General features: G+C 42.1%; 3 protein-coding genes across 4 annotated transcripts; all 3 read left to right on the top strand.

Moving 5' to 3' along the window:
- Positions 1-2,860: 2,860 nt before the first annotated feature.
- Positions 2,861-8,961, top strand: PIGA (phosphatidylinositol glycan anchor biosynthesis class A). The gene is made up of 6 exons (XM_062515130.1): positions 2,861-2,901; positions 3,123-3,781; positions 4,336-4,468; positions 5,557-5,689; positions 6,898-7,104; positions 8,698-8,961. Exons 1-6 carry the CDS (start codon positions 2,861-2,863, stop codon positions 8,959-8,961), a joined length of 1,437 nt encoding a protein of 478 aa, XP_062371114.1.
- Positions 8,962-15,607: 6,646 nt separating this feature from the next.
- Positions 15,608-28,053, top strand: ASB11 (ankyrin repeat and SOCS box containing 11). 2 transcript variants are annotated; one of them, XM_062515127.1, is made up of 7 exons: positions 15,608-15,857; positions 18,803-18,882; positions 21,852-21,959; positions 23,429-23,579; positions 23,779-23,913; positions 24,859-25,050; positions 27,929-28,053. In XM_062515127.1, exons 1-7 carry the CDS (start codon positions 15,608-15,610, stop codon positions 28,051-28,053), a joined length of 1,041 nt encoding a protein of 346 aa, XP_062371111.1. The 2 variants fall into 2 exon arrangements, with proteins under 2 accessions (XP_062371111.1, XP_062371112.1); XM_062515128.1 differs by having other exon boundaries at positions 15,680-15,857; positions 21,903-21,959.
- A 13,044-nt stretch (positions 28,054-41,097) lies between these two features.
- ASB9 (ankyrin repeat and SOCS box containing 9) lies at positions 41,098-53,784 on the top strand. Its single transcript, XM_062515126.1, has 7 exons — positions 41,098-41,208; positions 45,783-45,862; positions 47,031-47,138; positions 48,068-48,218; positions 48,794-48,928; positions 50,266-50,457; positions 53,660-53,784. The coding sequence occupies exons 1-7, from the start codon at positions 41,121-41,123 to the stop codon at positions 53,782-53,784; spliced, it is 879 nt and encodes a 292-aa protein (XP_062371110.1). The 5' UTR covers positions 41,098-41,120.
- Positions 53,785-60,948: the final 7,164 nt, after the last annotated feature.

Here is a 60,948-nt window from a genome sequence, read left to right as displayed (position 1 = left end):
GAAAATGTTCTTCAATTCAAGCAAGTTATGCAGTCTCACACCACTATTCCACATCACAAGATTACCAGGAGCGCTATGGCCCCCTTATCACAGCATCAGGTTCTAGAGCAGCACTGCTTCACAGCTCTTGTGTGAAGTACTCTGAATAACTGATAGCTAGTTTTTGTCAATTACTATTGTTTCTAATAATAAATGTGCATGCTTTAGGCTTGTTGAGTGTAAATAAATGCATTAATTTAATAAACCAGCTTACATCACACAACAAAGCCATTTCACCAAATAGTGACAGTCTTTGCTCCATAGAGACATGGAATAAGAGCAACGTCATCCAACAGGCTGGGGGATAGAGTGGCAAATTCAGCCTGAGAGGATGCTGAGTGCGAGCTGAAAGCACAGAGTATTTGGCAGAAAGTGTTCCTATATTTTCGAGAACACTGAAGAGGTCTCCTTGAGGCACTGTGGCATCTGCTACCTGAACAAAGACACAGGAGTCTCCTTGAGTGTCCTCCATCTTCTCTGTCCATTAACTCAATTTATGAGATGTTTTAGAGAGCATTCAAGGACCAACCTTGCAAGTGGTAATTACTCTGCTGTCACAGTTTTACATCTTTACTCTCTATTCTATTTATCCTACAGTCTCGCTCTGACCTTGTATGTACTCTGAGGGAGTGAATATACTGAGTTCAGGATTTAGAAAGTAAGAAAATGTAATTCTTTCTTCAGCTGTTGGTCCCTTCAATATTAGCTTCACCTCAGATCAGGGCAAGATAGGCTCTGGATATGACCAGGGTCTGTGACACTTTCATGAATACACAACACCACAGCCAGTGAAAAGTGAATGTTATCCCATCCTTGTGAACCAGCTGCGGAGACAAAATTTAGCAGCACCTTTTTCAGCTTGGAAGTGGCAAAGACTCCTTTCCTTTCCATTAAGGTTTTTCTTAGGCTTCTTGGTAGACACATTTTTCGAGTTCCCTTGAACATGACAACAGAAAGCTGCTGATACAGGGGGATTTACTGGACCACTGTCAGGAATTACATTAAGCCTGACTAGACAGATTTAATGAAGAACACAGATGTCAGATCACCAAAGACAACATGCCAGGCCAAAGGCATGAAGGTTGGCCACCATCTCTGATCTCCTTCAGAAAGACATCCAGAGCCTATGGCCAACTGCCAGGAAAGTAAAGGGGCTGCTACGTCATATATGAGTTATGATTTCTCTTCAGAGTTCAACAGTTTGCATACCAAGAATTACAACTTCTCTAGAGAACATACATGAAGAGATAACCTAAAAAAAAAAAATCAAAATAATTAAAACCATAAGCATTGTTTTCCTCATAGCTAAAATTGGAGTGACTTGACAACTTGATTCTTCAGGGCAGTGTGACAGCAAGGGAGGTCACCACCAACATTTATCAGAGCCCACAAGGGGTGCTGCCATGGAGAACCCCCAAGTGCATTCCTCCTTCTCCTGGCACTACTTTGGTGGATTTTTCCTAGATGCAATTCAAGGCTGCAGGTTTACACTCAGGCTACAGTTTCTTTGGAGAACTAGGATCCCTACAACCTCCTGTTTCTCAAACTCTTCTTCTTTCACACCCTGCTGTAGCTGGTGAGAAGCTTCCCCTTTGATGGTCTCACAGTCAGCTTCTCTTCCTGAAATTCAGGTTCTTAACATGCCAGAGGAGCACCTGATGATGAAATCAGATTTGCCAGTGCTGGTCCTACCTTTCTGAACACAGTCAATCAGAGAAAAATTCAATCATTGAGCATGCTTTTCTTATTCAACACAGCAGAGTTTTTTACATCTTTCAGTCCCCAGAATGAAGTGCTTGATTTCCTCTTTAGTCCTTCCTGGGATCAGTGCCTCCAAACCACATCTGTCCAAGCTTCAGTCTAACAGGAATCCAGCCAGCATTCCAGCCTAGGTCAGCTTGTACTGTCACTCACAACAAGCACATTTGCGTAGGAGTCATGTCAGACTCAAATGTGACAGAATTCATATCAGAAATCTTGGCAAGAAAAAGATGCTGCCAAACATAATTTTGGGAACATACAGGAAAGGCATGAACACTCCTTTTGGCAGCTAGCAGCAGTCAGGACAGTGTTGGAGCTGCAAAAAAAGGCTGATGGTAAGGCTCCTCGAGAAGACCAGGAATACATAGCCAAGTGATGCCAACCCAGGTCCTTCCCCAGTGCTCCACCCCCTGGACCGTCTATGAAAACCATGGTTTTTAAATTTATTTTCATTTAGAGACAGCAAGCTTTCAGCACTTGTGGCAGAAGAGTCTAGAACATTTCAGAAGCCCCAGCTGTAACTAGGCCAAACACAGCAGAAGAGCTTCCCCACTGGGGCCAGCCTTTGGAATTTTGAGGCAATCCCATCCCTATACGGCATTTAGGTCACGTTTTTCCAGTAGCTCCGTACTACACTTTTTTGACAACAAGCGTCCGGGACGAGCTTCCCAACACAGCACGGACACCGCTGCTGTTAGCCCGGAGCCCTCGGTGCCTGGAGCGGGGCAGGATCCCGGGATAGGGAAGGGGGAGAGGGGTGGGAGAGGTGCGACGTCCCGGGATACGATGCTGGGAGAAGGCCGGGATCCCGGGATAAGGAGCTGGGAGCCGGGGCCGGGAGCCGGGGCGGGATCCTGGGATCAAGGCGGGATCCCGGGAGCGGGGCGGGACCCCGGGAGCGGGGCGGGATCCCGGGAGCGGGGCGGGGAAGGGGCGGTGCCTGTCAGCGTCCGGCGCAGCGATTGGCGCTCGTTTTCCCGCGTGACGCAGTGACGGGCGGTGATTGGCTGCGGCGCCGCCCCGCGCGGGCGCGATGCCGCCGTGACCGGGAAATGGGGACATGGCGCCGGGCAGCGCGCAGGGAGCCCCGGCCGCCGAGAGGTACGTGCTCGGTTCCCCAGCCCTCACCGCCACCCGCGCTCACCTGGGGCGGCCGCCGCGGTGACTGGACTCCTGAAAGGGCCGCGGCGCCGCCCCTCCCTGCGTGCGGCCCGCGCGGAACGCATGGTGGGCCCGGCGGCGCCGCCGACGCTGGGGGGGCCGGGGGTCGTCGCGGGCGGCCGCCGGCGAGTGATGGCGCCTTGTGGTCCTTCCCCCGGCAGGAGCGGGCCCGGGATGGAGGGCGGAGGCCCGGCGGCGCACAGCGTGTGCATGGTGTCGGACTTCTTCTACCCCAACATGGGGGGCGTGGAGAGCCACGTGTACCAGCTGTCACAGTGCCTCATCGAGCGCGGCCACAAGGTCCTGGTGGTCACCCACGCCTACGGTCACCGCAAGGGCGTCCGCTACCTCACTAGCGGGCTGAAAGTCTACTACCTGCCCCTGAAGGTGATGTACAACCAGTCCACGGCCACGACGCTCTTCCACAGCCTGCCCTTGCTCAGATACATCTTCGTGCGGGAGCGGGTGACCATCGTGCACGCCCACAGCTCCTTCTCCGCCATGGCCCACGACGCCCTGTTCCACGCCAAGACCATGGGGCTGCGGACCGTGTTCACGGACCACTCCCTCTTTGGGTTCGCGGATGTCAGCTCGGTGCTGACCAACAAGCTGCTGACGGTGTCCCTGTGTGACACCAACCACATCATCTGCGTCTCCTACACGAGTAAGGAGAACACGGTGTTGCGAGCAGCCTTGGACCCTCGAATAGTCTCTGTCATCCCCAACGCTGTCGATCCCACGGACTTCACTCCAGACCCCTCGAGGAGGGATGACAGCACGATAACAATTGTTGTTGTCAGCAGACTTGTTTACAGAAAAGGTAATGGGGGATCAAGTGTAAGCTTGTTTCGGTTTTCTTTCTTTGGAACGGTCTTGGTCAGGTATCAATTAAGGTGTATCTACGGTACAGTTGGAATTTTCTCTGGGAGTGGTGAGGTGGCTGTTCTGAGCTTTTGTATTTGTGATCTCAAAAAGAAGAAATGTACATTTGTTTTTGTATATGTTGGGTTCCAAGCTGTGTTTCCTTTGTAATACTGAAGACCCTGAAAACTGCAATTTATAAAATGGAAGGATTGGCTCATGTTGGACATAAGATTTAGGGCCTAATCCATATATTTTGTTAGAAATATTTTAATTGTTTTTTATTTAATGAAGTGACAGCAACTTAAGTATTTTATTTTCATATTTGTCTCCTAAGAGGTCACAAGTTGTCTTTCTTTTCATATTTTTGTGTACAACAGTTTAACTGTCTTTAAGAGACTGTTTTTTTTTTCACTCCTTCTACTCTTGAATATAGTTGTAGATGTGGGCTGCACCATGAGAAGTTCTGAAATCAAATACAATAATGGCTTGCCCTGAATTTTCTGTTCTTAGGTATTGATTTGCTTAGTGGTATAATTCCTGAGCTCTGTCAGAAATATCCAGAGTTACATTTCTTAGTCGGAGGAGAAGGACCAAAACGAATCATACTGGAAGAAGTCCGGGAGAGATACCAGCTACATGACAGGTTTGTTCTGTGTGTGTCTGTGACCCTGCAAGGTTCTTCAGGGCTGAAGAACTGTCTGCCTGCCTCCTTCCCCCTGATAAACCCCAAAACTTCAGGCTGGAGGCCTAAATGCAAGGCAGATAAACCAGACACTTGGAGAGCTGGACTATGGTCCAGAAAGTTAATTTATATTTCTGTGAATAGGCCCTGAATGAGCCTTCACTGAAGCTATGGAAAGCTGACTTAGATATAAATTTATCATACTCCTCTCTGCAACCGTAATGCTTGGATCTCATAAAGCATCAGGTTTTAACAGCTAATTTGTGCCATTGCATGTGATGATGACTGCTAGTAATTTATTATTTCGCTATGAAACTCCTAACACAGTGCTTGTCTCACATGTGTTCTTGTAGTACTACAAACATATTCCCTGGTGCTACTGTGTTACCAGAATTTTGCCATTATACATATGCATTTATGTATTTCTCTGGGGTTTTCTTCATCAAGAGCCGTTTCGTGTTCTCAATTGTTCATTTTCTTTTCTAGGTTTTTTGTTGTGTGTTTTGTACTTTAATTGGTAATTTCCCCAATTAAAATTGTCAGTAACATTCTCATTTTAACCTTTCTTGTTTTCCAGTATCTCTTCAAGATGATAGGTCCTGATCATTATATCTTAAAAGCTTTTTCCCTTGTCGGTCTCAGACTGGTCAGACTTCACATTGAAAATTCAGATGATGCATTTGACCAATCTTTATTAAATTTGACAAATCTTAACTGAATTAAGCCATTTTTTCTTGGAGAACTAGAAGGCTCAGTAGCAAAGTTCTGGAGGAAAATGTCATTAAAACAGCAACTTCTCCCACCAACTTTATTTTCAGAAGTTTCTTTCAGTGTGACAATAAAAAACCAGAATATTTTATTTCTCCATTGCTGGAAAAGATTAGAGCAAACTAAACTGAGGTGCCTGTCTTTGTTTTCTCCCTATACAAGTGTGAACCATTGGTACCTTTTCCAGAATATGTGTAACACTGTACAGCATTATTGTGGTCCAAATCTAGTGTTTATCTCTGTTTTTTTTTTTGTTCATTTTTTTTTCCTCTTGTGTGCAGGGTACGTCTTCTAGGAGGCTTGGAACACCAGGATGTTAGGAATGTCTTGGTCCAGGGGCACATTTTTCTCAACACTTCCCTTACTGAGGCCTTTTGTATGGCTATTGTGGAGGCAGCAAGCTGTGGTTTACAGGTAAAAAAACCCCAAAAAACTCAATGTCTAGAAAGCATGTGTCCATTTTAAACAAATTTCACAATGAAATAATATGTGCTTATAACATTTGATTTCATCTGAGGCTGTCTTGATGGAGGTAAGCAAATGTTATCCCCATTTACAGATCACCTGGAAGCTGAGACAGAAGGGTTAACTGAAACTGCTTAAGCTCCAAGAAGAATTTTGTGCGGAACAGGGAATAACGTGTAGATCTGCTCTCAGTTCTCTGAACTAGCCAGACTGCCTCTCCAAAATACCATTTTTTATGTTCTCCTTTAAAGAATTTTGGGGTAGTTGATGTTCACAAAGGTTTGCTTAGACAGTACTTTGAAAGGAGCTGCAGAAAACTTGCCTTACAATGTAAGGATTCAAGATAAGTTGGGGAGAGAGAAAACAGTAAAGGCCCTTTCTAACAAATTTACAACTCGACTGACAACTCAAGAAGTGTAGTCAATACCCATAAAGAATTAGAGTTTCACATTAAAATTTAAAGAAATCTTATTAAAAAGACAGACTGATAAGAGTACCTAATTTATAGTAAGTATAGAAAATGTGAGTGACTTCAGTTTTTTTCTTTACTTCAGTATCCTTTGACAGCAGTTACTACCTAGTTGAAGTTATTCCCTTGCCATCTCTTTTCTCTAGAGGTGAGGAAGTTCTGCAGTTTCTTATTGCCCAATGTTTAGAGGTGATTGCACAATGTGAGTCTTAGTAACTTCTGATTTTTGTTTAAAAATAATAATTCAGTTTAATAAAAACAAGTTTTTTGTAAGTGTTCTGTAACCTAGGAAACTGAAATTTTAAGTATGTGGTAAAATTAACCTCTGGAAATAGAGGTAACAGTTTTTTTTGAGATACTATGGAGGAAATGTCCAAAATCTGGTTACACAGGTTTACTTGTGTACTGTGGCAAGCACCTTCAGGAAAGGTGTCTCATAACCTCTCATTAGACCATGTGTTCTGTTTCATCACGGCACCAAAGAATCATTCTGGAAAATGCTGAATGTAATCTGCTATGCTCTGTCTTCTCTGGGGTTTACACCTGTAGTTCATATATGGGTCAAGTTCTCAAGCCATTATATTTTCCTATTCTTTTAAATAGCTTCATCTAAAAAATGTAATAGCATTATCATTACACAGTTTCATTTTTTGTTGCATATGTGCTGTTTCTTTTGTTTGTTTCAAAGGTGGTGAGTACAAGAGTTGGTGGGATTCCAGAGGTACTTCCAGAAAATCTCATCATTTTGTGTGAGCCCTCTGTGAAGTCTTTGTGTGATGGACTAGAAAAAGCTATTGCCCAGCTCAGATCAGGAACTCTGCCATCTCCAGAAACTGTTCATAATGAAGTAAAGACATTTTATACGTGGAGGAATGTAGCAGAGAGAACTGAGAAAGTATGTATTCACTTCTTTTAAATTCTCTGAAAGTACATTTCTGAAAAAAATCTTGCTTTGAAATACTACTATGCACATTCACTGTGTAATATTCAGTGTAATTTTTCAGCATGTTTCCTGTCAAACATACATGGTTTTAAGAGGTTCAGAAAATGTTTTTTTTCCCCCCAAACACATTCCTGGATAGGTGATATTTTTTCTATTTCTGTTTTCTAACATGCCACAATTGCTGGTAAATATTGTGAAGAAAAGCCTAGATTTGTAGTTCATTTCTACTCATTTATTTATTCATGTCTTCACATGAAGCAACTTTTCTGGCATAACTGGAAAAGGTGCTACGTAAGGTGTGTGACAAGGTGAAGACAGTTCATGACGAAGTTTGCCATGTGCTAACAAGTAGTTTAAAATTATGAGAGGTAGTTCAGTGCTGGAAGGCTGAACACAGATGGGTTTACATAAGCTGTGATTGTAATTTATTTTCATAGTTTTGTAGTCATATTTCAGATCTAGAACTGCACTTCAGGATAAAAACTCTGCCTTTAGTGAAGAATGTTGGCTGCAGTAATATTACAAACACCTGTGGAGATGTGTTACTTCTGACTTCACCCCCTGTGTTTTAGGGGGCAGAGAGTGGCTGAACCCCATGCCTCTTACTTAGATTATACTGCACTCAACTATATATCTCTCACAAGCCTCCTCAAAGTGCTGTGTACAGCCAGTTTATTTTATTATTTTCAAGTGCCATCAGTATAATTCACTTTATGATTTTGTAACTGCAAGCAGCATTTGAATTGCAAAGTTTTTACAGACGTTAGCCTAGATTTGAGGTAGCTTTATATAGCCTGTTCTGAAAAAAACCCACCCGTACTTCATGAAGGAAAATGGTTATAGAATTGCTAGAAGTATGCATAGATATTAAATTGTAAAGAAAGAGTTGTTTGTTAGCAAATTGTGAAGTTGCCTGTAGAATGGAGTCTGAAACATTCTTAAGGAAAAAACTGTCCTTCAAGCTTATTTGGAGTGGTTTGTAGTGGGTTTGTAGTTGGCTGCAATGAGTTACTGGTAGCATGTATTTACTGTGTGCAGTAATTGAACTAGTGTTTCTTTAAGCAAAAATCAGGAGCCTATTATGATTTGCTTCATTGTTCAATACAAAAATTTGGAATAATGCCAAACTCACCTATGAGTTCATCCATCTTTGTGTTGAAAATCCAGTAATTGCATGTTTAGGCTCTTCCTAGGACTGATGTGAATATGAGATTAGAACCCATTTAATTAATTAAAACTCCCAACCGTTTCTGTATAATATTACATGAGAGACAAATTATGCAGCCTTCCTAGTTAATGAAATACTTCTGAAGTGTGTAAAAGAAGAGAATGTTTCATATTTCTCCTTAAATACATTAATGAAATATCTAGAAGAAGACTCATAAATCAGCACTTAGGATCTGCAGAGCTTTTTGGGGGTAATATTTGTCTCATCTGGTAGCTAAGAGCAGATCATTTATTTTGCGTGGTGATATCAGAGTACTGCCTGATTTGAGGTAGAAGCAAGGTGTTTTTAAGATGTTACTTTGTCTCCTTTCCATTTAGGTGTATGACAGAGTTGCAGATGAGGTGGTTTTACCAATGAAGGAGCGACTTGACAGACTAATGACTCACTGTGGCCCAGTGACTGGGTGTATTTTTGCTTTTTTTGCTGTTCTGAACTTCCTTCTCTTGGCATTTCTGAGGTGGATGACTCCAGATTCCATTATTGATGTTGCAGTAGATGCTACAGGACCTAAGGGTGCATGGACTAAACAGTATATTTTTGGGAAAAAAAGAAGAGTTAAAGAAGAACTTCCAAACTCTTAAACCTCTCAAGTGGAGAGAGAAGAATGTGTTGGTCACCAACGGTTTTAGTGCTTGCTGACAGAGACATTGCTCTTAAAACTCTTCAGTTTCTTTCTGAAGTTCTTGGGAGGAAACTTAGTTCAATGTGCTACCTCAATTTAGGATGATGTTCTTAGTTCAGTTTTGGATTCATGCAAATTTATAGGCATCTCTTTTGCACTGAAAGTGGGGAGGAGAACATGGGTTTTTATATATGTCAGAAGCCTTGGAAACAAAAATACAAGATTTTTCTTGATAACTTGAACATTGCAGAAAGGGACTTAAGGTGTTTGGGAAAACAAAATACAAAAATTATTAGCTTACTTTAGTTCCTGCTAATCTCTGCTATTTACAGTGATTTTTATTTTAAGACCTCTTTCAAAATAATTAAAAACTCAACAAAATACACCTTGTTTCTCCTAAGATGAAAATAGCACTTGAAATTAGTCATCAAGTCCATTAGCATATGAATTTCAGAGACTTAGTTCTAGCAGTTGTGTCCCAGTGACTGTTTTGCTTGAATAGCGTTATTATTTTGAAGTTTTTTCCTTAGTCGGAGGTGCTCGTCTGGTTGCAAAATCACAATTCCATAATGATTTTCTGATTTTTTCAGAGGTGCTAAATTTGTCCTGTTCTCTTACATGTGTGAAAAGTGACAAAACTTACAGCGCTTTTGTTTTTGTTTTTTGATACATAGGGTAAGAAATAGTATTCTCTAGAGATAATACAGCCTTCAGAAACATCTCAGGCCTGAAAACTTCCAGCAGACTGTGCCAAAGTGTGAAGTAACACCTGCATGAGAGAGCAAAAACTGTGAAGGGCTTACCAAGCACACTTGTGCTTACTTGCTCTCTCCCACCTCCCACTCACCCATCCCTTTTTCCTCCCACTTCTGTTTCTCCTTCCCCTTACTTATAACCAAAGTGGCATTTCAGTCCATCTCTGGGAGGGACAGCATTCAGGGTGAATGATTTCACCTCCTCCACATCAGAGACACCAGCTGGCAGGTTCTGCATGTGAAATCTTGGGAGGGTATCCCTTAAGAGGAAGTAACCAGTGGCTGTGCTTTTCATGGAGAGACAGAGAGAGAGAGAGAAGGAGCATCTGTAAGGAGTCCTGAGTGATGGGTACGTGGGGCAAGAGGCAGCACAGCATTGTGCCAATGTGTGTGAGAAGAGGTGTTTATTTCATTTGTGTCAGCCACCTCTGAAATTGCCCCTTGTTTCATACACCGGGTTAAATTATTTTTCAAGCATCACCCATGATGACAAGCTTACTATTTTATGACTGGAGTATTTTGTGCTGTTGGACACTGTGTTAATATTAAAACTGTGCAATATGAAAATACTGTTTCCAGATCCTTGAAGGGTAGTATTCAACACATTACTTCTGCCGTAATTAATGTTGTTTGGGTAGAGATGTAATTACACAAACATTTTATAATTTCATTGAACGTATTTTCATGAAACACAGAGATAATGCAAATAATTGCAGTATAAAAAGTCTATTTTGTTTTACTAGGATTTTTAACCTTTGATATGTAACATACAGTGTGTAATATTACAGTTTGAGTTTTTCAAGCTCTGCATTAAAAGTGAAAGTCATCCAAAATGGTGCCACAATGTTTAAGGATAAATGGTTAAAATTAAGCTAATATTTTACTTTTCTAAGTTATTCCTTTTTTTATATATTATTCAAGAATTCAGATTTCTAACCTTTTGAAAATACTGATTGTCACTCCAGGGAAATGTTATATATATATACATATATGTATATGTCTGTATGTATTTTTAGTAATATTTTGTTTGTTCTCTTTTATTTCTGTTTGGTTTCCTGCAGCATCTACAGACACTAATTGAAAGGATTGTGTGTATCTATTCAAAATACTTTTTTTTTTTTTTTTGGTGGAACATCGTGTACTTATGAATGACATAATAAAACCTTGTTATGATCCTGTTTACAAAACCAATATAGAGTTTATCTAGAGGTTTATTTACCTTTCCATAAAGAATGGATACATTTCATTGCTATGTGGGAACATATAATTAGAAAACCCAGAACTATAAAGCATAATGCTGCTTTCCACCACTGGTTGGTTGAGTTCTTATGAGAAATTTTTTTAATAATAATCTTTCTTTATAAGCTGCTATTCAAACTTAACCCATAGCTGGTTAAGTTAATATGGTCAACCCATAGCTGGTTTCTCAGATAACACCACTTGTAATATGCAGAACTCTCTGGGAATGATTTGCTCACTGGCATTGTGCAGTGGAATAAAGGGTGATGCCACAGAAACATTTTCAGTTTTACAAAACAGCAGTGGGTAGCATGAAAAAGGTTACATAAAATAAGCAGAATATAAAAACAAATTACTGAGATGAGTGTGGTTAGAAATTAATAAAGTAACTTGTTAAAAAGATTAAATGCTTAAATTGTGCTTGTAGGTAGCATTTTATTGTTGTGAAATAGTGGGGAAATGTTAGCAAAGAGAGAATAACATTAATTAAGCAACGTCTTGCACAGAGCAGAGCTTCTGGTGGAGGAGCAGGAGGACCTGTATAGGAGGTCCCCTCCAAACTGCAATGAAATTTCATCCCCATGCACAAGGGGAAACGTTGTTTCCCATACATCATGTGCAGACACTGAATTAAGGTGTTGATAATTGAAAATTGTTGGTTAAGCCGTACAATACACCATACAAGCATCAAGTAAAGTATGGATATAAGATTAGTCTTTTAGACTGTGAGTGGGTGTGGATAGATGTGTAAGAAGGTAAATACTGTAATTTACTTACTTTGTGGTCAAGATTTTTTGCATCTCTTGGTATTTTTCCCCTTTTGATATTTATTTCTCTTCACTATTTTATTTCACTCCACTTTTTTATATATGCTTAGACTATTAAAAATTAATTGTAAAAGTCATTCCAGTGCTTTCTCCTTTTTGTAAATAGATAAAAGAATAATCAAGCTCAAAATAGTTTAATATTTTGATTTTTTAAAATTAGAACTATTTCAGTATTTTAGTGTTTAATTGCTATCATTAAAAAAACAAACTACTCTCATGATATTTGGTGTGCACACTTAGTAGTATGTTGACTTCCAGAGTTTTCCCTAATGACTTGAGCATTGACATACATAACAGGTGGATATTTTTTAAGGGAACAAAACTAAAGGCAGGACATCATTATGCATCTGAATTTATAATTTTACCAAAATTATAATTTTTTTTTATAAACCTAAGCAGGTAGATTAGGTTGTTTTCAGATCCTGATATGCTTCAACACTGTCATAACTCTGGGGATGGTATTTGTGCAGGATTCATCGAACATTAACTGTGCCTGTCTGGTTTTCTTGTACATGTTGGTTCTTCAAACTGTTTAAGCAGCAGGGACTGGTGCATCCCCTGGGAACACAGGCACTGGCTGCTGCTGGAATTTGCTGTCTTCCTGCCCAGGCAGCAGCAGGAGTTTCAATGACCAGACCCTACCCGGTGTGATGGGTGGCAGATAGGTGAGATGAATGTCACCTTGGCTGGAGATCAAACCAGTGAGTCACTCCACATCTCTTTAAAAGCAGGAGTGTTGTAAGTCTGCTGACCTAAGGGTGCAAATAAGGCAAGGCCTGTATGGGAAGTGTCATTTGTTGGATCAAACTGATACAAAAGGAGTAGCCAGGCTCTGGATGGTCGTCTCTGTTCTTATCTCTTCTGCTTGAGTGTTCCTGACTCCTTTTTTCCCCAGCTGCCCTACTTTGATTGAATACATTTGATATTCTAATCCCAACTGCATACATTAGAAATACACTGCTGTAGTTCAAAGTGTGTGTAACGTAAGAATAGACCAATACCTCTTTTAAGTTCTTTGAGATGAGGATCCCTCGAATTTTTATTTCCAAATTCTTCGGGTCATATCTGATATTTCTCCCTAAAAGTTGGATAAAGTTAAGGTGAAACTTACTGAAAATGAGTTGTTTTCTAAGCTGGATTGCCTCTTTTTTTATGCTTATTCCTTGCATGTTTGTAAACTAAGCACATATAAACACTATCTTTCCAGTTTTTTGGAGCTAAACCTCTTCTATTTATCATCTCATTACAATTACTTTGGAAGGATTAATATATTTTTTAGATATTTTGATTTAACAGTTTAGTAATTATCCTAGAGTTAAGGGAGAGTGGTTCATAGAGTCATTTGGGCATCTTGCAGAAATTCTCAGTGAGGTGTGTTTTTCTGCAGGGGGCTGACTTGTTCACTCATGTCTATCAATGGAGTTGCATAATCCACCTCGTTCAGCTCAGCAACGACTCTCAAAAGAGCAAGGGAGGAATGATGACAATCCTGTGTCTGCACTGTCACTGCTCTTGTGTTCTTCCTGTTCTCATGCCTACACAGTGTTGCTCATCTCTCTAGTTTCAAAAATACCAGAGATTTCTGAGTGATCACACCCAAACTACTTGTGGTTTGCCTGGCTACCACCTTCACCAGTGTTCATACTTTTCCACCCTGCTGTTCTGATGTCTTCCTAATGATTTTCTTTTACATCCTTTGCAGTAATTTTCCTAGTGCTCTTGAACACAAAGAGCAGATTAAGAGATTACACAAGTTGTTCTCAAATGACTCACTCAATAATTTAACTGAAAATCTTTTATTGTCTTATTCTGAAGCCAGGAGGGTGATTTTGTTGCTACACAAATAGAGTTAGTCCTTCTGGGAGAGTCATGTTCCAGTGATTTGCTTCCAAGTGGTCAAACTTTCTCAAGGTGCTCTAGAGAACTCGGAGAGCTCTTTGGTATTTGGTATCCCTAATTCCATTAGGGATAAGAGAATTTCAGTGGAAATCACCTGATTTTTCAGCTTCTTCCATTTTTCTGAGTTTTATGGACATGTACTATTCTACATACCATCTAGTGGGCTGATTATGAAAATCCAATCAATCTCCTTTGCAAAGCCAGTTTTCTGGTTTTTTCTCTTAAAAAGTGCTCTTCCTTCTTGCTTATGTCCTGTTGAGAGTCAGTTTTGTAAATCCTAAATGAGAAAGATTTCATCATTTAGGCTGATTTTACTTTGTAAAGGTCTTAATATTTTTTATGTGTTCTTTTTCTCTGCATCCTACGTTTTGTTCTGTACAGCTTTTACTATACCTCTGGCTTCAGGAGGAATGTTTATCAAATTTTTCTGGGCTGACCATTCCTTTTTTTGGTCCACCTTTGTTTGTTAATTTTTCCTCTTTGTTTCTCAGCTGAGCAAAATTAACTGCTAATAAACAAATATGTTTTTCTGTGATTCCTTAACTGAACTTCTCTTGTCCTGTAATCCTTATGTTCAGCTGTTTTGTCCTGTGGCAAACTGTATTAAAGTGATTAAAAAGAAGAAATTTTCCTCTTTTTGGATTCATAAGTATTATAATTTCTACAGGTATATCATATTACTGTGTAAGGAAAGGTAGATGTAATGCATTTTTTAAGGAGTTATGTAAGAATATAATAATTCAGAATTTTAGAAAAATTGGTTCACTTGAGAAAATTGCTTGGAATGTTTTATCTCTGCACATATTTTATATAGCATTTTAGTGCACCTGGGAGGGCTGAGCACTGGAGACAGCAAGGTATTAAAAACCAACTGTATTGCAATAAACCAAAAGAAATTACATCTAAAATGCCCAGAGAAATAATTTACTGTATAATTTCTGTGTGCATATCATCATCACTTTGGGATCTCTAAGAGAGGAATTATCCTGCTCTTTTCCTTAACAGATGATGGAATTGAAGGCTAAGAGAACCTGGGCAAAAGGGGAATCAAGTAAGAAATAAAACCTCCTCCTGTGGTACATATAGGAAAATAGGAATAAATAGAAGTTTGAAATAAAAAGAGATGGAGTGTTCTGCATAGATTCAAATAAATACATAGAGAAGAAAAAACCTTTGTTCTGTATGGAAGGCATGTGCCTTCAGAAAGTAAAAAGGACAGTTAAAGAAAGGGTGCATCATGTTCACTTTCAAATATTACACCTTTGAATCAATGGAGGATAATGTAAAAATATTTCCAAAACAGAGAATGCTGTTTGCAAGAGATATCAATAGACACCATTCTTTATCCCTGAGTAATGGAAAAAAAAAACTAACATGTTATCATATGTTTCTTTTTCTGCAATTTCAATGTATTTTTCTCCTCCTAGAATAACTTTGAGTTCTTTGCCCTGGCTTTGGCCATGTGGGTTTATTTCAAATTCTTCATGATAATGCTTTTCTTTGACATGTTTGCATTTGTTCTGTATCTGAGTACCAGCAAGGCCTGTTCTCAAGGTGGAAAATACAGAAAATTGTTCTTTTTGCAGCACCTCTGAAAACTTTCTGCAACTTTATCTATACAGTCTTTGTAAATGGAGCTGCTACCTCGAAGAATAAATCTAATGTGAATGTACAGATTTTCAGGTGGTACAGAGAGCATCTGTCTGAAAATTAATTCTCATTTATGTAGGTTTGGAAACAATTTTTTCATTTGTTTTCTCTATGCAGAGATGTTCAAAAAACCTTATCCTTGATATTGTTAATTAGTATAAAGTACCTCATACCAGATAAAATCAGGATGTATTTTTGGTAACAGGAACAGCAGGTCCTGAAGGGTTTAAAATAGATGACATATGATACCAAGAATAGCCCAGTGCAACTTGGCCAACCTGAGAAACTATCCAAAGAGCAAACCAAAATGGAGGGCACTACTATACTCCATTCTTTCACTAACATTTACTTTGCTATTTTTGCTTTGTTTTGCTTCAAGCTTTTAATTAAGATTTCCTTGGCTTTGCTGACCCATTTCTATATTGTTAAAGGCAACAGAAAAGAAGCTGCCAGGATAGCAGAAGAGATCTATGGAATAGTCCCAGGTAAAGTAAAAACATGGACTTTCTAACATTTAAATGTTTATTTGCCACATTTTTATAACTTGAGGATTTAAATCGGCGAGTTGTCATGAAATGAGGGATTTTTTGCTAAATGCATGGGTAAATGTTTTAACCTGAAGTGCTTCCCATTTCTGGGGTCTTTGCAGTGTCTGTAGGTGTTGGCATGATTTAGGTGTGCAAAATATGAGACTCTGACAATTACCCAGCTAGAATGAGGACAACATTTGCTCAAGGCCCTAGGGTAAATAAAAATATTTTCTCAGATGCAAGGTGTTCTTTATCAGTGGTTACAGATGGTTTTACTAAACATCCAGTTCTACTGCCAGAGAATGTTTAGGGAAAAGTTTTAGCACATTGATTTTCTGAAAGGAGATGCTAGGAGGATGTAACTAATGACTTTATAAATCCAAGCCAAGAATCCTTGTTTTGTTAAATCAGATGATAAAATGAATGCAGCTAAAATAGTCCTGAAAAATACAAAGCACAAGAGTATGTTGTATTTCCTCGGTTACTTAGTAGTTCATGTTTTCAGGTTTTTTTCTAGTGATTTTCGTCATTCACATCACTGCCATAATAATGAATAGGCGTGTGTTTGCATTCCTGTTAATTCCACTAATTAAAATGACACAGTATTTTCAATTTACTGCTAATGAGGGCTTATTTTCCTAGCTGAAGATTCTTATCAGCATTGTGACACCACACATTTCTATGTGACTCATTCGCTGGCCACTTGCTTCCTGATTGTGCCATCATGAACAGGCACAGGAATGCATCAGAACACAGGTGGTCTGGGATGGCCACCCAAAGCAGGGAGATTAACATCTGGACAAGAGAAATACTCCTGCCAAGCATTTTTGACCAAGCCTTTTATGAAGCCTGTATATGTAGCTTGGTTATTAATTTATTTTTTTATTCTCTAGAATATAATTCCAATAATTTATTACTGTCATTTTTTTCTTTCCAAGCAATCATAGTCTGATACGTGGTGAACAGCAGTTTTTGCTTCAAGCAGGATCTTATGAGGTGCCTTGAAATTCAGCAGGCCATAACATATTTTTATCTGCAAGTTTCCATTTGCAGAAAGCCATCAAGGATAATCTTACAAAATGTAAGATCACGTGGTGTTGTTGTTGGGGCACTAGATCATGTTTCAGTCAGAGCTTCACAACCTTTTCTCTTTGCACTGAAGTAGCCCAGCAGCAGCAGCAGCAGCAGGGCTGGGTAATTCCTGTGTAGGCATTTAAAAAGAGCATTCCCAGTCATGTCGCTCCCAGCTGAGAAGGGGAGATGTGCCCCATATGGGAACTATATTTGCCACACGTTTCAGGGAGGTAGGTAGTGGTGTGCAGCAGTGTGTGTTGTCCTGAGGCTGTGTGTGCGTACACATGCATTGGAAATGCCCTGCAAATGCATGTGAGAACACGTGTTATACTCTGCATTAAAGGTTAAATAAGGCCCTGGAGCTCTGTTTGAATAACTCCTGAATCTTCTTGCTGTATAAGGGCTCTGGGCTCTGACAATTGCAATGTCTTCTGACTTTCTGAACCCAGCTTGCCTTCACCAGCATGATGGGTGGGTATTTGGGATGTTTTCAGGGAGACATTTCTTGGTCCCTGCTCGGTTCCTGTTTCCATAATTTTGACTGATGTGTCATTCAGAGCCTTGCCATATATTGTGCCAGCTGGACTTTCCATGCCAGTTTCCTGCCTTAGGAGTCCAGGAAGTGCTACATAAATAAATGGAAACAAAAGCAATAATTATAGTTAAAATTATAACTCCAATAGCTGAAGTGCATCCTGGTCCTTGGGTAACAAAAAGGAGACTCCTTTGGCCAGGGGTAAAACCTCTGCTGTGTCCTTGGCCTCAAGTCCCTATGGATGTGTCCACGCCTGTCACTGGTTTCTCCCTGCCTAGGGTAGCATTTGAAATGGAGATAAATTGCCCTTTCCATTCTTTCTGGTGTGCAGCATAGCTGAAAAAATTAAACAGGACAAGGGTTTCAAATACGGTGCCCATGGGTTTGCTGTACAACGGAGCATGAATGCAAACACTGGTATTGCTTCTGTCCTGTGGCACTGGAAATACAGCTGGCCTTTGGAGAAATACTTATGACACATTATGGTTATAAATTTTAATATAGGACAAGTAAATTTGCTCTCTACTTGAGTGGCAGGGGTTTAACCTGAGCTGAATGTCCATGCCTGTAGGTAGTAGCTAGGTTAAAGAATTATTTTTCTTGGCACGTGAATAGATTAGGATAAGAAAAAGGGCAAGCAAGCCTACGTGAAGGACTCTGATCAGTTCAGCATCTCAAAATTATTAAAGAAGAAAAGTAAAGCCTTCAGGCAGAATTTGTTTTTCCATGTATTTTCTAACACATTTCAGTGAAGAGAATTATTAAACCTGTTACATGATAGTCTGAGAGGGAGGATGTTATTTATGAAATTGTCAGTTCAGGAAATAAAACTGTCAAGGACATGCCAGAATTCATTTGATGGACAAGTCAGCCCTGCTATGAGGCTCTTAACAAAGAGTCAGAGAAGCTGGGATGCAATTTGGGACAAGAGCTCCCAAGGAAAGGTGGAGGCTGATACGGTTTTGAGTAGGAGAATTGCCAGGTTCTGAAGTCTCCCTGTGAGACCCAGTAGCATTAAACTCGTGATCTTTGCTGAAACATGTTTTTAGCTGCTCTTTTTAAAGTTCTGCCAAGAAGCTTTCATTTAGGTCCCTTAGTGAGCAGCCAGCTTTCTCAGGATTGCTGACCCCTCCACTGCTCTGCTGAAATTAATGCATCAAGCAGTTTCACTGCTGTGCCCACATTGATTTCAGTCCTGATCTGCGTTTACACGTGGCTGTGCTTCCCCTCTCCTCCCAAGATCTGCTTTTTCTGCATACCTGAATTAGCTTCCACGCATTTGCTGTTTCAGGCAGCTGGGCAGACCGATCCCCTCTTCATGATGCTGCCTTCCAGGGACGCCTTCTCTCTCTGAAAACCTTGATTGCACAGGTAAAAGCCCTCAGGTAAAGAAAAGGCTGGGAAGAAAGGTGGTTTCACACGATTTGCATTTATAGGCTGGTGAGCTGGTAATAGACTGCAACAGGGCATAAGAAATACGGCTGTATGAATAAATATATCAACACAAACCCCTCTGGGAATGTAATAGTTTGCTCAGCTAAGAAGCTGGGGACAAGCCTGTCTATCACAGGACTATCACAGCTTGCAGTTTGCTGTATAATGAACAATGATCCTTGTGCTTTTTCTCAATGATGAACCATGCAACTAGGCTTGAGAATAGTGATAATAAATAGATATACGTATGCTATTTAAAAAAAGAAAACAAAGCCAAACAGTAAAAAGCTGTAAAAGTGAATCTTGCCTTTTATAAAGTCAGCCTGCAACCCTCTGCTCCAAAAGGAACTGAGAGCTCAGGCAAAAGGAAGAGAGGAGGAGAGAATGCATGAGAAGGAAAAGAAACTGGGTATGAAAAGAGATAGATTATGGTTTGTGCTCTGCCAATCATTTTCCTTACCATCTTTGCTTAAACTCAGTATCCTCATCTAGCACAATTAGGTAACTGTCCCCCTCCTGCCCCTTGCCCCTAAGACAACTGCAGGGAAATTAATTCCCTGAGTGTAAAGCTTTTGATGTGGCTGTCAGACTTTCTATAGTCAAGGTAAATAATTTCTACCAGACGCCACAGCTCTAATGGACAACATCTTCAAGGAGTGGAGCTGCCAGTGTGAAAGCCTCCTCTCCAGACATCTCTTGAGGCATAGCTGCAGCTAAAAAAAGATGCTGCTTACAGACACCATTTGCCCTCCCATTTTCAGATCCCTCTTTCCTTCACCCGCTGACATAAAGTGTTTTATATGGAAAAGGAAGTGATGGAGGTTAGAGATAAAAAAAAGAAAGAGGCTTTATTAATTTAGGGATTTGATGGTTTTCTGACCCCTCTGTCTCCATTTATGTTGACCTTACACCACTTGCTTTGAGGAGCACCCCGTGTTGTGGTTATTTAGCAGATGACCTGGTTATGCACTGTTCATGGTCACACACTGAGGAAGTACCCAATGGTGTGGTTATATAATTTAGTTAATCCACCCCTTCTCCTTTTCCTAAGACCTTTGATTTTGGGAGTAAAAGATGAAGGTCCTTGTTGATGAAAAGAGATCAAGGCAGCAATGTCTGTAGAGCCTGAACTGGAGCTGAATCACCACAGACTGATAAATGTAGGTATGAAGTTGTTCATGGAGCAGCAAAATCATTGCTCTTTCCTTCCAATATTGTTACACTACTAGCCTGCAATGAAGTGTGGGACTGTACCTGAGTATCTGTGGGACACTCAGAAGTCTCTACTGCAGCACCATTCTTGAGGCTCTGGCTGCACATGGAATGGCTGGACACAGGCAGGTGGTGTAGTGCTGGAGATTATAAGTGGTTCAGGAACTCACCAATGCCTGTTTCAATACTTGAAAAAAGAGTTTGCTTTTTCATGTACATTGAAAACAAGGTTTATAATGAGTTTGGCAAACAGCCATCACAAGATCTACAACTTATTCTTCATTTTGTAATGGAAGGAATTGCTGTTTTTCCCAAGATATCAGCACTTATTCTTTCACTTGATATGACTGAGTTTTATTTGTTTTATATGTATATATGTGTGTGTGTGTGTGTGTGTGTATGTATATAAGGATAATGATTGAGAATAGGTATCCTTATTAGGAATCTCTAGAAGAAATTAATCTGGCAGGAATATGCTGATCACAAAGTATGAAACAACCATACAATTAGAAAATTGAATAATCTCTATATTTTTCAAGGTTTTATGTATTCCCCTAGCACTATTGTAGTGCATGAGAAATTTTACCAACAACTTTTACATTAATAATATTTCCACATGACTGAAGAATATTGTTTTTCTGTCATATAATGCTTAGCCTGAAGCGTTTATAGTGCTTTTAATACTCACAGCCTCAGGACTGCTGACTTCTTTGCCGTGTGAGGTTGCTCCCAGGTGCTCCTTTCTGCCCATTGCATTGGGTACTGTGTACCAAAAAGTGCATTGCTGCCATCTCGTGAGCTGCCTTGTCTATAGCATGTCAGGCAGACACCAACTGTGCTTCAAAATATGGCATCGAGCAGAGAATGGAGCTGCTTCCAGGCCTGTTCTTTCACACGGTTGTAAGATTCTAATTACCAGGAGATTTAGTTGCATTCAGAGGAAAACACATATGACAACTGTTTTCCCCTTTGTGAATATGTCTGGTTTGTCTTTGTGCAGGGATATGGTAATTGTCAGTTAGGGAAAAGCCTGAAATAAGGCATTTGTAAATCACTGTTCTTTCTTCAAGTGTAAAACATTTCCTGGATTGTCAGATAAGAGGAACTGATTCATGGGTGGGATTTGACTCATTTCTCTTATAGGTTTACCAGGTACTTATTACCTCTGAGTGAAACACACCTGGGTACCCCATGTAGTGAATGAAAGAAGTTTTGGGATACAATTCGTCTGCCCTACTGGAAACAACTGCTTTAGCACAGGATGAATCATATCCTAGGGAATCTTGTTTCTCTCCACTGAAGGAGCTGCCAGCTCCAGCTGAGCTGCAGACACCTGTGCCAGAAATATCCTCGTCCAGGAAGGTGAATCTCTGCAGCTGTAGCTCCTGGTGCAGGACGTAATAGGGAAGGGAATGCCACCCTTATAAGTTAAAGAAATGTGATGTCTTTCCTGCAATTGACAGTGCATCACAAAGAGCTGGAAATAGAAGGTATAGCTTGTAATTGCTCCCTCTTTAACCCCATCACCAGCTGTGGTTTGTGGGGACAAGAACTGAATCAGTGAACAGCACCAATCCAACCTGAGCCCTTTCCCTGGACACACACCCCTGCCATGGCTGTTCCTGCCATGGCCAGCCCTGCAGGAGCTGTGGTTGAGGCAGGGCTGTCCCCTCACACCTGGTCCTGCCTTGCAGGGTTTCAATGTGAACCTGGTGACCACAGACCGTGTGTCAGCTCTCCATGAGGCCTGCCTGGGTGGCCATGTGGCCTGTGCCAAGGTGCTGCTGGAAAATGGTGCCCAGGTAAGAGCTGGGGATGCCACTGGGGACATGGGTACCTGGAATGGATGCTCCCCACATCAATGGGGATGTTGGACATGCTGTCCATGTGGAGGGCCAAGATGCAGGTGGACATCTCAGACAGAAATGTGGAAAAACAAAACAGTGTTCTGTTTCCCTGGGTGATAGATTTGTGTCCCCCTTGTATAACCCCTTTATTTATTTTGTTTTGCCTTTGTGTGTGAAACACAGTCACGATTGATGGAAAATGAATGAAAGATGCTATGTGAAATAACCTTGAAGAAAGTAATTCACACCTTTACCCTGCCCCTCCCCCCTCAGCAATGATCACTGGAATTACATCTGGTTTTCTATGGGAAGGTCTGGGAGTCTCCTGTAAGTAAAAATGGATGTGCTTGAAGCAATGAAACATTTTATCTGCTAATAAAGTAATTCCCACAGCTGGACCTAAGGCAGAGTATATGTTCATGACAGAGATTAAGGAATGGATGAAATATATAAGCATATTTTTATGTCAGCTGAGTTTTCAAGTAAAATTTATATGGCAAGAAACCAAGCAGCACCAAAACAGTCAACAGACTTCCAGTGCCTCCAGCAGCTCCAGCCACACCTGCCCGATGACACTGGGAGGATGTGAGGGCAGTGGAAATTTTACAAATTGGCATGTGCTTGCATAATCCATTGCTCTTCTCCAGTGTGCCATAGAGTGACAGACATGTGGATTTGCTTCATAAATCGGCCCTGGGGGGTTGCTACGCAGTTAAACAGAGCATAGACAGGGATTTGGTGTGATTCTTGGGTGTCCTGTGCAAGGCAGGAGTTGGACTCCATGATCCCGATGGGTCCCTTCCAACTCAGCATATTCAGTGCTTCTGTGATTCTGTGATTTACAGCTCTGCTGTCCCAATGGAGAATGTCAATAGAGGTTCTCCCCAAGTCTTTACATCAGAAGTTGGGGAAGAAAATTTCTGTCTCGCACAGACACACATGCATTATCAACTCCTTCAACTCCTTTTCTGTCTGATTATGTTTCTATGAAAATTTCTTTTGCTGGAAATGTGTTTTCGGATGAAAGTATTAAACAGAAAGTAAATGTTTTCATTTAAAAAGGAAAGCCATTTTCATTTGAGGATGTTCCACCTTGAGGCTGGTGCGAACTAAACAGTCTTGAAGATACTCAACTTCTTCACATTAAAAATAAGAAAGAACAAAAAATTGCATATTTTAGTAGCTCCAGCAGGAGCATTCATAGCAGGTAGGGTTTCTGCCTTATGGCACTATCTGGGAAAGAGGGCAAACATTAAAGGAGAGTGTTATATGTATGTTATGTCACAACATATAACTCATAAAGTTGTATTGAAATTACACAAGACAAGACTCTCACTCGGGTGCACTCCTGGTGTGCACAGGAGGCGTGTTGCAAGGGCGTTCCTCTCAAACAGGATTACCCTGAGTGTGTCTTGCCACTGCAGGTCAATGCAGTCACCATCGATGGGGTCACTCCTCTGTTCAACGCCTGCTGCACTGGCAGTGCAGCCTGTGTCAACATGCTGCTGGAATTTGGAGCCAAGGCACAGCTGGGGAACCACCTGCCTTCACCCATCCACGAAGCAGTCAAGAGAGGTGATGTTCTGGGTGTGAGCACAGCCAACAATAACTACATGACAAACGTGTCTTTTGTTGATGTCAAAGCATTTTAAAAATATATTTATATATCAGTACAGATAAACAGGCTTGGTTTTTTCACAGCTCTTGTGCCTCACAGTTTTGTCTGGCTGTGTTCTGCTCTGCAGCAATTCAGTGACAGCTCTTCCCTGCACAGGTCACAGGGAGTGCATGGAGACCCTTCTGGCCCATGAGGTTGACATTGACCAAGAAGACCCACAGCATGGGACCCCTCTCTACATGGCCTGCACATACCAGAGAACAGAATGTGTCAAGAAGCTTTTGGAGCTGGGTACACCTGGAAAAGGGGTTGGGGGAGAGCTATGGTGGTGTGAGCCGAAGCCATTGGTCTCTCTGAGCTGCCTCTCTACTTAAAACATCATGGGTTATTTCCACAAGAATTGTTTGGGAGCCTGACTCTGTCAGACTCATTTGAGGCCATTAAAAATTTCCCCTGTGTCGATAAAGAAATTGTGATTTCCTAAGTGAAAAGCCTTCTTCATTAAAGACACCTCCCTGAGGCTATCTGAATGTGAAAACAGAATTCTTTTAGTTTTCTAGCATGATAACAGGAAGCACGGAAAATGCTGGCTAATATTACTGACCAAAATAAACGCTTGCTTAACATAGCAGTTTATCAGAATCATTAATTTCACCTCATCCTCAGTGGATGATGAGGGCAGCAGTGAAGCTACTTGGAAGAATAATCACTGCAGGTCCAGGCACAGGCTACGAACTAGCCCAAATTTTTGCTGTTAGTGTGCATTAGCTGACTTACACCTGCTCAAAGTGTGGTCCTGCTGTGCCCAGCCAGCCTGGGGCAAACATTTTTCTTGCTGTGCTTCCAGAGTTACTACACTGAAATACCTAAAGGTTTTGTTTTTGTTTTTTTTTTTTTTTTGCCCCCTGGAAATTAAATCAACATAATCCATGTTAGATTTCTTGCCATTAACAACTTGAAAGAGCATATGGTAGGCTTTGAGCATGTATTGGATTGAAGGTCAAGCTGCTCAATTCTGAGCATTGCAGCCAGGGTTTGGTGGCCCAGAGCACTCTTACAGAGCAGTGTCTGACCTGATGAGTTCTGCACAGCTGCTGTTGAGAGATGGGGGAAGACCTGTGTGCCATCCATCCCCTTCATTTATTGAGGCTACTGCTGGAAACCAGCCTGTGTGATGCAGGTTCAGACAGTCCCTGCTGCCTACCAGATCTAACCATGAGCTCTTGTTCACCCAAGGAGCCAGTGTGAACCTGGGGAAGCGATCGGACACCCCCCTGCATGCAGCAGCAAGGAAATCCAGTGTGGAGATAGTTGTCTTGCTGACCGACTATGGTGCTAACCCGAAATGCAGAAACGCTGACCTCAAATGTGCCCTGGATCTTGCCACGCCCCACGGCAAAGTGGAGCAGGCACTTCTGCTTCGGGAAGGTAATGGCTCCCTTTCTTCTTCTCCTTTTTTAAGTAAGGCAGTATTTATATCCTTTACCGAAGTAGATTTTCTTAACTGCTTTTATAAGTAATGCTCTTTATAAATTCTCTTACTTTCTTTGCTGCCTTCAAACCTCCAACACGTGACACAGAAATCTGTTTTGTTGCTAGATTGGCCACCTGGTGCTATGGTTTTAACAGGTAAATCAGTCAGTTATTCTGTGCTTTCTTTTCCTGTCTACTGAAGGAAAATCATAGGTATTTACCTCCTGGGAATCCTAGGATTAAAAAGTGCCATGAAAGCTTATTAATAGATAATATTTTATTAATCCAGTGTTCTTGCACCATAGCTCAATGAGTGAGTGTGTCCTCTGTTGCCAGGAGAAGGCAGAGCTCTTTGCCAGACAACTCTTCAGCTTCACAGTTCTTCCACATGTTTTATGGGGCTGCAAGCACAGCATTTTGCTGTTTACCTCCAGTTTTCCTGCAATTAATTATTTTTCCAGTTTACTGGAGAAAACCTCTGAGCAGAAATGAATCAGGATCCTCTTGTGCCATTTTCACCTGCACAACATCTGGCCAGAACTTGATGCATCCAAGAGCAGTATCCCTGTGCTATGGGCTTGCTGAATTAGTTCCCCCTTCCTCTAATCTCCATTTTTCCCAGCTCACTGGTACCCTGTTAGTTGGTCTGTGTCCCCCTGAGTCTCCTCTGACTCAGAGGGTGAATGATGCTCCCCCTATGCAAAGCAGCCTCCCACCTTCCTGAGCCTGCTCACAGGCCACCAAGAACCAAAGTGTGATGTGCACAAAAAGGCCCACTTCCAAACATCTCTTTCATGGTAAATTAACAAATGTCAGTGGTGCACATAGGCTTTGTGCTGACCCTCTGGTGGACTTTATGGAGGAAATGAAACATTGGCTTAATACTCTTCTGTCCTGTTCCGTTTCTCCATGACTTTTCATGCAGAACTTTAATTTGTCATGTCTAAAACCTTCTGGGAGGAATTTTGTTTGAATGCTTCTCACTTTGTGTTACTTCTGTCCCCATACCTGAGTTTCCCAGATCTCAGTGGCAGGCTGCGGCAGCAAAGTGCTGCCAAGTGTCCCACTACCATTGCCCTGTGTGAATCAGAGTCTGTATAGATAAAGAAATATCCTTAATATAAATAATTTATCTTCCCGAACTTTCGTTCTGATTTCCACTCTCAGCTTGTCTTCTTCTTCTCCCGTACAGTCAGAAAGGCTCTAAGGGCACTTCAATTCCTGCTGACTCTTAGTTTTTCAGATATGAAGTTTTCTCAGCATCCTCACCTTTGGTTCCACTTTCAGATACTTTGTTATGCTTAACATGCAAGTACTCTTTTCCCCTACTTCTGTGTTTTCTGAGGTCCTTCTGTTTGAAATAAGAACCATAGGCTAAAGAGTTTCTCTACCCCTAACTTCTCCCCCGAGGTTACTTAGATGGGTCCCTTTAATTGCTCATCTCACTAGCTATTAAGTGATGTGAAATATCAAATGTGTCTGTTTTCCTAAGTGCTTTAGGAGATGGTAGGTTTTTTTTCTTCACTTCCAGGGACAGTAGTACAAATGTTCTTTTTTATATATCCCATATTTTTCTATTAATTTCTTCGCAGAGGGGATATTATCCGTCTGTTTAAGCTCCTAAATTTTCCAATAGTAAAAGCGCAGATAATGAAGCTTACCTTTAAGATACAAGTACAGGCCTTTCAGCCCACATCTTTACCTATTACTTGTCTAAATCTGCTGTGATTGCTACTGTTTGGACAGAAACTGGAGTGGAAGGGCAAGAGAGGTTTCAAGAACTGAGCACCTCTGGGCTGGTGTGAAGGTTGCACCTGGAGCAGCTCTGGCAAGAGGAAAGTGAAGGGGGACAGGGACACATTCACTAGCAGGGTGCATTTGCACATGGAGGCTTGTAGTTGCAGAAGCAAGGGAGCCTCATATCCAGTGGGTGTGTGCCTGGCATGCCCTTCACCTGATCCTTGCTGGGGTGTGGTGGGGACAGCTCCTGGTCACCCTGTGGGGGAAACACCATGGCAGCAGCACTGTGCCAGCCACTGCCCAGGATGAGTCCTCTGACAGCTTTCTAACCACTCGACCCTCTGATGTTTAACAAGACTTCTCACACATAACAAGGGAAGAGCATAAACACTTCTCATCTTCTCGTCTTGGATTTTTGCTGTTGCTTTTCTTTCTTTCTTTTAATTTTTTTATCCTCAATGTATTTTTGAAAAAAAAAAAAAGTTTGAAGGCTTTCTATCTTTGAGACGTTTCTTCGAAAGTTTTCCCATCAGTCAGACTTAACTAAAATTAGATGACACAGTAAGAAATGTTTTGAGGAGGGTTGGTGGATTGACTGACAAACATAAATATTCTGAGACTGTGATCATGTAAAAAGGCTGAGTTGCAGTTACTACTTGTGCAGGTGCATGCTGAGACACAAGTAGGTGGAAAAAGCATGTTCTGTGTATATGAACAATTAACTGTACTTATCCTTTATCCTCACAAAACTGCTGGGGTCTGTCTTACACCCTGAGCAAGGGCTATGCATTCCAGAGCTCTCTCTCCAGTGCAGACACTTTATAGTATTTTAGGTGTTTGCTTAAGAAAAGATGCCAAACAGCCTAGCTGTGCATACAGGAAAAGGTGTTCAGTGCTTACAGTTTTCAAATTGCTGAACCAACACTGATAAAACAGCTTATATACGAACAATAATGTATCTAACTCTCCCTGACTTCAGCAAGTCTCTACGTAGTGCTTGGTCTGAATGGAAAATCTTGCTGGTGTTTGTTGCTTTGACTCATACCTCATACTTTGAGGGTGCTTATTCTTTCCTTTTATCTCTCGCCCCCAGGTCCTGCCAGCCTTGCCCAGCTGTGCCGGTTGTGTATTAGGAGGCATCTGGGTCGGTCCTGTCTATACACAGTCCACAAGCTGCACCTGCCTGAGCCACTTGAGAGCTTCCTCCTTTATCGATAGGTCTGTGGCTGCCTTTAGACTGGAAAAGAAAGCGGAACAAATGGTTGTTTACTCCCAGATTATTATAGCCAAGAAAAAAAAAATCAAAGGCATCATTTACTGTCTTCTGTGGCTACCCAGTACTGGCTGCTATGTGACAGTGAAAATTGGAAACACCTATTCACAGGCAGTGAAGGGTATTATGGATACCGTTCCCTCACAATCTATTGCCACATCGACTTACAGCAGCCTGGGAAATTCTAGTCTGTTGATACATGTTTGTTGATGCATATGCACATGTCCACTCGCCCACATACACACAGAGATTTCCCCTGCATTTAGGGCTGTATTTACCTGTGCAGTATTTGTGCAGCTTCTTTCTTCCCTTGTCTATCCAATCTCAATATCCAAATCAAGGCAGTGGAGATTTTTCTTCCATTAGTATGTGAAAATGAAAGCTTTCAGTGACAAACACCAGATGTATACAATATACTGCACATCTTTTATCAGCTTGGATTTTGCATCCTTTCATCTCCTTCTTATTGCCTACTGGAGCCCTATCAGTTTCCAGCAGACTCTGGCTGTGCAGCCACTGCACATCCCTGAGCACAGCTATCCCCAGTGCTAACACATCTTGTCCTTGGAGGTACAAGCAATGTTATGAGAGCAAGTGCAGGAGTTTCAAGTAAACCCACAAAAATGTGTGAAGTCTTAAAAAACCCTTTCATCTCTTATAGAAAAAAAATCCCACCAAAGTTATATCACCTGATATCTGGCTGTATTCATTACATGAACATTTTTTCATAGCTTAATTACATGACAGAGCTGCAAATGTTTTTTATAGGCAGAGTAGGTGATATCTCAATGTCCATCCTTTGCAAGGTTTAAAGAAAAGGTAAAAAAAGAAAGCTCATTTTTTTTGGCTTCGCATACTTGACATTTCTCAAGGTAAGTCCTTGGATTCTGGAGCTGGAGAGAAACAGGGCCACTAAAGATAATTGTGCATCACGCAAGTGTTGTCCATTTTGGATTGCTAATGGATAAATGTTGGATTTTCCTCACCAGCAGTGGTTTGCAGGCTTGTCTGCTCCCTCACCCCCTATTCTAGAGGTTTTAATTACCTCCCTAGGAGAACGGATGTTTTTAGAGTGTTATAACTTTGTCCATTGTGGTATTAGTTAAAATGATGTGAGGATTAGTAACTCGGAAACAGCAGGGCTGAAAGCATACACCTTTTTGACTTGAGAAATGTGGGATCCAGTGACAGTTGCTGCGCCTGTTTGATTTTGTAAAGGTATATTTTGTTTTTCCTGTGGAGGTTCTTTCTGGGGACAAAATATTTCTTCAGAGCCAGGTTTTGGTAAACTTCTGCCATGAGACAGGCAATGGTGTTTCACTAGATGTAGTAAAATGGGAAGCAGAATAAAAAGCAGTCTGTCTCCATTTTGCTCAACTTCACAGGTCCAAGAGGCTGCTGACACAGTTTCAGGCTGTGAAATATAGTGGTTTCTTTGAGTTAGGTATACTGGGACCAATTTTCACTGCCCATACATCTTAAGTCAGAGGGAATTGGCCTCCTGGAGCCTGGATACAGGACTGGCTTCCAGCAGCATTCAAGTTCCTGTCCCTGCTCCAGCAGCAGTCTCTGCTAATCCCCTAATGTCACCATGACAGTTTCTCTGTGACAAAGGTCTAATGTTTCCCATAGTTTTTTATGATTAATTCAGCACAAGTAAGATAAATTGAGCTCTCAGCAGCTCATGAGACTGGACCTTCAACATTACAGCCAAAAATGGATGCAGTTTTCAGCCTGTGTTTGCACATATTGAATGTTATCTGATGGCAAGAGCTATTGCCCATAAAGTTGTCAGTGACACCAATGACCTTGTGTGGTATAAAACATCATGAATCTCAGAGATTTGAACACTAAATTCTCAAGAGCCTTTGAAAATCAAATACTATCAGGAAAGAAATGTCTGTATTAATCTGCTGTCAGCAGATCTCTCTCAGTTCTATCTTTACTGCAAACTCACCTGCTCTGCTAATAGGGTGGCAGTGGGAATACCATCTGCTCTCTAAATGGAGAGACAGAGCCTCAGCTGTGTGAGTTGTCAAACTTGCACTGCAATCAAGGGACTAAGGCAATTTATGGGATCTATTTCAGAATGTGTAATGCTGAATTGATTTCCTTCTACAATCATCAATGAAAGCAGTATTTCACTTGCATAGGATTTTAAATAGAAAAAATATATCTCAATTAAGAAAATTCAAAGTCTATTCAGAAAGTTTATCTCAAGAAGCAGGAGAAGGTGCCCTGTACTTATTAGCTTCCCATAAAAAAATCACCTTACCTTTCCTTCTTCCTGGAGACATCATTCTCTCTGAAATTCTGTAAATCAGAGAGTCTGACAGCCTTAATAAATCAGAAGAGAAATTCAGAAGTCCTGAGATTAAGAAATTTAATTAGAAACTTTACTTAGACTTTCTTGCTCTTACCTCAAAATATGAAGTTACCCATTTAATTCTCATGGACTGTGCTTTGTGTCATAACAATGCATGGAAATGCTGAGGAAATAGCTGGAGGAGGTATTTAATTTTTTTTCAAAAATGCTGTCTCAGGACAAGGAAAGACTGGGATAATTTTTTCTGAGATTATTGAGTCTTGGTGATTTTTCAAAAGGAGTTTGGAAAACATCTGTCGGCTGCTTTTCTGAAGGTAGGAGAAGGGAAACTAATCTCACAAGGTCTCTTTTCTTTAAAACAAGTGATGCATTCTCTGTCATTCCATGATCATTAACTGAAATCAATTATTTGGGTAAGGTATGGTTTTCCTGGGGATACAGACATTTTTATGTGCTGCAATTCCACTGCTGTACAGTGCTCTCTCAGTCTCTTGCCCAAAACCTGGCTCCACAGGCTTCCCTGTATCTTAAGATTAATTTTCCCCAGTTTTCTCAATAAGCATTCTGGCCAATGGGCCACGTCCTTGGGGACATACAACAGTGAGTATAAATAGGCTGGCACATTTTGGGAGGGCTTAATAAACAATATTTCTTAAGGTATCTAGGAAAAGAAGTTTCGTTCAGATTTGGCTCTGAAAAGGTCTCTGTTTTGACCTCCTGACTGGCCTGTTAGGGTTAAGTTGACCTCTGTTCCCACAGTGCAACTCTGCTATTGGCATTCAACAATCTTTCATCCTCTCCAGGACTCAACTTTTCACAGCGGATCTACCAGTCCCTGAATTTCTGTCTGTCCTGTTGAATCTATCATTCAGAGAGTGGAATTTAAAAGTGCAGGGATATGCTAGATTGTTGAATCTTGTTGGTATACGCTAGGAGCTGAAATTCCACTTATCTGCCTTCAGGTGCCAACACCCCACCTTCCCAGGCAGATGCAGGCTGTGACGGAGGCTGTCTGTCTGTCTGTCTGTCTGTCCACCTGTGTGCTCTCTCTTTTTGTGATGGGACTTGCCTCTTCCACTTTGGGCAGTGGGACAGAGGATTATCTCTTCCTGACTCTGTCTTCCCCCAGGGAACTTGACCCTGGCCAAACATCCTCATCAAGGCATTGAGATTTCTTCCCTCCACACAAGTTAGAAATAAATGTTGTGTTGCCCCTGTGCAAAGCCCTGCAAACAGGGTCAATGTCCCCTCGGTGCCACTCCTGCCCTCCATTTCTGCCTGCTCTGCAGGACAGGGGCACGGGGGCTGCCCAGCACCTTTCTGTCCCAAGCCTGACCTTTCCTGCAGCACAACTCTGCTGTTGGCATTTAACACCCCTCCAGCCTTTATTGGATTGAAAATACTGGTGGTGTCTCCCAGCATGGCATTAGAGCAAGTCTGACAAGAATGAAAATTAAATATATTCACTGACTCTTAGCTGCAAAATCTGTCTGACCTGCATCCTGGGGTGATGGTTCCTGATGCCTTTGTGTAATTATTTTTTTCATAAATGAGCATTTCCCACATGCCAATTGCTCCTTGTTTTTTTTTTTCTTTTCAGAGTCTGCATGAGATGTATAATATATTATTGTCAAATACAGATTATTCCACACAGAACTTCTTCATAATTTGATTTTTTATTTCTTGAAAATTCCTTTATCATTAAATTTTATACTATTTGTAGAAACTCACGATGTACATTGCAAGCAAATGAAAAACCATGTCAGGTTTAAAATTGAAAAATCTTCAATAAAGGGTATCAGGAGTTGCAGAATAAAGCATAGCTGTGTATTCAGTTGAGAACAACATCTGGAAGGGGGGAAACAGATGAATCAGCAGAGCATGTCATACCTGCAGGGCTATGATCTCATTGCCATGAAGGAGATATGGTGGGATGGCTCCTGTGACTGGAATGAATGGAAGGATACAGGATTTTTGGGAAGGGCAGGTAGAGGAGACGTGAAGGAGGTGCCTCTCTCTCTTTCAATGACCAGCTGGAGTGCATGGATCTCATCCCATCATGGGTATGGATGAGGTGTTTGGGATCAGGATTAAAGGGAGGGTGGGGACGTTATAGTGGGGTCTGCTACAAGCCACCTGACCTGGAAGACTGAATGGATGAGGCCTTTACAGACAGCCTCACATGCACAAGCACTGGTTCTCATGGGGAATTTCTGCTACCCCAGTATTTGCTGGAAGGACAAAACAATGGAACACAGGCAAACCAGGAATTTCCTGGAATGCATTAATAATAACTTCCTTCCCCAAGTGACAGATGTGCCAATAAGGAGAGGTGCTGTGCTGAACTTTGTTCTTCCCAACAAGGAGATGCTGGTGGGGAAGGTGAAGCTCAAGGGAAGCCTTGGCTGCAGTAACCATGGAATGATGGAGTTCCTTAGGGCACCTGGAAATTCTGAAGGCCAAGCTGGATGGAGCTTTGAACATCCTGGTCTAATGGAAGATGTCCCTGCCTATGGCAGGGAGTTTGGAACTAGATGATATGTGAGGTCTCTTGCAACCCAAATCATTCTGTGAATTTTGCAGCATCTTGCTGTATTTTTTGCTGTTTGCTGGCAGGGACTTGCTAGCAGTATACTTTTGTGGTGAATGGTTCGTTTTTTGACAAGTCTACCTGCTGGCTATAGAGGATAACATGCCCTAACAGAATAGAAATTAGACAGAATGGGAAGAGGAGATTAAGAGATTTCCACAGAAAACTTGTTCTCACTTTTATTTTTTTGTCCTAGGAGTGAAATGTGGGAGTTTTTGTCTTGGGGAGAGAAGAATTACAGACTCCACAGACAGACTTACTCATTTTATATTACCCATATAATTCTCCAGCAGCTTCACAAACATGTTATTTTTGGGGGGGGGGGGGGGGGAGGTGGGGCACGGGGAGGGATGGGGTTTTGTTCTCCACACTTTTCTTGCACTACATGCTGACTAAAGATCTATTTTACTCTGGTCACAATGAACAAATTGTTCTGGGCAGTGGCAGTAGCCTTGAATTTCTTGAAAGGCTGGTTTACCATTCCCCATGAGGGTGATAGGGTTTACTAACAGTTGAAACAAGGCAATTTTTTCATGTTTTCTGCATTAAAAAAAAAAAAAAGAAAAAACCCTGAAAACAGAAAAGTGTACTCATCAAACTATGTAGAAACTAGTGATCCTTTTTCCTTCTGTTTCTATCACAAGTAAACTGAAATACTTTTAAGGACATTGACCCAGAGAGTCATCCTTTGTATATTATTTATATCTCATTATCATGCAGGGAGATGTTTGCTCTTAACTGTTTCAGAGGGTGAATTCCTGCTACCTGGAGCCTGATGTGTATAAAAATACTTCGAATTTATACCAGCAACTCGGTGCCTTTCATTACTGAGTACCTGTTGAAGACCACTTATCCTCAAATATTCCAAAGTAGCTACTAATTAATGAATACGGTAATCTTTCTTTTGCTACTTTGTTTGCTTTCAGGGTCACTACAGATTTACATCAAGACATATATATTAAACATGGCATCCTGAATAATTACAGTGGCTGTAATTTAACACATTTTTTGGGTTGGGAATTTCCAAGACTTCAATGAAAACTTTCTTCTAAATCAATGCCAACAAGGAAAAGTAATTCCAGCTTGTTTCCACAGGCAGGTTCCTACAGGCTATTGGTGTAGAGAGGGCAAGACATTTCCCCCGGAGCTGACACTGCTTTTTTTCTTTAAGTTTTACCCCCAAAACCCACTCACTATGAGCAGCCACTGTTGCAGGGCACCACAGCTGCTCTGCTGGGTGTCTGGCAGGATGGCACCTCTCTTGATATTTGTGAAAGTCTTTGAGCTGAAATGATATACTCTGCAGAAAATGCCCCTGTCTGCTATTTATCCATTGTAAATGGCTGATAAATGCCTGGGCTTTTCATGCTTGCAGCAGCTTGTGAAAAAATATGGTTTTGCCACTTACCATGAAATTACACATTAGGGCTTTTTTTTTCTCTTTCTATTATTTTTTTAATGTGTCTCAAACCTGTGACTAAAAAGGCTCATCCTTGGTACATTTAATCAGATAATTCTCTTTACTGGTACAAATCTCTAGAAAACTTTGTTATCAGAAGAAATGCTAAGTTGAGTGAGGGGCTTGTTCCAGATCTTCCAGATACCTGCCCCAATGCTGCCACAAGAACAGGTGATGAGAAAATAATAGCCACCTTCTCAAGTTGAAGAATGAATTAGAGAGCTCTTGTTTTGTGGTCTGCATGTGCAGACAGCCCCCAGGTCTGCTCCAAAGAGGGCAGGTGTGTGGAGAATTGCCCCCCCAGCAGTCTGAGGGGATGTGTAGGCTCTGAGGGTGCAGGAGCACATGGGTCTGTCCCTCACTGCCTCCCTGCAGCCCAGCCAGGAAAAGAGCTGGCTGCAGACCCTTCCCTGCCCTCCACCCACCAAGGGGCTGTTGGGGTCCTAGGGAGGCTCTGTCACTCCTGGTTTGGGACATGGAGGATGATGCTGGGAGCTGATGAGGAGTGGCCCACAGCAGGTTAGGAGCAGCCTTGGGGGAGGTTTCCTGCAGCCTGCTATGCCCCAGGGATGTCCCACAGCTCGAGGAAGGAGAGGGAAGGGTCAGGCAGCCCTGCCAACATTTCCATCTTTGTGCCTCAAGTAAACCCTGTACTCTGCAGCATTTTCCAGGAGTTTTTCCTTCTGCAGCAACATCAGATAATCAGGTGAGTGGCCAAGCTGGATACAGTACTAAGAAAAACTTGTATACTTGTCACTGTGCTCAGCTCATAATCCTTTAGGAAGGGAAACTCTTATTTTTACAGCATCAGCATTGTGAATCAGCATCTGTTGGCTGTTTCAGAGGATTTCCAGCCTCATGCAGAACAAAAGCCAAGCTGTGCTCAGGGCAGCAAAGGAAACTTCTACCAAGGCACACTACAGCTGTAGTTGGCTGCTTACAGCAGTCCCAACTTTGCATTTTCAACAAAGAAAATGTGGATAGCTCCTGGTCCAAGCACATAATCTGTCCAACACCAGGTGAGTTGATTTCTTATAACCAAAGATAATGTTGGGAATAGTTCAGATCCTATGGGTTTGACTATTCTACACGCTGTCTTCTCCACTGCACCAAATGCCATCTTCCAGGAGCCGGGCAGGGAGAGAAGTGTGTTGATCAGGGGAGCTGAGTAATTTCACCCTCCTTAGTAACATGCTGACAATCCTTACCAAAAGAAAATGGGAGCACATACAATGCCTGGGATGCTGGAGGGACCAGACCCAGATGCAGGGTCCATGGACATTTTCTTTGGCTGCCATTATTACCTCACACAGTTGAGCTGGCAGTGTTGCTTTCTGAAGCCAGTTTTTAGAACCAACAGAAGTTCCAGTTCTGGACAAGGGTTTAGGAGATCATGGGGTAACTTTTGTGTAAGTGTACAAATTGCATTTTGTAGAAGTGATAATGTGTTGGCAGCTTTCCCCAAGGAGAGCTCCTGGGAGGTCAAGTTGTGACAACAACCGGAATGTACTGGCTATTCCCATCACATGCAGAAGTGTGAAAAGATGTGCCAGATGAGGGGAATTTCTAGAGGGGAGCTCCAAGGGAGCCTGTGAGTGTAGGTGGAAGAGCTTATTGAAATGCTCGATAAGCTGTGAACACCTAACCCCAGTGAAACTGGGGAAGAGAAGCACCAGGGCAGAGGAGGTTGGTTATCTCTTCATTAGATATCTCTATCCCATGACACTTGCTTCACCATTCCACCTGCCTTTCCAATACTCCTCAGCTGTTAACTGCTGTTGCCTCTTGGCACTGCTAAGCAGTGGGAAGAGACACAAACTAGGGAAAGGCATGGACAGTTGCTTTGTTTGGGAAGACCCACCATGCAGGGAACATGCTCTGTGTGGGACCTGCCCCGTGAGTGCTGGGCCAACCCAGCTGGCATCTGTGGCTATGAGCTTGTTTGTGCTATATCTGGGTTTCCTCCACACTGGTCTAACCACTGGGGTTAATGGAAAATTATATTTTTTTTTTAATGTGAATTTTCTGACAAACTTAGTATCTTTGGAGAAGTAATTTAACTTCCTTCAGAAATGGCTATTTTACACTGGAAAGTTTGGGAACCAAAAAGATCTTCCAGCAAGCCAAAGAATTTCCCCTGTTTTTCAAAACTAATACAGTTAGAAAAGGGGAAGAAAGAAATTTAAATCTGCTCTATGCCTGGATTTGGGTTTCATTTAAACGTTGGTATTGGACAAGACTACTTTATAGCTTGCCAGATACTGGCAGATTGTGCTGAAAAACCCCCACAGCTCTCAAGGACTGGGTTGACACGTCAGCTGTTATTATACCTATTGTCTGCTTGCTGGTGTGTACTAGTCACATGAGATGTTTCACCACACTATTCACCTGGCAGTGTGGGCAAACCGTGACTGCAGCCCATGAGAGAGGACAAAAACCATCCCAGGAAGGACAGAAATCACAATGATTTGGAAAAAAAAAGCACACACAGAAAAAAACCCACCAAAATCCAAATGAAATTTAAACCCACCAGCTTTCAGTGTTTGGATTGTTTTTCCCTGAGCAGGAGTACAAACATATGTTTTAAATCTAGCTCAGAAAGCAATGTCCAGATGTATTCTGTAACCTATGAAGATGCTTACACTGATGTTCACTGAGAGACAATTGGCACCAGGTGGTGAAAAATGGATTGTTGTTGCTTTTCTCTCTGTGGGGAGAATGCCCCTAATTCCCTTTTTGACACAATGAAAATACAATAACCTTGTTTGCAATTTTTCATGCAAAATTTGTCCTGTTTCTTGGGAAATCTTGGTGCTTTTGCACATCTGCAATGAGTTAAAGCACAGATCCAGGTGCTACTGATGTAGCCAAGATACAACCAAGATCTGTTTGATGCTTTCTTCAGGGTTTTTTTTTTTGTTTGTTTTGCTTTAGAGTTTCTCTTGCTATGTAAATTTGCCATCCTGCAGAAGGGAACAGTTACTTGCAGAAGTTTGTCTGGTCCTCAGCCAGGCTGGCAGGATGTTTCTACGAGGGTAAGAGGAAGGAAAAGGAAAAGATTTAGTGTGAGAAAAATTGTAAAAGAAGGAAAGCCTCTGGAGGAGAGGCTTGATTTCAGGAAAGGAAAACAGGGATACAAGAATCAGACAGTAATATTAATTTCTGCAAGGGAGAACTTCTCCACTTTATGTCAGCTCTAGGATTTCACAACAGCTTTCCAAAGAAAAACCAGGTACCTCTGGAAATTATGCCAGTGCTTTAGTACTCCTGCAGACAAACTCTGGCAGATTTAACTGCTGTGATTTAAAACACAGCTGTCCAAGATGTTTGCCTTGCTTACTGACTGGAAATTATTACCTTAGAGGAGGATGTGGCATGTGCTAGGGTCTCAGGGCTTGAATTTACAGGCTGGAGAAGAAAACTTCTCTTACAGGTTCTCGAGCTGACACAATGCACCATGTACTGAGACACTTATGGCATCAGTTTGTGGCCAGTGCTACTGTACCTTGTATTGGGCAATCTCTGCTGAGAGTTAGGCAGGGAGCAACAGCTTGGATCAATGAAGATAAATCTATCTGAACTGTCCATCAAAAATCTGCTCTCTGAGATACAGACACCCCAAAGTTGAGGCTGTGTGGTGCAGGCACTGGACAATGGGTGTCAGACTGGAACCCTTGGGTCTCAATTCAGCCATATTTTAAAGTGGGTTTCAGCTGTTAACCTAATTTACCTAATTCTCAGTTTATGGTTTAGGGATCCCTTTTACAGTTGGTGAAGACTGACTCTAAAATTCCAATCTGTGTCCCTCCAGAACAGACATCTAAAGCAGGTGAGACAGACACCTAGATGAGCTGGAAGAGAGGCTAGACAAAGTTAAGAGGAATAAAAAGTGCCCAATCTTGCTGGTCATTAATACATTTATCTTCTTGGTCATCAGAGAAGATGACAATCCAGCTCTGAGCTTACACACTTGGATGTATATGCTGATTCCTTTTGGTGGTGGAATTGTTAACACAATTGTGTAGCAATTATGTCAAGATGGACACAACTGACAGCACGACCAGTCTTTTATTTAAAACTTTTCATGCCTTCCGTCAATGAACTTCTCTCAGGAAACTCTAACTCCTTTCCTCACAGGCAGCCCCACACAGCACTGACTCCTTCTCTTCTCTCTGCAAGTTTCATTCTTCCTTCTGCATGACCAGAACCTGTTCCTTTCCCAGCCACCCAGCCCTGTCTACCCCTCACACAGCATCGTTTCACCTTTCCTGTCCCCTGCCCAACCACACATCCCTTACCTCCTCACAGCACAGCCAGCAGCCTCCATCCCAGGCTGCAGCAGTCTCAAGCTCGAACTGGAACTGTAACTGGTGGCCAGCTAACCCAGTCTTTTATAACACCCAAACTCATTGGGCAGGCACAGATGTTTCAACTCCTCAGTAACCAGTACAGCTGTAATTCATTGGGAGAGTGTCTCCTGCACTATCCTTACAAACTATTCTCCTACTCGGTTATTAATACTAGATCTGCTAGAGATACGATCATACATAGGAAGTGGCAACCTAACCTCTAAACTCAAGAAACACTAAAGGGGAAAAATTGTTTTTTCATTCCTTTTACATGTTAATCCTCAGGAACAAAACCTACATATGTCACTTTCTCTGTTTACACATTTTTCCCACAACGGTTTTAGTGTGGAAATGCCTAAGACACAAATGTAATTTCCAAGGAGATCAAAGTGTCAGCTTTCAACCAGCATGTGAGGTCATGCTGCATTCAGCAGGGAGAGCCATGGAAAGAGCTGGCCTTGTCCTCACCTGTGGCCAGGTTGCTGTCACAGACTTCCTGCTGTCAAGGTTTGTGGATGATGTTCATCTGCTTTTTGCCTCTTTAAATATAAATTATTCTTTTTTAAAGATATGGACAAAGAAACCCTAAATATTATTCCAGATCTCGTGTATATATTACAGAGAGAAATAAAATTAAAATCAAGTTTCTTAGGCTCAGCTGAGTTAGGATCAGAATTAGACTAGTATTAACAACTTTGAATCCCCAAATACACAACCACAAATTTTGCTCCAGTTGCAATACAGAAAAAAAAAAAGAAAGAAAGAAAGAAAGAAAAAAGAAAAACATTATATGGTATAGAATTTGCATGGAAGTTCTGCTTACTTGCACTTGTACACAAATGGGCAAATATTCAGCAACAGAGGAAGGATTTTTACTTGTAAACTATACTAAACTGGGAAGGAAAATAGTGCAAATAGAGATGGTCTGTGGGAACAGAACTTTTGCAAAACAGACCTAGAGAAATGAGGCAGATGTCCACCTTTTAAAAAGTAACGACGACTCTTTTTTTTTCTTTTTGCTTTATTTTATTTATTATTTATTTATTTATTTATTTATTTATTTATTTATGCTGTTTGGTTTGTGATGGTTTGTTTAGCCTGAGAAATCGCTTAAAAATAAAATCACACTGTTTTGGTAGAAAAACTGCTGGTGTGACTGTGACTCAGTGAACTCAGCTGAGCCGGGGAGAGGGACGCGAGCCCCACTGTAGTTTCCTCTCCAGGCTCCGCAGGGATGTGCCGCGGTGTGTGCGGGACGGGCAGGAGCGGCAGAGCTCAGAGCCGGGCTGGAGTGCTCAGAGCAGGGCAGGAGGGGAAGAGCTCAGAGCAGGGCAGGAGGAGAAGAGCTCAGAGCCGGGCAGGAGGAGCAGAGCTCAGAGCCGGGCAGGAGCAGCGCTCAGAGCAGGGCAGGAGGAGCAGAGCTCAGAGCCGGGCAGGAGCAGCGCTCAGAGCCGGGCAGGAGCAGCGCTCAAAGCCGGGCAGGAGCAGAGCTCAGAGCCGGGCTGGAGCAGCGCTCAGAGCCGGGCAGGAGGAGCAGAGCTCAGAGCCGGGCAGGAGGAGCAGAGCTCAGAGCAGGGCAGGAGGAGCAGAGCTCAGAGCCGGGCAGGAGCAGCGCTCAGAGCCGGGCAGGAGCAGCGCTCAGAGCCGGGCAGGAGGAGCACTCAAAGCCGGGCAGGAGCAGAGCTCAGAGCCGGGCAGGAGGAGCACTCAAAGCCGGGCAGGAGCGCTCAGAGCCGGGCTGGAGCAGCCCTCAGAGCCGGGCAGGAGGAGAAGAGCTCAGAGCCGGGCAGGAGCAGAGCTCAGAGCCGGGCTGGAGCAGCGCTCAGAGCCGGGCAGGAGCACCTCGCCCCTGGCTGGGAATCGGGGCACAGCTGTGTCTCTCTGCCCATCCCCTGCAGGCAGAGTTTGCTTAACTAGTCGAACTGGCTCTTTCTGTCTTGTTTTTTTGGCAAACGAAGAATTTCCTTCCTGACAAAAAAGAACGGCGGGCGCCCCGATTGGGCGTCGCGTTGGAGAGGATGTGACATCAGGCACATCTCTCGCTTGGCCGGATCGCTGGCTGCCGTGCAGGGCAGCCCGGGAGCTGTTTTGTTAAAGCCCGAGCCAGGTACTCGGGTGTGTGCCCGGAGAGCTGCCGGCACCACGGCCCGGGCGGTGCAAGGTCCGCTCGGCTGATGAGTGCGGAGCCTGTGCCAGAGAGCGCTGCGGGCTCTCCGGGGACGATGGAATTTGAACTCTGGAAACCGACCACAAAGTGAAAAAACAGCGGCTGGGCAGACGGGGCTGAGATGGGCGATGAGAGAACAAATCAAAATGCCAGCAAATTGCGGGGAGCTGGAGGCCGGGCATCTGCAGCTTCCCCATCCGAGATGAGGGGTAAGTGACGCTCCTGCCCGGCCGGGACAGGCTGCGGTGCTGCTGCTCCCGCTGTCCTGCTTCAGCACAGCTCCTCCGCCGGTCCCACGAAACACCCCCGTGCCTTCCTACTTCTGAGGGGACTTTTTAAAGCTGCTTGATACAGGAATTTTGGTTGTTTTTCTTTTGTGTCATAGAAAAGAGTGGTTTATTTTGTACTGCATTCTGTGCAGGCAGAAACAAATGCAGCACTCGGATCGCAGCGCACTGAAAACTAAGTTGAAATGTGGCATGTTTGACTTAAATTAGTGCCAGCAGGAAGCTCAGCACTGGCTCAATTCTTTTTCTTTTTCTTTTTCTTTTTCTTTTTCTTTTTCTTTTTCTTTTTCTTTTTCTTTTTCTTTTTCTTTTTCTTTTTCTTTTTCTTTTTCTTTTTCTTTTTCTTTTTTTTCATTCCCTTCCTCCTTACTTCCTTCTTTCTTTTCTCCTTTCTTTTGATTATTTTAATTTTTGCTTTTAATTTTTGTCTTCTCTTTCTACTTCTTTTTCTTTTTACTTTATTCCTTTATCTCTTATCCTTTCCCCATATCTTTAAGATGAACAGACCTAAGTGTTTTTTGGGGTGAGCCTACTGGGTTCATCTGCAATGGCATTATTGTGACCAGTGCTGTTGTGGGCACATAATAGTGAGCAGTTACTCAGAAAAATGGCCTTACTCTGGTCATTGCTCTGTGTCTGGCCCAGAGCCATTGAAAATATGACATGGTAAAAAAAGACAAGTAATTTAACTTCATATCCTTAGCTGGATGTGTTCCATGTAGCTCTGTTTCTGTGAAGTTACTCCTTCATCTAATGGTGAGTGCAGAGGCAATGAGGTGAATTCAGAAAATGCGACTTTATGCTGTCTTTGCTCCTTTTCCAGGCTGTTCAGGATGTTTCCATTAATATCAAATTGAAAATTAAGACCATAAAACAAAAGTGCAAGGCTGACCAGTCTATCTGCAATGTAGTCTACCTGTCCTTGTGTGTGTATGCACAGCCCGAGGCTGGGGTGAGGGGGAAGGCACAGTGATATTATTAACAGTGTGAATAGAGCCAGTCCACACTGGAGATGAGCTCCAGAAAAATGGAGGTGGAAGGAGAGAATCCCACAGGGAACGGTGCTGGACTCAGATCATTTGGTCATTTGAAAATCAAAGTTTAGTCCATTCCTTTTGTGTCTGACTGTTCCCTAGCAGAGTCAATAAGCTCTGCTGGCAATTTCCAGTGTGAATGTATTTGGCTCAGGCTATGTATATCACAAACTTTAAGGGACGGCCTTTGAGTATGAAAAATACCATTTGTAATAATGTTCTATATAATGTCTTAGGATTTTGTATGGGCAAATATGAATGCAAGAGCATACCTTCACTGAAGGACTTCAGAGTCCCTTTCAAGCTGCAGTGTGCATGAGAGGCATGGAAGGAAACCAGCCTGGGGACAGGCACAGAGGGTGCAATGCCCTCACATGGTCAGAGGTTGGAAAAAAGTTGCTTCAGCCACCACCACAAAAACCAGTGCTCTAGAAAGGTCCTGTGAGAGCTCTGTTGTGCACAGGGAGCAGTCACAATTTGCATGTGTGCATGGTTATTGCTATAAGGCTCCCTCTGTACACACCACCCTGCCAGTGGGGGTGTGTATTCACGTGTTTGAGTGATGGCAATGCAATGAAATATGACCAGAGGTTGAATTTGTAACCTCTGGGCTGGCTGGAGTTTTCTGCAGTGGGAGTTAGGTGACCCAAAGCCATTGAAAGCCAGTGGTATTTGGATGTCTAGACGCTGAACTACTGGGGTCTGACACAACCTTCCTGTGGACTAAGGTGTGGGTAAATTTCAAATTTGGACAAACTATCTTGTTTATTTGTGAAAGAGCAGTTGTGCATATTTTTGACAATCAGGAATTCTTGTTGCAGTGGCGGTGCATAAAATGAACACAGCTGTGTCCCCCACATACACCAGCCTTGCTACTTCATGTGCAGCTCTGGTGGGCAGAGTGTTTTGAGCACATTCACAAAAGTCACTAGTTCAGGATTTTGAAAGCCTGTGGTCAGCTGGAACCGACAATTGCTTAGGCCTTAATCAAATACAATACAGATATTTTGTATTCTGACAGTGTGCCTCCTGTGAAGTGTAAAAGAGGGCAGTGAGACATGGAAGTCCACTGCTGCCTTTCTCCTCTTTTAGGCAAGAAACACAAGTTCCAGCCTGAAGCAGGCAGAAAAATAGAAATATTGTTGTTTGCCAGAAGGTGATGCCCTAGGTCAAGAAACTGGAGAAATTTTCCATCCCTTCCAGGGGGCTTGCCTCCCTGGCATTGCTTCAGGTTAGAGGTGTTTGCTGCAGATAGGGATAGGGCAGGAGAGACATCAACCTGAGGCTGTGCAGTTCATGGCAGCAGACCTGGAATTATGCTATCACAATTAGTCATCAGTCAGGACTTTTAATACTGCTCTTCCCAAGGTATCCAAGGCTGGTGTGATGGGCTCCATAGGGCTCCAAAGGACTCCACTTCCACCTAGGATAAAACTCTCAGTTTGTCTCAGGTACAGAATTCCCAGATAGATTACATGTTATCACGTATCTCTTTTATTTTTCACTGACCTTTATTTTTGATGCTGGTATGGTCAATCTTTTAATTCATTGTTAAAACTGGAAAAGTGCAAGCTAATGGCCAGTCCAAAGATGGCTTGTCTGGCTCTTTTTAGAGTTTCAGTAGAAACTTGTCTTATTTCAAGCAAGGGCTTAATGGGTAAAATTTGCACATGGATATGTCCCTCTCAGTAACTAGAATTCTGACTGATGATATAACAAGTTGGTACAATGCACAGGTTGGTGCAGGCACAAACACCTGCCAGTATTTGTGTGGCCAGAAGAAATTCAAGTTGCAGCTCGAAAAACTTGTACTTCAATCTAGAGTTCTAAAATTTCTATAAACATGCTTCCCCTGCAACTCATGCAATTTAGGCAATGGTATTAGTTTCTAAATGGGGAAAAGCTTTTTGCATACCGTGGAAACACAACTGACTCTAACACAAGCAGGATCAACAAGAACAACAGCACAGTCAGATAAGCATCAATTTGTCACACATCACTTAAAGCTGTTTTAGTCAGTTAATAATTCTGCTCTGTAATAGTTGTTGCCTATTTTTGCTATCCTCATGAACCAGAACCACATCTTCCAGAATTGGCTGTCCATTTGCTAAAGCTGAAGGATGTTTGGGAATCTAGTGAAACTCTGTAACTGTTGTGGGATGCAGCCCGTGGAACATAGAAGGAGGCGAGTTGAGCGCAAATAATGCTAATAAAAAAGAATACAAATTTCTTTAAAAGCTAATTCATAGACTCATAGCCAGGTTTAGATTGGAAGGGACCTTTAAAAGTTGTCTAGTCCAACACCCCTACAGTGAGCAGGAACACCTTTCACTAGACCAGGTTGCTCAGAGCCCCATCCAACCTGACCTTGAATCTTTCCAGGAATGGGACATCTACCACCTCTCTAGGCAACTTGTTCCATTATTTCACCACCTCATTTTTATGTCTGGTCTAAATATACCTTCTTTTCATTTAAAACCTTTACGATCACCAGCTTGCGTGTAAACATTCTTTCAAAGAATTATAGTGGCTTGTTAAGGGCTTTTTGCTGAAGGCAGAATCCTTCTGTTAAGGATTCCATTCCATGCATGAGCTCTATTATAGCTCCTGAGAACCTCAGCAACTCAGCCAGCAACTTGGTCACTGGAGTATTCTCTGTAGTCAGTGGAAGGAGAGTGGGATGTCTCCAGAGAGCAACAAAATGTCTTTCCATGGGAAGTGGTGTGAAGTGCCCTCTGTAAAGGCTTCCCTTCTTTCCCAGGGGGAACCTGGGGCATTGACATAGAGCAGACACTGGGTTTTGAATGCTGGGCTGTAAATTTCTCCCAGAGGGATTATTGCTGTCAGTTGGCTCCAAGCCATAAAGTCTGTAATACCAAAGATCTCCCTATATTAATATTTGCATGGTATATACATTCTGTACCTCACTTTGTGGTTTTGACAATGCAAAGAACACAGCTATCACTTCAAATGCACCATTCCACCAAACTGAAAACTAAGACTGAATCAACAGGGAGCACAGTTTGCCTCTTTGTACTTTACTCCCTTCTTTTGCCAAGTGTTGTTGACTCTAGTCCTGCTCTGAGCAGGGGTAAATGACTGATCAGCCAAACCCTCTACAAAACATATTCCTTTTGAGTTAATTGATAAAATGTAATAAGTTTGTGGGGGAAAAAAGGCCCTGGAAATAATTGAGAGGGACAAGCTCAGCCAGAGCCAGGTGATGTTCTGAAAATCCCTCTCCTGTCTTCTGAAGGGGAGCACAGTTGTGCAAGTGAGAACATGGGATGGAGTTAAAAGTGCACCCAGAGAGAAACCATCCTCTTGTCTGTCTCCCTACAGCATCTGCGCCAAAGAAGTCTTGGCAGCTCAAATAAAGTAGAAGGGAGCTCACGCAGTTGAAATAAAGTACGCTAGTGAAATAGAATTTTTAGCCTTTTTCCTGTCTTTGTTTTTATGCAGACTTTGTTTCAGACTGGTCTCCTTTGCATGAGGCCTCTATCCATGGACGTCTGCTTTCTCTGAAGAAGCTCATTGAACAGGTACTTCTCCACTGGGTTCATGTGGTCTCTGCAGGGTTTGTACAGTGGATGAAGGCAGTCTGTGTTTTACTGTGAACCTTCTAGGGTGAGAAAATCATGTTAACCAGGCCACAGTGAAACCTGTGTGTAACAGGCTTTTTTTTTTTTTTTTTTTTTGTTCCTACAATCAGTTCCTCTCCCAGCACAAGCTTTGTGCATTAATTTGATGATGTACTGAACTCTCCTAGGTGATGTTAATGTGGCAGAGCAATGGGTCCCTGATCAGTGGGATTTCTGGATGGCCAAGGGCAGCTCCTCTGCAGCTCCTGTGTGTGCCTGTGAGCAGTTTTTGGTAGGCCAGCTCTGAACCCAGTAATGGGTCTGGTTGAGGCTTCAATTCAGTCACCCAGACATTTGTTTCTGAAGTGCCCGAATGTATCCCAGGGCCCTGGTTCCACTCCAGAAGGTCAGGGATTAGGTAGAAGTGATTTCTGAACCTCGCCACTTTATTTCTTCAAAATCCCTGGGTTTAACCTGTGAAGAAGTTGATGGAAAGGGAAGGAGCATTTGAGACTCTCCCAGCTCAGTCTTCTGGAGCACTGAGATCTAGAAACAAAAGATCTTGTAGTATTTAACTAATGTTCTAATGTATTTCTTTGCTTCAGTGGTTGCCTCAAGGCAAAAAGCAGAAAATACTTCAAGGGCATTTCATGGCTTGACGCAGTCACAGAACCACAGACTGAGTGGGCAGAAGGTCAGAAGACCTGAGCAGTGATAGAGAAAGGCAGCAGTCGTAACCCTGACAAAAACTCTAGTAGCAACTTTCATAGTTTTCTTTTATTTCAGATTTTGCCATCCACACTGTAGTAGAAACCAAATCACACGGAGTTCCTGACAGGATGTATTATCCCACTGGACATTCCACTAAGACTTCTGTTTTCTGTGTTGGTTTTCAGTGTGTACAAGGCATGACCTCGGGTACACTGTGCCAGTATCCACTCCAGCCAAAACATCATAGCCTCTTCATCCCCTTCATATGCTTACTTTTGAGATTAATAGCCCCAGGCAGTTGAGGAAGGTGTAGTTACATAAAACTTTTAAAAAAGATTTATTTTTTTATTGTTGGTTTTTTGTATGGGGGTTTTAGTTGTTGGTTGTAATAGTATTTTCCATTATCTTATCTTACCAGGGGAATGATGTCAATCTTGTAACAGCAGACCAGGTGTCTCCTCTCCATGAAGCCTGCCTAGGGGGTCATGCTGCCTGTGTCAGTGTCCTGTTAAAACATGGAGCTCAGGTGAGTACATGATGGACAGACCACTGTCTCTAGTGTTAGTGTGTTGTACTGGCACACTTTAATGCCACATGATGTCATGGCAGAGTGTCTCTGTGATTTACAGTCTGTACTGAGCACTGCTTAAGGTACTTGTGAAACACACTTCCTAATGAAAAAATCCAAAAAGTGCAGATAAAAGCAGCAATTATTATTGTTCTTTAGATGAATATGAAATGTTCTCATCTTTCACAAGAACAGGGGGAAGTTCATCTCGCAAAATGTTTATAATGCTGCGGCAGTTAAGGCTGTGTTTTATTTTATACACACATTAATCTTACTGTATCAATATGCAGAGTCTTAAGTAGAGACATAAGAATGTTAGGATCAATTGACAATAAAATGGGAAGAAAATGGAAACAAGATGCAAGTAAAATGGTTAAATAGTGTCTCATGGCCAGTACTTTTCAAGCTAATGTCAAAATGATAATGAATAAGAAAATTAATTCATACATTACCTTACCAGATATTACCTCTCAGTTTAAAATTAAAAAAAAAAAAAAAAAGAAAAAAGGAGGGACTGCACACTTTCAGCCAGAAATGGACTGTTTCAGGAGAGGGCTATGAGTAGGTGTGTTTTGGCTAAGCTAACTGAGAAATGGTCATACATTTAGCTTGGTAACACCTGAGAGACCCTGGAGTGGCCCAGATGGTTTTTTTTTTTATTATTTTTTTGGCAGTAGGGGGACATGGGGAAATTTTGAAAAAATACTTTTTTAATAATAATTTTAATGAAAAGTTGTAGTCTTTAGAAGCACTGGGGAGTTTTGGCATGGAATTAAATAAAAACATCTAAAAGCTATTTTTTTTGTTAGTTAGAAACTGGTTAGTTGTCATCAATTCTGAAATACCAAGAAGACAAAGACTTGCTGGATTGTGTTATTTTCCGCCAGGTGAATGGAGTGACTGTGGACTGGCACACCCCACTGTTCAACACTTGTGTCAGTGGCAGTGTGGCTTGTTTGAATTTACTGCTGGAGCATGGAGCCAGCCTACAACTGCCCTGTGACCTGGCATCCCCCATCCACGAAGCTGCTAAGAGAGGTAACCCCACAGGCATCAGCTCTCCTTTGCATGTTGCTAGCAGCGTGTTGAAGTGGAGGAGAGAGATAAAGAAGATAATTTTTTTGGTTTGGGTCATGTAAAATGCCTTGCTAATTGGTCTCATCATAAGGGGTGCAGTTCTTCCCATCCCTGTTGCTCATCAAGGGCAGGTCAGCTCAGCTGTCAGATCCTTTGAGTTCACATCGTGACACCTGAAAGGGAATGCATTGTCCAAGTCAGCTGCCTAAATGTGAACATTTGAGGGAGACATCTGGCTGTCTTCTAAAGGAGTGGAGAGAAACATGGAGTGGTTCATCTCGTCTTCAGTAGGCATCTGAAATGAGTCAGATAAAATGTGAGGGCTTTGGCCTGTGAGGCTTTAGCCTGTTTTGCTGAACATGTCTTTTCCACTCCTTTTTTGCTGGCTGGATCCACTGGAGTGGATGAAAGTGTTACACTACCACCTCTTGACAAAACATTGAATCTTTGCCAAACTACACTGCTGCAACAGAGAATTTGCTAAAAAAACAAAAACCTCATCTCTGTGAGTTGACTCTTCCTTTGTCCCTTTTAAGGTCATGTGCAATGTGTCGAACTCCTTGCGTCCCATGGGGTAAATATAGATCACAACATCAAGCACCTGGGTACTCCTCTTTATGTAGCATGTGAGAACCAGCAACTGAACTGTGCCAAGAAGCTGCTTGAGTCAGGTAAAAACAAAAATAAAGAATGGTATACTTTTGTTTCCTGCAACATCTATCTTTGTGTCACAGATTTAGAGGAGCTCCTGCTTTGGAGCCAGGAGATGTTTCACTCCTAATAGCAGCCCTGGCTAAATGTGGTAGCAGAGTGATCAGGATCTTCTTTACCCAGGAATTCAGCTTGATAGCTCCCAACAAAGTGATGGGTGATCCTGGATTTCATATGGCTAATTGTGCCTGGAACAAGCTATCCTTTCCAATGCATGTTATGCTGCAGTTATTTGAAGTGGACAGGAAGAGATTTAATTTTAAATGTTTTTAACCTTCTCTTTACCCAAAACAATTGACTCAGCCACTTTTACATAGTAGTTTTGCAAACACGTTGTGATTTCCAATGAGTTCATTAAAGGTTCGAGGCATTTTGAACACAGAAGAAGGTTCAGCACTATATCCTTTGCATCATGCAAATCTACCCGTAAGTCTAAATGCTTGGATTATTACACAAACTCATTTCCTGTTATCTACAGTAGTACAGGTCTTCTAGCCAAAGGGGCATGTAACCTAAAGTAGCCACATAACTGGTACAAAAATGATGAGCCAACAAAGACTTCAGAAAAAAACAAGCAAAAATCATATATATCACCTTATAGGTAGGTCACTGTTTAGTACAATTGCCTCTTTTGGGAAGAAATCAAATACAAACTAATCTAAATATTAAATGTTTGGCAACTATTTTCTTTCTGGTATTTTTTTTCTGCTGCCTCCTGTATATGGGCATATGTACTGTAAAAACATTATAATTTTGAATTAGCAGCTCACCTTTCTTAGGGTGTTTTAGGAGCCATTAGTCCAGGGTAATGCATGGGGTAACTTTTATCAGGGATGCTTAGTCTCTCTTCTGCCAAGGTCCTCTGGAACTTTTCCATCCTCACATTTTTTCCCTAACCAATACTTTGGCATTTGGAAATCCCACAGGCTTAAGCCCCCAGTACAAAGGATGTTGAAATCCTGTGTTTATTTCAAGGGATAGGAAGCAGAGGTGGCCGTAGGTGGAACTACACTTTTGTCTTGCTTCAAGGTAACCATGGGCTGGGCTGTGGATGAAGGACTTCCTCACACACCATTCCTCTGGGATCATTTTCTGAGTCAGTCTCACTCCTCAGCCAACAAGAGTTGTGCTTGTGCAAACTGCAGCACCAAGCCCCAGCCTAAAGCAGTCCAGCTCTGGGTGCAGGCTACAGCATTTGTGTGTTATTCAGAGAAATAGCAGCTAGTACAGTGAATGAAATTAGGCTACGGTGTAGGCATTGTTCTTTTCATTGTTCTTTGCCTCTCTTGTTGTTCAGGAGCAAATGTGAACAGTGGCAAGGGCCTGGACTCCCCTCTGCACACGGCTGCCAGGAATTGCAGTGTGGAGCTGGTGAAGCTGCTGATGGACTTTGGAGCAGATGTTTGGGTGAAGAATGCTGAAAACAAGAGGCCAGCAGAGCTGGTCCCACCTGGCTGCCCTGTGGGCCAGCTGTTCCTGCAGAGAGAAGGTGCCCCTTAGAACTTGTTTTAGGGAAAACCCACAGACTTGCACAAAGCTAAGCTGTTCCAGGCTGCTAGCACTAGAAAACTGGGAATAACTGAGCTTGCCTCCATTTGCTGACATAGGGACGTTGTTCAAGTGCCAGAATACAGTGGTGAACTAACAGTGATAATGGTAAGAAAAATAACCCATCCTGAACCTTCAGATTTTGAATTTACTGCATCAGGAAGCAATCATCTGGAGCTTGCCATATAATACAAAACAGAATTTAGAGTGAATAAACAAGCAAAATACTCCTTAGAAATTAATGGTAGCTTTTTTCGTTACCTAAAACTTTGAATTCAGTGAGAATCTCTCAGTTCCATTGTGTCAGACACTAGTAGACCCAGGAGTGTTCTATAGAAAGTGCTGACAAATGCAGACAGCAAATCATCTCTGATGGGAATTGAGGCTAGGTAGTGAGCATGAGGTTTGGGACCTCTGGTTATGCAGTAGATGGTCAGTTTGTGCATCTCAGCACAAATGCATAAGTGGAGATTTGCAACCCCAAAAATTTTAATGCATGTAATGCTAAAAAAAAGTGTATTGAAGAACTTGTTTTCTAATTCCTTGGCCTTTACTTTTATTCTTGGGCCAGACTTTACATAGATGCAAAAGTATCTTTAAAATGAAAGACTACGTGCTTTTTTTTTTTTTTGATATTAGGGAAAATTGCACAGGAATGATATATGGAATTATATATTTTTATTTGTTTCTACACTAGATTTCTCTAAAGTATAGAATAATACTGAATAATGTCACTGAATAATAACAGTGTCAACATACCAATCCATAAGCTTAAATTTTAGGAAGAGTCCATTTCATACTTGTAAATTTAAGGTAAATTTAAGGTAAGGTTCCAGGTAAATTTATTTTATTTTATTGATTATGAAATCTTCAATGAAATATGGAGACAAATGTTAGTTATTATTATTGAGGAAAATTAGAATAAGATCTCTTGTGTCTACTCATTTTTGTACTTGTCTTATTCCTTAGATTTGCTCATTTAGCCAGCAAGCTATAAATATTACTAAATAATCTGGATTTTCACTGTTTACAGCAAATTGGTGATGGTGGAGTCCATGCCAGTTACATGTTGATGAGATTGTTGCCATAGAAATATTTACACTCAGGTAAAATTGGAATGGCAAAATGATGAATCAGGCTCTGCTTAAAATAATATATAACTTGAAAGTATCATGGAAACACCTGTGCTGTGCATGTTATGCCTGAGCAACAGATATTTGGTTTCCCAGACTAATCTATGGCACACAGAGCAATGATCTTTTTGAGTTCCAGTCCCTGCTGCATTTGATTCCTGACTCCTGTGGCACTGCAAGTGTCCCGTTTATTTGAGATAGAAAAATATTTAAGGCACGCTTGGAAACAGCTGGCCTGGAAACACTGCTCAGGCTGAGATGACAGCATGGGCAGTGAGGAACTTATTCTAAGGGAAACCCAGCAATCAAAATCAGAAATAATAAATGCCTGAAGGGAATTTTCCTGTGGAATAGTGGTTTTTCTGATGTTCTCCAACATGCCCTTCTCTGAGTGGGGTCATGCCTGTGACCAGCTGATATGTGGCTTCTTTGGCTGGCTGAGCAATTGTGATCTAGGAGAGTGGTGCAAGAGCTGCTCTCCTGCCCTGCTTCCATGCAAGGCTCCTCTCTCCCCACACCCCAGCTGCTGCAGCCCTGCAGCCCCTGGCCAGGCAGGCTGCAGGGAGTGTGTTTGGCCACCAGAGATGAGTTGGTGAGCGTGCTGACCCAGGCACCCTCCCAGGACTGGCCCAGAGCAGGTGTAGTGCATGTGGTGGTTCCCTTCCTAGCAGTTCACCGTGCTGCTGGACCATCCCATACCCTCCATACCCTGCTTACATCTCAGGGATAGTCCTGCTTGTGGGTGGGAGAATTAGTGAATGCTCCAAAAATGTACTGTGTTTTTGAAGAGCGTGCTTGTGTTTGCAAAATATTTTCCAGTGTAGTGTCATTGCTTGTGTTTTGATAAGTCTTCATGTTTTCGGTTTGGTTGTTTTTTCTTTTAATGGAAGGGGGTTTTTTGGGTTTTTTTTGGGTTTTTTTTTTTTGTGAGATGTTTGCAGGCAGAGCATTTATCTGTGGGGTCAGAGTCAAGCACAAGTGCAGTGCAACAGTGCAATAGTTTAACTAGCTTGCCTTGTTTTGTACCCAAGAACAGGTTAACAACTCATATGCTGGCTCCTAGCAAAAGGGTGCAGCCCTTTGCATGGCCCTTGTGATAGCACAGCAGCTTTCAGCTGTGCAGAGCTGCTGGGAATATGTCCTGCATACACACAGGAAGTCTCAAAAGCTGATCAAAGCTGCCACCTCACTTCATTTTTTGTTGCCAGCTCCCTTCCTTCCCTTGCTCTGCAGGAAGGAGAGCACCTGAACTGTCCCTTCCCAGCTCACTCAGCTCCCTCTTGCTTTCTGTAGTGTCCCTTCTCATGTCCTCCCCACTCCCTGCATCCAACCCCCTCGCAGGTGCCCATCTTCTGACCTGCCCTCCCACAGCCCCTGCCACCCTGCACACTTGTCACTGATGTGCAAAAGGTGCTCTGGAGGGCTGAACATTGGCAGGTGCTGCAGGTGAAGCTCAACAGAGGATCTTCCTCTTCCTGGAAAGGATAAGTAACCCAAACAAATGTATAATACTATTATACTTGCATTTTTAAAATTGTGAGAAAGATTCTTCAACAGAGCTCCCATCTATCAATATGGGACTGGTTAATCTGGAAGGTTTAAATAAAGAACTATATAGTGTTTCTTTTGCTTCGTCTTCATCACTATTATGAAATATGCCCCAAGAAAGCAGTGGACTGAAAACTTTGATCTCACTGGGGGAGTGAGAGGAGGGAAGGGCTTTTAAAGTAGCATCAATCAGCTCTTCTCAGTACAAGCATTTGTACAGCTTAAAAGGGAAAGGCTGATGCTGCTGATGCAAATTGAGTAATGGCAGAGTGGCTAGGCATGGACTGGACTGCAGGTGGGCAGGTGTCCTTTGGGGGATGCAGTTTTGACTTTTCAGTGCTGAATGTGAAAACCTGGTGAGAGGTGGGTTGCAGGAGGTGGGTTGTACAGCTGCTATTTCAGGTTTGTAGTCTTGGCATTGTAAAGCCATGTGTGTAACTTCTTGCCTGGATCTTTCTCCAGGGCCACTGTCCTTGATGCAGCTGTGCCGCCTGTGCATCAGGAGGTGCTTTGGATACAAGCAGCATCAAAAAATAACTGGACTTCTCCTCCCAGATGAGCTGAAACGTTTCCTTCTCCACATTTGAGCCTTTTCATGTTCAAAACAGTGCCTTTAATGACATAGCAAGGTGTGTTGACATTTATCATCACTCGTGTTGCCAATGTTTGCAGTGATAAATTATGGCAATTTTTGGTCTCCAGTAAAGCCTGGGTCTAAGAAGCACAGGACTGACCAACTCACTCAGTCCTCACTGCCATCACCCTCACCAAATCCTTTTGGAAATAAACAATCCTGTGTATTTGCATGGTGAAGCTTGGAAATGTGATGTGAGAGCCCCCTTGAATGCACAGAAAATCAGCATAATATTTTAAAATAGATTTCTTGATTCTCTGGCACAGTTTCAGAGGTCTTGTGGTTGACAACCCCTTAAAGAAAACACATATCCCAGCCCAGCAGTAAGAGCATGAACATCAGGCACACCAGGAGAACTACAGAGAGCTTTCTCTGTAAGCAGTGCTCATGTGCCTGTCATTTGTGAGACTGTGCCCACACCACCACGAGTAAGGGGAGGGAACCCAACTGAACCCACTTACCAAGCAAGGAAGAATTTATTTATTTTCTAAGGGTATCACACTGAAGATAGATAAGCACCAACCAACAATTATATGCATTTAGGCCAGCATCTGAAACAAGCCTTTCTGCCATGACAGCAAATAGGTCACTGCTGATGGCAGCTCCCTACAGAGCAATGATAGCAGAGCAAAAGTTTTTAATCATCCATTAAAGGCAATTACTCCTGGTACTTTGAGACACAGAAGAGCTGTACTTCAGAACTACCCATTTTCTCCTTGTAGTTTGTTGTTTTTCAAGGACACAGGCTAACAGGCTATCAGTAGCAGGCATTGAGTGCTCCCCTTTTCTGCCCTGAAAATTAGATATACTTCCTAAGCATTTTTTCAGCATGCATCAGAAAAACAATTTTTACACCCCTTCTCCACCCAAGAAAATATTAAGAGTAGAGAAGTAGAGATAGTATTTTTTCCTGGGAGAGTTGCTACCTCATTCATAGCATTTTCCATGGGAGTGGTAACAATAATGCCTCAATGTGTGGTCATAAAACAAACAATGAAATCAAAGTCCATTCCAGATTTAAAAAACAGTGGACAATTACTGCCCCCTGCTCAGTTTCTGAGCAGTTGACTCAGTGTATAGCATATGTAGTTCTTATTCCACTGGTCATAAGAACAAATATTTCCAGCTAAACATTAAAACTGGGCATTTTTCTTTCCCTTTCAGAAATGGGTCCTGCTGCCACAAACCAAAGTGCAGTTGTGACCCCTCTCTGCTCCTTTGGGTGCTCCCCTGGGGATATCAGCTGCCTGATACGTGTGGGAGCAAGGATGCTGAGACTCCAGCTCTTCTTCCTGTTGCCCTGCTTCCTTTTGAGTTCTAAACCGAGGTGCATCTGCATCACCTGGGAGCAGCAACATCCCCAGCTCCCTGAGGGGCTGCCATGTCACCCCTGAGCTGAAGGTGCCATGTCACCCCACACTCTTCAGTGCTTCTGGAGATCCTTTTTCACTTTGCTGTGGAGACACCGTAAGAGTGGGCTGGGAATGCAAAAACTGCTGACATCACTGACACCAGCAGTGAGAGATACAGAGTCCTCATCTCAGAAGTGGAGAGACTGGCAGCCTTCAAATCTAGGAAAGCTGATTTTGGTGTTCACTGAGCAGTGCCAGCCTGCTGTGTACAAGTGGAAGGTTAGAGAGGAGAGATCAAATGCTACCTGGATGCTGGTATTTGATATAAATCACAGTTCAAATCCTTGTCTGCACAACATGACTGCTGGCTATAGGTATCCAGTGTGATGGTTTGTTTCCTTAGTGCTGACCAGACACAGCACAGTTCTGTTGGGTTTGTGGGACACTACATTGTACCCTAAAGGGACAAAATGACAAACACAGTTACGTGTCTCACTCCTCTGGTGATAGAGACACTTGGGTGTGTGTCACTTATCTGAACCAATTCATCACACATATTTGAGCCATGTAAAAATTAACTGGCTGATCCAAGTGGCCTTCTATATGGTTTCCCTCATGCCCAGGATGAGAAGTAGACATCTGTCTTCACAGAGGTCAAATAAAAGCAGGTATCTGGGATGGGAAAGGTATATTCTTCTAAAATCAGTGTCTTGGTTAAGCTAAATCTGCATTGAGCAGGACAATGTACCTAGTGCTTAATTTTGGACATTAAAATGTGAAGAATTTCTGCTGTGGTGGCACAGTGGAAAGCTGGACATACATCTCATTAAATTGATGATGAAGAACATTTCTGTACATACTAGTTTTACTTCTGCCTTTAGGCATCTTATTTTGTAACTTCAGCCAATGGGTTTATAGGAGTAATGATAATACTAGGAGGAAATTGCTCTGAGAACCAGGTGAAGGTGTTGCTTCTAGTTTGCTTTTCTTATGAAAATTTCATGGTATTACTCTGTTCACTTGCATTTCTCTGCCCAAGTGTAATTAGGATGAATTCTGTATGCTCAGCTTGTATCATCTCAGTGTGTTTACTTATTTATTTTCAGAAAAATTGTGGTCAACACTGGTGAATTACAGCTTTATGCATCAACACTTACCCAGTTATAAACTGTAAAAATACAAGATGCAAACTGAATAAGCTCATTATGGGTGAGGTTTGGATTTTTTTCTATATTTGAAACCATTCAAAATGTAATGCAGGACTTAAATAATTGTAAGGAATATATTTTATCAGATTTGTTCCTATTTTTATATTAATAGTTTAATGGTAGTTAAGCCACGATTTTGTAGGATATTTTTTCAGAAATAAATAGTTCATAGTCTTTTGCTTCTGAGTTTGTTTTCATTCAGTTTTTAAATGATAGCCCTAACTTTGTGGATTGACTGATACTATGGAGTTTTGAATTCTAATTCCTTGCAATCCCACCTGCAGGCAGATAGTGAACAGAATATTTCCTTCAAACAAAACTATAGTAAAGATGAGACTAAAATGCACATACTATGCAAATCTTGCCTTTTGTTGATGTTTTAATGTGGAGCTGGACTCCTGAAATTCCTTCTTTGCTCACTTGAGTGTTAGCGAAAAGGAGATAGAGATTCCACAAAGCAGGAAAAGATGTAAAGTTAGATGATCACTGTCTTCAGCTTGGTTTTGTTTTTTGCTTTTTTTTTTTAAACTGATTTGCATAAATTTATTTATCCTTCCAACTAAGCAAAAGGCACATGCAATGTTCTGGTGCTGTTGTGCGTTTGTACACAGCAGGAATCCTTTAGTGGCAGTGGGAGTGTGGAGATCCCTGTGTGTCAGAAGTCCAGCAGGGTCTGTCAGTGTCCTTGGGTACACTGTTGGGCTGGGGAGGTGTGGAAGCCCTGTCATTCCCTCTCTGTTAGATGCATCTCTGGGAGTCCCTGCCCACAAAGACCAGCTCAAGGAGCCAGGATAATGCCAGCAAATTGCTTTACAAGATGTTTTTTACTGATGGCTAGAGAGCTGCTTATGGAAACTGTGGAACTAAAAACTCCTCAACAAAAGAAAACAATGGATTTAAGCAAGACAATGATCTTTTGTTTTATTGAAATATGTCTGATGCAATAAATCTTTGCAGTTGCTAGGTGGGATCAGCTACATTCCAGGACACAGCTCTTCTTTCTGCAGTTGTGTGCAAAGGTCCACAACTGTCCTGTCCATTTCTTGTTGCTTGAGATTTTCTCTTAGCTGGAAACCACAGACATGCAAATCTAGTAAATATAACATACAGCTTTGGAGCATATTCAGAGAATGTTCTCTTGACTTTCCACTGGCACAAATTCTTTTCAAGATGACTAAGAAGGAAATAAATTTCACTTTACTAGTTTAACGAAATGGGACAGACTAGCTGAAAAATAACAGGTTAGTGGTGAAAAAAGAGACTATTTTTATGCCTAATATGGGATATGCTCAATTCCCATCAGTCTCATGTTCTTGAGAATCATGGGATCTGAGACCTTATGCTCCTGAATCTACTTTTTCTTGTTTAACACATGCACTGTATTTGTCCAAATGGAGTCTGCCTTGCTGTGCAGTTCCAGCCTGAATCCTTCTGGCTTTGGATAAAAATTCCCAGGAGTTATTTCTATGCATATTGAACAATTATTTGTCATTCCGTGACACATTGCTCAGCTCACTGCTCCAAGGGATACTCACTTTCATGCACCAGGCAACATTTGATGCAAAACTGCTCTCTAAGATACCTAGGGGAGTCCACTTTTCTTTAAAATGACAGCAGTGAACTATTGCTGGGAAACGTTTCAAATTCTTATATCATTCAACACAGTAGCTATTACCCCATCCCTATATCATTCAACAGAGTAACCCTTACTCCATCCCTGCCTCAGTGCTGGAGAATACCTGGCTCATGTCACTGTGCAACAAGGTCTTGTCTCTTCTGAACCAGGTGAAGCCTTTCCTTTATGAACTATTTCCCTTTGCACTTTTAAAGGTCTTGAAACTCATTAATCATCACTGATTCAAATGAAACAGCACTAGATTCATGGCTTTAGTGACTGTGAAGTAAAATCGAGTTTATCTGTCAGCTGTCTCACTTCACAAATTAAACTCTGGAATCTCTGCCGAGTCTACGGCTTTTGAAATCCCTAGAGCTTTTCTTTGTGTGGTCTGTAAAATGCAGTGGTAGCAGCTCTTTGTCTCATGAAAGCACTGACTGAATCACAGAGGTTCATACAGACCTTGTAAAGATGTTATGAATAGGACAAGTATAGGGTTGTCTCATTGTCATCGAGACTGCACTTTTTATTACCTTATTTTGAGGAAAGGAAGCTGCCTTTTCCCCCTTTGATTAAATAATTGCACCAAAACAGGAACAGTTGGTGTTAGGGATTTCTGTATGGGGGGCAAAGCTCCTGGCAGCTGCTTTGCTCTCCCCAGGCCTCTCTGAAGGAGCATTGCCCCCATTCTTGACTCTGCTTTTTCACTGTCTGTCAGAGCATGGGGACTGAGACAGACAAACTCTTTGTTCCTTCCAACTCTTTATATATATATATTTTGCTGCAAGTTGGTATGCAGAACCTCTGCCTCTCCAAGTCTCTTCAATGAGAACTATGGACATCCCTTTCTGAAAATAACTCCTTTGTTACCCATCAGTTCAGAACAGGTGACCAGTGCATTTCTGCTCTCAGATAATCACAAAGGTGAGCACAAGGTGTGAGCATATCCTGACTTCACTGGGATTATTTCTATTCCCTTGTCCCATAGAAAAGATGGAGCACTGCTCTGGTTCTGGAAGTACCAGCTCAGTCTCTTTTTTCACTGACTACTAGAAGGGAGTGGTCAGTGAACAGCTCCCAGTAATTTTTTCAGTCAGCCAAACAACCCTAAACAAGACCTTTCACTCAGAGCAAAAGTTAAGGAGTAACTTTTTCTCTTTTTTCAAGCTGTAATTACTTTTATTATTTCTCAGACCAGAAAACAAACAAGCACAGCCCCAAACAGTTCAATCCAAGTCAATGAATTTGCTCGTTTTTCTTGCAGGAACAGAAGAAAACACATGAAAAATATTATCTACTACTTGGACTATTGGGACATATTTGTCAGAGGTGATGGAAGCAAGTTCAGATTCCCTCCTAGAATGAAATGAATTCTTTCTCTGTATTTGCTATCCCTGGTGCTTTGGAGATATATCCTCCTTGACTGTGGTGAAGCTAAGCTTTCCTCTCACCCGGTTTATCCAGCAAGACTGTATGACTTCAGCTCACTAATATTTTCTCACTGATTGTGCCTCAATACATAAGGGCAGATGTTTGGATTAGGGCATCCCTGGGCAGGGACTGGAGCCATGGGTGGCTGAAATGGGGTCGTGGGACAGGGCAGGGGGAGCCCCAGGGGGCTGCCATGGGGCAGTGAGTGTTGGTGATGCCCTCAGAGCCTGGACATCTGGGTAGCCATCCAAATTCTCAGCATCCATGGCATCCACGAGCATGGCAAGAGATCTATTAATGCACCACATGTCTTTTGTATGCCTGACCCCCTCCCTCTTTGTTCTACAAGAGTTTCCAGTTAATTTTACCTAGGAAAATAAAAAATTGTTTCTTAATCTCTCCCCATTACTCCTTTCATAGTCCTCTCTCTGATCCCTCCCTCTTAGCTTCTCCTTCTCCCAGACCAGACTTGCAGTCTCTTCAGCCACTCCATGGACAGAGGCCTGGGAGAGCAAAATACTGTGATTCTCTCTGTAAAACACACATCCCCCTGAAAATAAAAAAAAAAAAAGAAAAAAGAAAAAAACAAAGAAAAAAAGGAGAGAACTCAGAGCCCAGAGCTATCTAATGCTTCTGACATCTTTCCCTGAATGTCCCTTACTGTTTTTGAGATACTTGTCTGTTCTTGGCTCATGGACATTTTAGTCCAAAAGAAATACCTAGTGAAAACACCCTGAACTCAGTTCCTGAAGGCATTTTGCATGTTTTGCATATGCTCTTTACTGTCAGTTATCTCATTCCATAAAAGTCATGGTAACTGTTTTGAGTGCCTATCCTGTATTAAAGTGGGACTGCAACGTGCAAAGCTCCAACAAAGGACATAGCACAGAGAGCTCTTCTTTTCCTGAGATATGAAGAAAGGACTGTGCCCAATCCCTGTGCACAGTCTGGACTTTTTGTCTGTTGTTCCGTGTGTCTGGACAGCTGAGAAGTGAACAGGCAAGGCATTTCTTTTAAGCGTGACAAAGAAAAATCAGGACTGAAAGACAGAACATTAAGAAACGTATGGGATAGTGTAAATGGGTTAGTTAACTGCACCACCTAATTAGTAGCTTGTCTTCATTTTCTTCTGCCTTCACTCAGAGTCAGGATTAAAAGCACAAAGGAGATTAATTTCTCATGTTTGGGCTTGGTTGTTTATGAAATCTTATCTGAAGCACAGAGAAAACACGTCTAGCTACCAGCTAAAAAGCAAGTAAAATGGAGGTGAATCTAGCTAGTAACAAGGTCTTTTAAAGCTAAACAGTCCAACAAAGAGCTAACAGGTATATTATTTATACTTTTGACCCAATAACCAAACACCTGTGACATGCCATGAACTGCCTAACCAGAAACTGCCACCTGAAACCATGAAGAAGAAGAAGACAGAAAGAGACAACATCCAAGAAACTCCATCTTGTCCCATACCTATTACTACACTCTAAAAACCCCAAATTCAAAACCCTTCGCCA

This window comes from Cinclus cinclus, chromosome 2, assembly GCF_963662255.1.
Source record: "Cinclus cinclus chromosome 2, bCinCin1.1, whole genome shotgun sequence".
NCBI lineage: Eukaryota > Metazoa > Chordata > Aves > Passeriformes > Cinclidae > Cinclus > Cinclus cinclus.
Note: the sequence above shows the minus strand (reverse complement) of the source record. Positions and strands in the feature narration are given on the sequence as shown.

What these genes read in the sequence shown, in the direction of transcription:
- PIGA (XM_062515130.1), top strand. Translation starts at nt 2,861, where the DNA reads ATGGCGCCGGGCAGCGCGCAGGGAGCCCCGGCCGCCGAGAG. An exon ending in CAGACTTGTTTACAGAAAAG is followed by an intron (nt 3,782 to 4,335) that starts GTAATGGGGGAT and finishes TTCTGTTCTTAG; the next exon opens with GTATTGATTTGCTTAGTGGT. An exon ending in TAGCAGAGAGAACTGAGAAA is followed by an intron (nt 7,105 to 8,697) that starts GTATGTATTCAC and finishes CTTTCCATTTAG; the next exon opens with GTGTATGACAGAGTTGCAGA.
- ASB9 (XM_062515126.1), top strand. Translation starts at nt 41,121, where the DNA reads ATGGGCGATGAGAGAACAAATCAAAATGCCAGCAAATTGCGGGGAGCT. An exon ending in TGAAGAAGCTCATTGAACAG is followed by an intron (nt 45,863 to 47,030) that starts GTACTTCTCCAC and finishes TTATCTTACCAG; the next exon opens with GGGAATGATGTCAATCTTGT. An exon ending in TGTTAAAACATGGAGCTCAG is followed by an intron (nt 47,139 to 48,067) that starts GTGAGTACATGA and finishes ATTTTCCGCCAG; the next exon opens with GTGAATGGAGTGACTGTGGA.
- ASB11 (XM_062515127.1), top strand. Translation starts at nt 15,608, where the DNA reads ATGACATATGATACCAAGAATAGCCCAGTGCAACTTGGCCAACCTGAG. An exon ending in TGAAAACCTTGATTGCACAG is followed by an intron (nt 18,883 to 21,851) that starts GTAAAAGCCCTC and finishes CCTGCCTTGCAG; the next exon opens with GGTTTCAATGTGAACCTGGT. An exon ending in CCACGAAGCAGTCAAGAGAG is followed by an intron (nt 23,580 to 23,778) that starts GTGATGTTCTGG and finishes TTCCCTGCACAG; the next exon opens with GTCACAGGGAGTGCATGGAG.